Source organism: Spermophilus citellus, assembly GCF_964194105.1.
Source record: "Spermophilus citellus genome assembly, chromosome: 4".
NCBI lineage: Eukaryota > Metazoa > Chordata > Mammalia > Rodentia > Sciuridae > Spermophilus > Spermophilus citellus.
Genome location: NC_138185.1, coordinates 4,706,411 through 4,759,594, shown reverse-complemented (window position 1 = coordinate 4,759,594; position 53,184 = coordinate 4,706,411). Strand labels below are relative to the sequence as shown.

Genomic DNA, 53,184 nt, shown 5'->3' with positions numbered 1-53,184 from the left:
GGACAGCTGCCTTTAACATCTTCAGTGCTGTCTACTTTTAATAAGAAAATTGTTTTTAAGCATGGTGGCACGACCTTTATAACACCTTGTTTTGCTGGACTTTAATCTTGAGTGTCAAAACAGCAAGGTATCTTTGGGAATTTTCACAGGATTATCACCTCTTCAGTTGTCTCTGTAAAACGTACTGTTGGCTTTGTTTTGTGTTTCAGTATCATACCTCCCTAATGACTCCAGCTGTCAATGTATAATTCTGACAGTATTGACCCAGCCAGGCACAGAATTCTGCATGAAGGATCCCTACTCCAGATCACATTTCAGCCTGAATTCTTATCATTTAATCCCTGGGCCACTTCACTGGACTCCTTGGAGTACATTGCAGAGTTACCATACAAGTTGTCTAGCATTGATATTGGGCATTAGTCCTTCTTCAAAAACTGCATTGTGATTTTGGTTGTGTTTTAGTTGTTTTCAGAATCATTTTCAGTATAACACTTGTCAAGGCATTGGAGTATCCCCCTATGCAATTGTGGCTCCCAAGTGTTAGAAGTTAAGACTATATGGTATTTTCTAAACCTTAACTTGGTCTACACCAAATGCTCTGCAGAGGATTTCCCCCATATATTTGTGAGTTACGTTGAGCCTGGTACCTTTTTGGTGAAGAGATTGGGGATTGGCTCATCAGAAATAACTTGGCTATGGGTAGGTTTCCTGTATAACCTGAGGTGCTCTCTACTTGTCCATGGGGTCTTAATCCCTTTGATAAGTGCTCGCTCCTTGGGTGAGACAGCTGTAGCTCTAGATGCCTCACAAAGATTCCAGGCTGTGATTACTTCCGTGCTAACACTTGAAGAAGAAGAGTCATCGGTTCTCAGCAAGTACCGCCTCCAGTAGTAGAAAAGTCATACCTGTGCTCAAGAAAATCTTCAGTCTGTTTCCTAGGGAGAAGCATGGACACTTAAACATTTGGATCTGTGAGGTGTGAATCTCACTGCACTCCATATCCTACCTGCATCTAATGGCAAAATTCTGCACAAGTCTTTTCTAACAGCATGGAGCCATCGTGGTGAGGGAACAGCATTACGTAGCAACAAGTCACTTAAAAATACTTGTGGACGGTATCTATATCAGAGTTCGAAGAGCCGATGAAGGATTTTTGTCAGGGTCAAAAGGCTGGCCCTTCTGAAGAAAATATTCCAGAGAACAGAAAGGAAGAAAGGAAATGACACCCTCTGCCAAAAAAAGGAAGTGAAAGACCGGCCTTCCTCCCCGACATGTACAGCGAGGCTGAGAGCACCGTGCTGGGCCTGCGTTCAGTCTCTTGCTGAAGAGCAGCTTAAGGTTCATCACAGTCTTCTAAGATGATTATCGTCTTTCAGTTCATGCTATGTAGGCTCTTGGATGCCCAGTGCTCTGCAAGCTCCTTTGGTCCCCAGCAAAAGAAGCACTCCTGCCAGAAGCACAGTGCTAGTCATCTGAACCTTGGTTTTTCCCTTCACCCATCCCTCCCTTTCCTCTACAATGTTTCCCAGTGATATGACTATTTCTCTCAAGGCAAAGAGCATCCTCCCCACCCCCATTTAGATAAAACAGCAGGATTTTAGTTGTTGGTCACCTTCAGTTTGTGGACTCTGTTGCTGAAATTTATTTAACCACTGTTCAATTTCTTTTTAGCCACTAGCGACATGGGACCTGAGGGTATGCTGCATTGGTTTCCCTTAGTAAAATACCTCTGGTACCATGCAACAATATTGTGAACCTTATTTTGCTCAGAAACCTCTTTGTAACTTATCATCAGAGGTCAAGCTTCTCATGCAGAAGGCTTTGTCTCCTCTGCACTCTGAATCCTACTTTTGTGAGCCTTGTTCTTGTTTTGAGAAAGATGGTGGGGCCAGCAACAGGAGCTCTTTTGTTCTAAGGAGTTCTTTGTTTGGATCCTAAAGTGATCCTAAAGGGTTTTTGTTTGTTTTTGTTTCCAGAAGAACAGCAGTCTGCTGTGGTGTTCATCTTTTGGATACAGGGGAGAAGCTCCCCCTTTTCATTTCAGAGAATTATTATCTTCTCTGTTCCTACTTCCTCTACTACCTTACCCTTAGTTCTTTTCCCCCATGTGAATATCACCTCTCCTACATTTTCTGACAACAGGCAGTTGAGAGGGAATTAGTGGTTGTGTTGTGGAAGAACTGTAGATTCTTTGAGGGAAGGAGAAGGGACTTGCTGTCCCAAAACTGGAAGCATGGACCCCGATTTTGCAAAAACAGGGTTGTAGTCAAACTGCAGGGGCGGGTTCTGGCAGGTAAGTAAGGGTTTTTAATTGATTCAAAAGAATGAGAACCATGGTATTGGAGATGTAGCTCAGTGGTATAGTGCTTACCTAGCTTATGTGAGACCCTAGGTTCCAACCCAGCACCTTAAAGAAAAAGAAAAAAGGAAACCAAATAATAGCATTTACTGTCCTAAATCTGTGAATAACATGCTGTGACATGGTGTTCTTATCTGCCTCCCCACCGCCATTTCCACCAGCTTCAGGCTTTGTGTGTGCTGGTCTGTGGTCTGTCAGGTTCATGGTAGTTCAGTCCTGATTGCCAAGAATACTTGAAATCTGATTCCACCTCTAATGACTACTTCTAACTGCTCCCTAAGGCAGGTTTATCCGCTGATCATTAATAGTACAAAAATACTCCACAGTTGTCACTTCCTATTGGATCTACAGTGTTGGCCCACATTGTACACTACATTAGGTGTTATACATGTTAGGAGGATTATGTGACATAATAGGGGAAATTGAAAACTGTGGTTAGTCTGTACTTCATTCTGATAAAAACTGTTTAGCTCTCCTCATTAAAATCCCCTAATCTACCATATGGTTGCTCCCACAAATCAAGCATAGCAGTGAACCTAAAGACACATGACAAGACTGCTTGCCTGTAGTCCCAGCTACTTGGGGCTGAGGCAGGAAGGTCACTTGAGTCCAGGAGTTCAAGACAAACCTGAGCAGCATAATGAAACTTTCATCTCAGAAAGGAAAAACATACATACATATATTTCTTTTTTCTTTTTGAGATAAGAACTTCTCATGGAAGCAGAATAGATATTTAATTGTGTGTGCTATGTCCAGGAGGATGAAGTGGAGATTTTCTGTGAAGCTAATGGCACTGTGATTAATGCCTTGTGTAATCATAGTAAATAATAGAAGTTAAACAAAATATAGTGCCTGCTTTTGAGAGGCTTTAGTTTAGTAGAATAATTCAAAACATTAAACATTTACTGAGCTCCATGCTGTGTCCTAGGGATACAAAGCCTTCCCTGTTTGGGAGGGAAGCTATGTGGACAAGCAATGTGGTATTAGGTGATTTTGATGCTTTGTTAATATTGTAGTAGACTTACACAAACTAAAATGGCTACAGTGCCACTAGACCATCAATGGGACCACCATTATATGCACAGCCCGTTGCTGACTGAAACCCATGTGGTGCATGACTAAATAAGAACAGATTGAAGTAGGTACTGGAGCAAGATGCAACATATTTATAGAGTATCTGCTGTGGGCCGGACATTGTTCTACATAAAGAAGAATCAAACATAGTCCTTGTCCTTGTGGAGCTTGCGATCTAGTAGGGCAGAGAGACATTAAACAAATAATAGATAATGTCAATTTGTGGTAAATGAATAAAAATGTGCTTGGGGGGTTGCAGATGTAGCTCACTGGTAGGATGCCTGCTTAGCATGCAGGAGGCACTAGGTTCAATCCTAGCACCACAGAAATAAACACCAAGTGCTTGAAAATTTTCAGGGCACAGGAAGAAGGGATATTTCCATGCCAAGACCTGAAAAGTAAACCTGGGTTCATTCCTGTTTTCAAGTAATAGAATCAGGAAAGATCTGGGCTAGTTGTAGATGGAAATTTAGTATCGCCCAAAAGTGGTGAACTAGGGAGAGGGTGTGACAGGGTTGGAACAGATCGGAGCCAAGACTGAGCAGGACCTTTCTAGCCTTGTTAGAGATTTGAGGTTGCATTCTAAATACTGTGAGAAATCAGTGAAGGGCTTTTGCCTATTTGAATGATCACTCTAGAGTGATCTTTCTGGAGGAAAATCAGAAAAAAAGGCAGATTTAGCAAGACCCTAAAAGACACTTTCCAAAACATGTCTGGGGATGTAGCTCAGTGGTAATGCGCCTGGATTCAATCCCCAGAATCAAAAACAGAACAAAGAAGAAAGGAAAGAGCAGGAATGGGAAGGGTCCTTTCAAATGTTCTTCCTGTGGTTTGGGGAATGAGATGATTATGAGTTGGCTTTCAGTAGAACCAGTGAGTTAAAGGTGGGCAGAACTGATGCCAACCGCAGAGAACAAATGAACAGAATTTGGAAATGTGGATAAAGAGTGCACACAGTTTTAGGCAAAGAATAGCATCTATTTTCCTGGCTTGAGCAATAAAGTAGTTAAGATGTGCCATTTACTGAAGTGGGCATTCCCTGGAGGAATAACCTAGGTTTTTTTCGGGGGAGGGGTGAGGAGGGATCAGAATTCAGGGCAGGTTTTATGGAGGAGGTAATCTTTAAAGTGGGTCAAACACTAGACTTGTTAAAAGTGGGGGGAAAAGATCAAAATAGATAAAAAGTGCTCCGAGAGTTAAGCAGGAAGAGACCTCAGCAGTTATTAGGGAGGTTTCTTGAGAGACCCAGGACATGAATTTACCTGTGGGGATTGGATGGCACCTGGACTGGTCTAGGGGAAAAAAAACTGCAAGTAGGGAAACCATATGAACAAAAAATAAGACACGTTATATGAATGAAGTCATGAGAACAATTTAAGTAGAACAGGAAGATTGAGCCAGGAGAGAAAAAAGAGGTAATAGAAAGGAACACAGTTTATTTTTTTTCCATAGGGGTGTCCAAGGGCTTGGAATTTAAGCTGAGATTGTAAAAGGTGAATATTGGCATTTTAGGATGGTTAGTATGATGTTTATATGTCAAATGAATTAAAATAAAATTGGGTTTTGTTTCAGTTTTGTTTTTTGGAAATTTTTATTAGTGCCAGCATAGAAGTAAGGGCTTCAGTTAGATTTACAAATCTAGAGGGAATGAAAAGAAAAAGTGAGGGGCTGGGGTTGTGGCTCAGTGGTAGAGCACTTGCCTAACATGTGCAGGACCCTGGGTTCGATCCTCAACACCACATAAAAATAAATAAACAAAATAAAGGTATTTGTCCATCTACAACTAAAAAAGAGAGAGAGAAAGAGTGAATAGGACTCAGGTGACTTAATGGGAATAGGGGTGGGGAGAAACAAAGTTAACTTTCAAGAACTTAAGCCTTAGTAACTGGGTAGTTGCTTTTTGGCCAAAGTGAATAAAGTTGGGAATGGGACTTAATTGAAGTAGAAAACTTTTGGTTTGAATTATGTTAGGGATGGGTTTACAGTGGAGTAAAATGTCTCATGGAGAACACTGAGTCAGAGCAGGTCAAGTGTATTTGTGATTTCAAACACTGTTTAAAAGCAAAACCTTGGGCAAAAAGAAATCAGATTCTATATAAACACTTAAATTAAGAAAGACCACTATTATGTAGTTCTGCAAAGAAGAGAAACTGATTGTTCTTGATTCTTTGTGTATAGTATTGTGCTTGCTTTTTTTCCCCTCAGTTTGATTGTCTTGCTATATATTTTAAGTGAGGTTTTCTGTACTTTAACAACAACTTCTTTTTTCACTTTGTATGAGATTTTGCTGTTTGTTATACAGTACAGTAAGTGTTGGCCCTTACTCTATCCCTTCTACTTTTTCCCCCGTAAAGTCTCTTTTGAACAAATCCAATGGGAGAAAAAAGATTTGGGGGAAAAGCACTTTCACTTTGAAAACCCATTGAAATTGAGATTGAAATAACAATTGGCATATGCAAGGAATATCAAATTACTCCCTAAAGCCTGGTGAATACTATTACCTCAGTCAAAAGTTTTGGCTTTTGATTATTCATTCTTCCTTTGATGTCGTCATCTTTTCTGGAACCTTCTAAACTAGTTGCTGACCAGAAGGGTCAATATCCTTAAAATTTAGTCATATTCTGTTTATCATCCGTGTTTTAGGGAAAGGCACTAGAGGGTGGGGGCTTCCTTCTGTAAAGAGCTGAAGGGTTGGCTCTCTGCTGTCTCTTTGTCTTAGCATCTTCTTACTACCTCCCACAGGGATCCCTATGGCTTTGGAGATAGTCGAGATACAAGGCGTGATCGATCTCCAATCCGAGGAAGTCCAAGGAGAGAACCCAGGGATGGCAGAAATGGCCGGGATGCCCGTGATAGCAGAGACATTCGAGACCCCCGAGACTTGCGGGACCACAGAGACAGCAGAGACATTCGGGATCACAGAGACAGCAGAAGTATGCGCGATGCTCGGGACATGAGGGATCTTAGAGACTTTCGTGACCTAAGAGACTCTAGGGATTTTCGAGATCACCGGGACCCCATGTATGACAGATACAGAGACATGAGAGACTCCCGAGAGCCTATGTACAGGTACTTACATGGCTACCATGCTTTCTTTTTGTTAACAGCCTTTGTGTGTTTTGCTGAATTAAGTGACAGTTCTATAAAGGCAGTGACTTTATCAGCCTTGCATTTTCTGAATATATCAAGTAGTAGACATGGTGCTGGTGCTCAATAAATTTTGCTGAAATGTGTGAATGATTGGTTAGTTATGCTTAGTGAATGAATCTGGATTTTTCTAGGTCCTGAAAACAGAAAAAAGTACAAAGTTGTTGGCAAAGCAAAAACCCAGGGAGGAGATACACAAATAGCCAATAAATATATGAAAAGATGTTCCATGTCATTAGTCATCAGGGGAATGAAAATGAAAGCCACAGTGAGATACCACTTCATATTTACTAGGATGGTTATAATAATTTTTTTTTTATGTGTGTGTGGTACTGGGGATTGAACCCAGGGCCTCCTGCATGCAAGGCAAGCACTCTACCAACCAAGCACTCTATCCCCAGCCCCACATAATAATTTTTTTATACAGAAAATTACTAGTATCTTCAAGGTATGGAGAAATTGGAACCCTCTTACATTGCTGGTAGATGTGTAAAATGGTATATAGCCCCTGTGGGGGAAAATTTGGTAGTTCCTCAAAAAGTTAAGTATAAAATTATCATGATTCATTAGTTCTATTCCTGAGTATATACCCAAAGGAATTGAAAAGAGAGCCTCAATTATACATGAATGTGCATAGCAGCACTATTCATACAAGACAAAAACTAGAATCAATCTAAATGACTATCAAGAGATGAATGGATTTTTAAAATGTTATAGATACATACAATGGAATATTATGTGGCTATAAAAACTCATGGAGTTCTGATATATGTTAAAACATGGATGGCCCTTGAAAACATGCTAAATGAAACAAGTCAGACACACACACACACACACACACACACACACACACACACAAAATTCCCAGTTATTGTATGCTTCTACCTATATGAAATATCTGGAATAGGCAAATTCATAAAGACTGAAAATAGATATTACCAGGGGCTAGAGAGAGGGAGGAATAGAGAGTTACTGCTTCATGAGCAGAATTTCTGTTTGAGGTGATGGAAGTTTTGGAAATAGATAATGGTAACATTTGTACAACATTGTAATTCCACTGGATTCTACACTCAGAAATGGTTAAAATGGCAAATTATTATTATATATTTACTACAACTTCTAGGTCTTAAAAATTTTTCTAAATCTGGTTTTTGCATATAGGACAGAATTTTAACTTGGTGAAAACTTCCCTAATTTTTCAGGAGAGAAGGCTCTTATGATCGATACCTGCGGATGGATGACTATTGCAGGAGAAAGGATGACTCTTACTTTGACCGTTACAGAGACAGCTTTGATGGACGAGGCCCTCCTGGCCCAGAAAGTCAGTCTCGTGCAAAAGGTAAAGTAGCAGAAACAGTCTATTCCTAGTACTATGGTAAAACACTACAAAAGACACTAATAACCAATACCCCAGTTGAAAGGGGGCTAATACATAGTTGGGCAGGCAGGTCATTAAAAGAAATAAAAATAGCTTGTTAATGTTTAGAGAACATTCAGTTTGAAAATAATTTTTAAGTTCAAATTAACACCATCATCTGGTCTAGTCATACATCAAGAAATACAAAATTCCAGAAATGAGAAATGAACAGAAGATTGGAGCAGAAAACATTAAATGCTTGCTTTTGTGCTCATTGACTAGCTATGACTGTCTGGAATATTTATACAAAATGGGTTTTTGTTTATTTCTTTATCATTTTTACCTGATCACATCTCTCTTTTTTAGGTAAAGACAACCTTGGGTCTGTTTGTTTATTTATTTATTTATTTGTTTGTTTATTTAATTTTAGAAAAAGCATAAAGTGTTTATTTAGTGAAAGGAAATATGCCCCAGGGGAATGTGGAGTAAGCTGTCTCAAGACAGGAAGTGTATTTTTCTCAATACACCTTTTTTTTCAGTGAGCTGGGTGTAGTGGCAGCGCATGCTTGTAATCCCAGAGATTCAGGAGACTGAGGCAGGAGGATCAAAAGTTGGAGGCCAGCCTCAGCAGTTTAGAGAGACCCTTAACAACTTAACAAGACCCTATCTCAAAATAAATACTAAAAATTTAGGGCTGGGGTTGTAGCTCAGTGGTAAAGTGCACCTGTGTTTAATCACCACTACCAAAAAAAAGTCTGTGCCTTTTAATCTATTTCATTTTTATGAACTTAATAGTAAAAAAATATATATTATTATTTTTAGGAGGTAGATGTAAGAATTAATTTAGAGAGTCCTCTGGCTTATTTTTGTAGAAGGACAGTCCTTATTTTAGATTTCCCTGGTGGTATCTTGCAGAGCGTTTGAAACGTGAGGAACGGCGTAGAGAAGAGCTTTACCGTCAATATTTTGAGGAAATCCAGAGACGCTTTGATGCCGAGAGACCTGTGGATTGTTCTGTGATTGTGGTCAACAAGCAGACTAAGTAAGACCCCTTGGATACCTCTCCCTAATGAGGAGATGGGTCAGAAGAAAAGTTCAGGCTCCTGCTTAGCTGCTTACCCACTGAACTTGGGCTTGCCCACTGAATTCTGGTATTGTTATGAGCATTAGCCAGAGTTCTTTGAGTTGTAGGTGACAGAAAACTCAATTCAATCTGCCTTAAATCCAAAAGGGAAATTTTTGGATTGCTCAGCTGGGAAGTTCAGACATGGCCTCATCCATGGTCATACTGTGTCATCAGGACTGGTCTCTGGTTGGCATCTTGGCACAGCTTCCCTCGGTGTTTCCATTATTCTCATGCAGGTTTTCTACTAGAAAAGGCAGACTAGCTAGATAAGTGTTTTCTGAGCTTAACAAGCCCTTTGAAAGAGAGCTTCATTTTCCTGTGCTACTACCTAAAGTCCTGGATTATTCTCATTAGATTGGCCTGGCTCACTTTCCCCATCGCTGATCTTGTCACTTTGGCCAGGGGTATTAGAATGCCATGTCTGTACCCACCCTAAAGCTGGAGGTGGGGTTAGAGCCATGTGAACTGAGAGTGGGAGAGGGAGTAGGTATTAATCAAGCAAAGCAATAGTTCCCCTTCTGTGGGACAGTCCCAAATCCCTAATACTTTGGGAAGCACATGTCTGGGTTTTCCAACCAAAACTGTGCCTGCTTTGTGAAGGGCCCTGGCCTTGCAGAACTGTTAGATGACCATGTTAGCCAACCCAGAATTGATAGCACAGCTCTGTTTCACCTCTACATTCTCACCTGGGAAGAGGCAGAGCCGAGAAACAGAAAGAGAGATGGCAGCTTGCAGTCTCAACAGTAGCTGTGTTCCCTTTCCCCAGTTGGTTAGTAAATAACATCATGTATTTTCTAGTAGTTTGGGGTTAAAGAGCTAATTTCAAGTCAGTGACTAGGGAAATAGGTGTTGAGACACCAAGCAGCAGGCAGAGTTCACAGGCTCTGGGCAACCTTGTTCAGAGATAAATGCTGCTTTTACTATAGCTTTTTCTGGATAATACATGATAATAATAGCTGTCCTTTTCTGAGCACCTACTTTGTACTACCCCATGCTAGGTGCTTTACGTAAATTATTTTTAATCTTCACAGTAATCATGTTATATGTGTATTCCTTCAGCAAGTGTAGATACTAGGTTCAAGGTCTGTAATAGCAACAATAAGCAAACACACAGCCCTTTCCTCTTGTGGATCTCACAACCTGTTTGGAAAATGAAGAAAAAAATATGTGGGTGATGAGAAAAGAAGAGACTATCAGAGATCTAATTAATTTGGAAGGAAAGTAAAGGAGACATAGGAGCTGAGCCATATTATTACTATTTCATTGGTTAAAAAAAAAACCATCTGAAATTGGTTAAGAGTTTTTTTCATTGGATTTACTTAAACATTCACAATTGTGCAAACAAATGTTGGGGCTGGGATTCAACTTTTTAGCATGAATGCCTGTGTTTTCCCCACTGTTATGCAGACTGCCCAAAGGCAGATAAGTGCTGCAGGTCTTAGGCAGCAGGATGAGCTAAGGAAAGACCACTGGACTAGAGAATCAACAGAAGTGTATCAAATACTGGACTACTGTCAGATTCCTCTGTGACCTCAAGTAGGTCACAGCCATTCTGGAAAAGCCAGTGGAAGGAGGGTGGTCTAGATCCTTGGAACCTCAGGGGGGAATTGGGGGTAGAATTTGAATTCTCTGCAGGCACATGTGCAGCTAAAGTGCAACAGTGTGCAGACTGAGAGTTGGTCAAGAAGCACTGACCTGGATCCGGTTTACTCTTGCAGAGATTACGCTGAGTCTGTGGGGCGGAAGGTGAGAGACCTAGGCATGGTGGTGGACTTGATCTTCCTCAACACAGAGGTGTCACTTTCTCAAGCCTTGGAGGATGTTAGCAGGGGAGGGTCTCCTTTTGCTATTGTCATCACTCAGCAACACCAGATTCATCGTTCCTGTACAGTCAACATAATGTTTGGAACCCCACAAGGTATGGAGACCCAAATAGGCCAGAATCTCAGAGGGCAGTTGTTAGCACTTTAATTTTTCTATGCCTAAGAAATAGATTTTGGGCAAATGACTCACGTATCAGCTTAAACACAGTAGGCCCCCTTCCTAAGTTTAATGCCCTAGAGGAGACTTGCATATCATTTATTAGTCTTATTTTCTCAGCGATACAGTTCTGAGTCTTCTTTCTACTTAGCCATTAGGTGTATGCAGTAAGTATGCTGGCAAATATTTAATCAGCTCTGAGGTAAGAGGGGATAGTCTGTAGCATTTGTTGATTTCTATGGTGTAAATACCCCCGGTATGTCCCATTTCAAGTCATGAAGGTGAAGCACTGAAAGGAGAGTTGGAAAGAAATGCACCCATTGAGATCTGGCTCCCGCAGATCTCTGGTGCACACTGTGCTGAAATGCAACAGAATCCTTGCTTTCACCCAGTGCTCTAATGGGAACAGAGACTATCACAGACAGGATCCTGGCACTGTGCTGGAGAAGTGAGTAGGTGGGCTGCGAGGACAGGGAAGAGGTTCTGACCCCTAGATGCCCTTCAATTCCTTCTCCAAAGTAGCTTTTAGTGCTTTGATACCCAAGTGTGGAGACTTAGCTAGCTGTGCCCTACTCAGGGCTCTTACAACCTGGACTTTTCCTTTCCCACCACACCCAGGATCTCTCTTGGCCAGACTAGCCTCAGAATATGTTGAGATCTCTGGTGAGTCAGTTGTCTCCATGGAACAGTCCTCAAGATGTGTGAGGACAGTTAAGAAAGTTCTGAGACGTCTTCTCTCCATCCTGCAAAGTCGTTGCCCACTGGTAGAGTGCGAGGTTATTTGGGGTCACAATTTGATCTTAATCCATGACTTTTGAACTGATGAATTAAGAAACAGTAGGCCAGCTCTGTCCTGAGGTGCACAGTGGAAAGCCAGGCTTTACAGAGGGCTTTTTGGCCTCCTGCTGCTCGTCTTGAGGCTGCTGGCCTGCCTCCCATGGTTACTCACCACATGGTCTGTTTGAATCTGTGGGAGGCTGTCATGTTTCTTTGGGTTTTACTACCAGTCTGTGATCTAGGAATTTCCCCAAAGAAAGAGCTCTATACAAAGGTGGGCATTCCCCACCAAGGATAGCCATTCCCCTCTCCTCCCCTCCCCTCCCCTCCCCATCCCACCCCCATCCCAGTCTCAAGGCTTTTTGTCATCAAAATGGTTTTCTTGCTAGTTTGAGGCTAGGAAAGGCTTGGTAGAGTACAGCAGGTGGGCACTCAGATCTGTCATAGGAGAAAATAACTCATGTCGTTCCCTCCTACAGAGCATCGCAACATGCCCCAGGCAGATGCCATGGTACTGGTGGCCAGAAATTATGAGCGCTACAAAAATGAGTGCCGCGAGAAGGAACGTGAAGAGATTGCCAGACAGGCAGCCAAGATGGCTGATGAAGCCATCCTCCAGGAAAGAGAGCGAGGAGGCCCAGAGGAGGGAGTGCGCGGGGGCCACCCTCCCGCCATCCAGAGCCTCATCAACCTGCTGGCAGACAATAGGTACCTCACTGCCGAAGAAACGGACAAGATCATCAACTACCTGCGAGAGCGGAAGGAGCGGCTTATGAGGAGCAGCACCGACTCTCTGCCTGGTGAGCTACGTGGCAGGGCCGAGGTGAAGTTCTGACTCTGCATTTCTCTAATCCCCAGGCTCTGTTGGGAGGGTGTCAGCCCAGGGCTCCCTGGGTGGGTGAGGGAGACGAACCCATCCCTTGGGTTCTCTCACGGGCCATCCATGCTAATTTGATTAATGATAACTTTAAGATTCAAGTACTGAATTCTGACCCCCATGATGCACTGAGGTGGGCTAGTATTGCCGGCTCCCTGGTAGTCAAGGTGGATGCCACTCTGACCTTTGCTTTTTTCCAGTTTTCTTTGGAAATGGGGCTATTGTCTGTAAATAGCACATATGTACCATGAAGTGGCCCCTTTGGGAAATTGATGTCATTGTCTGTGTACCATGTGATGATGTGATTTAGTGATTGTTTTTCTTCCCTGGGCTGCTCGGCCTCCTGCCCTTGGGGGGTACTTTCAACCAGATGCTTCCCTCTTTTTGTCTTCCAGGCCCGATTTCCCGCCAACCACTCGGGCCGACCTCGGGTGCCTCGCTGAAGACACAGCCAAGCTCCCAACCGCTCCAGAGCGGCCAAGTGCTCCCCTCTGCTACACCCACTCCAGCTGCACCCCCCACCTCCCAGCAAGAGCTTCAGGCCAAAATCCTCAGCCTCTTCAATAGTGGCACGGTTGCGGCCAATAGCAGCTCCGCATCCCCCTCAGTTGCTGCCGGAAGCACCCAGAACCAGAATTTTTCCACAGCAGTGAACAACCAGCCTCAGCAAAGATCACAGGCCTCTGGCAATCAGCCTCCAAACATTTTGGGACAGGCAGGATCTGCTCGGAACATGGGCCCCAGGCCTGGGGCTCCTTCCCAAGGGCTGTTTGGCCAGCCCTCCAGTCGCCTGGCACCTGCTAGCAACATGGCTAGCCAGAGGCCCATGTCATCCACAGGCATCAACTTTGACAATCCAAGTGTACAGAAGGCTCTGGACACTCTGATCCAGAGTGGCCCTGCTCTCTCTCACCTGGTTAGCCAAACCACAGCACAGGTGGGGCGGCCCCAGGGCCCCATGGGATCTTACCAGAGGCATTACTGAGGCTAAATTGTTCAACCATCCCTAGTCCCCTCTTCCCCTGGCCTCCTTCCACTTCATTCTAAATAGAGTTGTTTGGAGGATGTTGTCTGCGGCTCCAGGTCTGCACCGAGTGTCATGAGTTCCTACACCTGCGCTCTCTTCTGCCCAAGGCTGTGGCTTACTCCTCACAGAGTCAGAGCTTATACTGCATTTGGGGGTGTATCTTTTTTTGTTAGAAAATATCTCTGGGGTCACTGAGTAGTCCAGGCGTCTGGGCTATTTATATTGATGGGGCTTCCCTCGTTTCTCTGTCGGATTTGTGGGGGAAAGGAAGAAGCCACATCTGAGCTGGCATTTGTCACGACAGTAGCCACCACCTTTGCTTATTTTGATCCTGCCTAGTCATGTCCTTCTTGCACATGTTGACCAGAGCTGGAGCTCCTGCCCCAGTTCACAGAAAAGCCGCCTGGACTTGGCAGGCACAGTGTCGTCACCATGCGCCATCCCATGTGTATGGGATCCTGCTCGAGGCTCAGATCAGCACCCGGCTGTGAGGAGGAGCCACGAAAGGAAGGTCTCCTGCCTGCAGCAGGGGGATGACCAATTGGAAGTTTTGGGGGCGATACTTGTTTCTTGTTTTGTTTTCATTTTGGAGGATCCCTAGGGAAGGACTGAACAGCTCCAGTCACCAGCAGTTTGGCACTAACTCTTCCCCCAAAACATCTCTGTCAGCACCTCCCTCTCCAGTGGCACTCCAGGGAGTGGATCTGAGAAGGCAGCTTGGACTCTGGCAGTGGATCCCATCGTTTCAGTGATTTGTTTTAAGAGTTTAGCTCAAAAACCCAGGCTGTTGTTTTCATCTGCCTCTTGTTCTTTTTCCTGAGCAGCAGGAGGTAGGGACCATTTAGATGTCATACTGTTGGTAGCTGGACATGTTCTCGATGCAGACTGTGTTCGTAACCTTTGAGCCAGAGTGAGATGTTGGAGGGCCTCTGGCTGCTGCTCTGAATGGAGCCGAAAGAAACCACCCTCTCCCTGGGGCTGTGCCCACCTGAGCCCCGTGGATCATCTCCAGGGGCCTCTGGCAGGGCTGAGGGCAGAGACTTCAGCTGAGTCCCTGCCATTGGCTGAGCAAACAGTGGTTTCGAAACTCAAGGTCCCCAAATGACAGCATTTTATGTTCTGACCCGTTTGTGTTATATAGTGTTTTTTTTTGTTTTCCCCTTTTTGGAACTCTTGTGTTGTTAATAAAATGAATGATTACTTTTTAATTAAAATGAAAAAGTCAACACTGTGTTCATCTTTCTTGGGTGTGGATGGTATCTGCAGCACCTCTTTGCAGGGCACTTTTTCCGGGGTTAAAAGGTGAGGAGCCCCTTCCTTGAGGACTCTGGTCTGCCACTGCTTGTCCTCGACTTAGGGTCAGGCCTCAAAACCTCTTCACCCTGCCGGAGCCTCATGAGTTTCTACACCTGCTCTCTCTCCTGCCAAGTCCCGCGGCCTCTCTCTGCAGCTCCCCTAGTGAGAAGCTGTCCCGATAGTTCAGGGCAGAAGCCCACTGGCTAGTTACACCGTTCAGCATCCTGCTTCTGGCAGACATGCAGTGTTAACAGGCGGTCCCCTTGTTCTAGGAAAAGAAGGTTGTGAGGGGGTCTTCTCTGGCTGATGGGGAAGGGAACACTTCTGTTTCGATCTCATCTCAGCTGGTGCTCTGTGCTCACTCTTGTGCAGGTAGCTGGTGTACTTTCCAGTCAGAACCTGAGCGCTTTAGAGAGCCCCCTAGACACCTAGGAAGTGCAGGTGCCTCCAGGCACAGGAGTGATCCTTGGGCAGTGCTTGCTGGGACAGGGCCCCAGTGCTGCCCACACACAAATTGGACAGCCAGACCCGGTGCATTCGCTTGCCTCTTCTGTCAGCAGAGTTCAGTGTTTCTGACAGAGGCCAGTTCCTCCTTGAGGGCCCCTTGGAGTTCCAAATAGCACACCTCAGGCCATGAAGGGTATCATAAAATTATTTTTATTGCATTTTGTGCAGACGAGAGTCTAAAAAATTAATACAGTAAAAGCCTTAAAGCATTAAATGGGAGCATTCAACAATAAAGGAAAGAACGAAGCCTCTCCTTTTCGTATTGGCACGAAGAACACAAGGTCAATACTGAGGCAGGATGCGGAATACTGAAACACTGAAAATTAAAGGCAGGCCTAGTAATAATAGTAATAAATACTCTGGATTTGGTTTGCAACCTCTCCTATTTACAAGGTTCTCAACTTCATTGCATTGCCCTGCACATAGATCTTCTAAAACAAAAGCAACACTAGTTAATCACTACAAGGCTATTGAAATATTGCACTCAGAATAAAAGTCACTTGAATGGACATGAAACATCTAGCTACAGTGATTATAAAGATAATTTGATGAATGACGTGATAACATTCATAACAAATATTGCACATGTAGCACAGAAAACTTGGGTTTTTGTTGTGGGATGTTTGTTTCATCAACGGAAACTTTGCTCTTGCCAACCAGAGGGTCTGGGCCCAGATAGTGCAACTTTGGTTCCCTAATTGGTGTTGACCACCACCACCACCGCCCAGCCCCACCACTTTAAACCAAAATGCTCAGGCCCCCAGAAAGCAGGACCCATGGCTCTCGAAGGGCTTTTGGAAGATGCAGGGGGCTGGTGTCTAAATAATTCCAACTTTCTGACTAGTTTTTGGAAGAATCTATCTAGTCCCCGATTACATTTAACCAGCAGACCTCCAGACCTATCCCCAACCACACCTGACCCTGTCTAGATGGCACCAGCTACAGCTCTCTGCCTTGGGCTCAAAGGAAAGGAGGTGATGAGGTCAGGAGTACCCAGTGGCCCCAGCTTTGGGAGATGGGCAGGATGTCTAACTAGGTGCGCAGTTCAGGGCCCTGGGGCTGGAGATGCTGTACCCAGTCCCAGAGGGCGCTGGAACGAGCATGCAGTGCCTGTCCCCCTTAGTGCCCTGGGGGGGGGGGAGGAAACAGCCCAAACGCTTTCTCTATGGGCAGAGTGCGCCTCCGACCGACCCGGCTGATGGGGAGAAGCGCCAAGGACTGGAGGAAGCCAAAGGCCTTGGGTCCTAGTTAGAGGATAGGGAGGTGCTAACCTCTAAGCTCCTGTGACTCCAGATGCCTGGGGGATGTAGCTAGAGGCCGCTGCTAGGCAGGGAGGCCTGGCCTCAGAACACGGAGTAGGCAGGGGAAACCCAAGACTGGAGCTGCGGATTGGGACAGGGGAGGGAACATTAGGGGCGGTGCTGGGGCCTCCCAGTGGGTCTGACCCCTAAACCAGAATTGCCCCTTCCTCCCTCAACTGACCCAGGGAGGAAACTCTGGGGGTGCGCCCTCCAGCTCCACGATTTCAGTCTTTGGCGAGGAGCCATGGGATGGGGGAGTAGGCGACAAGCCAACTGAGGAGAGACGCCTGCTCCCCAGCGAAGGCACCGGGGCGGGGCTTCCTCGGTGGGGCGCGGGCCTCTCTGGGTTTCTCCCTCCGAAGAGCGCCCCTCCCCTATCCTTGCCCCAACTTGCATAAGAGCCGAAGAGAGAGGCTGCGCACGCGCCTCTGCAGCCACAGTGGAGGCTCCCATCCGCTAGGAGGCGAGTCCACGGGAAGCTGGCCGCGTCTCACTTCGTCTCCGAAAAGAACTGGAGGGAAGGGAAGGGAGCCAAGGGCGCGCGCAAAGGACGAGGAGGCGAGAGCGGACGGAGCGAGGGTGTCGAGGGACCAGGACCAGGACCACGACCCCCGCCTGGGCCTAAAGCACTTTCGCTCTCAAACTCTCGAACGTCAAGGAAAACTCGGCTTCCCAGGCCCCCGCCTCCCCGGCGCCCCAGCGGGAGGGCTGGACCGTGGCGAGGAGTCCGTTGCGCTTCTAGTTACATAAATATGGGGACTTTAAAAATACACGCGATGTCTCCTGTACACTATGTATAGGCTCGGCCGCCCGCGCCCGCGTCCCGGGCTGGCTGGGCGGGGAGGGCGGTGGGGACTTGGGGCGCCGCCTGCCCAGCCGCGCCTTGGGGCCGCTGGGAGCGAGCCGCAGCACGGAGGAGCGCCGCGCCAGGACCGCGGCGGCGTGGGAAGGGGAAGGGGCCGCGTGGATGCCGGGGGTCCTCCGGGCCCCAGGTCCTCTGCTTTCCGCACCTGCTCCCGACCCTTATTGCAGCGTCTCTCCGGCCGGGCGAGGCCGCGCTTAGAAAAGGGCAGCGCAGCCGGGACGACAGGGCGCTCGGGCGCCCTCTCCGAGTCAGCCCCGACGGGCGTGGCCTCCAGGCTTCAGGCAGCGGGGAAGGGGGCCAGGGCACGGGCACAGGGTCTGTGTGTAAACGGTGACAGCGGCGGGGGGCGCGGCGGGGGCTCCGGGGCCGCGGCCGGGCGCGCTGGGGCCCGGGTGGCAGGTCCTGGCCCTCAGGAGTAGATGGTGATGACCTCGCGGCCGCCGCCGCGGACCAGCATCACCCGATCCAGGTGTTCTGTGAGGACCTCGAGGAACTCCATGTCTGAGAGCCGGTCAAGGAGAAAGACTCGCCCCTCCCCTCCCGGCAGAGCAGGGGTCTCCGGGGACCTCGCGCTCCTGCGTCCCTGTCCGAGGTGCTGATCCTGAAGCAGGACCGGCTCGGACCTTCCATCCCGGGACTAGGACCAGGTTCCCGGAGGTCACCTCCCCGCCCACCCCGCCATCTTCAGTCCAGGATACAGTTTTCGTCACCGTTGCGGTTGCGGGGAGGCCCGGGCATGTTGAGCAAAACGAGCTTGGCGTCCCGGGATTTCTTGACGATGACCTCGTTCAGCCGCACGGCCGTGTGCATGCGCCGCACGTTGGACTGGTTCCTGCGGAGCAAGGGGAGCAGAGCGTGGGCTGGGGAGGACTCGGTGGCCCTCCAGGCAGACCGCGCTGCTGGGGCTGGCCCTGGCAAGCCCGTGACACCCACCCCAGGCCTCTCCAGCTGAGCAATTAGAGACTCCGGAGGCCAGGGGCACCCCTGGGGGTCACGAGAGAGCAAGGAGAGGGGAGACCCGGCCGGCGGGAGGTAACAGGAAACATGCTGAAGCACTTACAAGTTCTCCCACTCCCTTCAGGAAACAGAAGCAACGAGAGAAAGAGGGAAAGGTGTCAGGAAAAGAAGAGGCCTGAGATGCCATCACCTGCTCCCCCCCACACCACATCCTTCACCTCCCCATTTCCTGAACCTGGAAGTCCCCGCCTCAGCATCAGGCCAAACCCTGTGAGTTCTCAGGTGGGAAGGGAGCCGCCCCTGGGGCTTCGGACAGGACCCTGCTGGTTCTCTGCCATGCTGAGCAGGGCCCAGGCCCACCCCACCCAAGCCCTGGGCCCAGCCCATACGGCTTCATGCTGAAGAAGTCCTTGATGCCCTCCGAGGAGACGGGACTGGGGCCCTTATTCTTCTCTGCCACCGACTTGTCCTTGGTCCAGGTGAGATGCACCTTCTCGGGATCTGTCTCGCCCTCCCCCTCAGGCTCCTCCCCTGGGGACGGGGAGCTGCTGGGGCAGCTGGGAGCACTCTGGTCGTGGATCAGCTGCACCTGGGGGTGAAGGAAAGGCGAGGAGGTGACTCCTTTGGCAGCCAAAGGTCCTGCTCCCACTGGCTGAGGCCAGACCACTGCCGCTGCCCACCTCCTCCTCGGGCTTCTCCTCGCTGTCACCAGCCGTCTCTTCCGGGACATTGAGGCGAAGCCGAGTGTTGGCTGGATTCTTTCTCCGGATGGAGCCTCGAGACTCATCTGTGATACTCTGAATCTAGGGAGTGACACAAGTTGGTGCCAGCTCTGCTGGGAGTCACCACTCATGCCCTGCCAAGAGCTACCACCAGTGCCAACATTCAGCCAGGAACCAACCAGCAGTTCAAACAGCGCAGGACTTCCCGTGCAAGAGGACTGCACACTGACCTGGCCACTCCTCCAGAGCCCCGACCTCCCGCCATCCCACAACCAAAATGCAGCACTGCCACAGCAAGGCTCTTCCACGCACTGTGGCCCATGTCAGTTCTGGCTGGTACGAGCAAATGCCATCTCTTGTCATTTTTACTGCCACCCCTGGGTAACACCCCCATGCTTGGAGGTCCCTCCTTATCTGATAAAGGGGTACCCGTTACTCATTTCCCTGAGGATCCATCCAACCACAGTCTTTCTGGGGGGAGGGGGTACTGGGGATTAAACCCAGGGACAACTTTACCACTGAGCCACATCCCCAGCCCTTTTTATTGTTTATTTTGAGACAGGGCCTCACTGAGCGGCTTAAGGCCTTGCTAAGTTGTGGAAACTGGCCTCAAATTTGCAATCCTCCTGCCTCAGCCTCTCACGTTGCTGGAATTACAGTCGTGCACCATGTGCCTGGCCATCAGCCCCATTCTGAGAAATGTATTAACCACACCTGGGAGACTCATAACCCATGGTTCTGTCACCTTCTCCTATAAGATCTGCCCCCATTCCCCAAGCAACCTAGCCCCACCTCCAGGAGTTTGTCCCCAGTCCTGGGTATCATCACTCATGACCCTAAGGACTCCACTCCCTGGGGAGGGTCTTTCATCCACAGTCCTGGGACCAGTGATCCACACCTGGGAGGTCTCACATGCACACTCTATGGGAGACCCATCACCCTTAGCCCTGGGAATATGGACCACACCCATGGCTACATCTGTGAACAGCCACCTGCCACCCACTTTCTGAGCGTCTATTACATGAACCCTTGTCTCCCACCCTGACAGCCCACACCCCTGAGGATTCATCACTGTACCTATTTAGCATCCATTACTCTCCCTTGGGCCCCCAAAGTCACATGCAGAGGACAATCCACGCTGCATGCCAAGGCTCCTCTGCCCTGTGGCTCGGGGTGGCAGTGTGTTCTCCCGCTGCCCTGCCAGGGAGCCCGGTGCCGAGAGGTGGAGTTGGGCGAGTAAGGGTGATAGGGTGAAGGCAGCAATGCCGGTGGCCAGGGCCAGACCCAGGCCACCCTGTGCCTGGGCAGACCCAGACCCACAGCAGGCTCACCTCCCGCTCGCGCTCGTTCTTGGTCAGGTGCATCTGCTTGAGGATCTGGGAGCGCTGCTCCATCACCAGGGTCTTCTCGTAGGTGTAGGCGGAGATGTCGCTCTCGTGCTGTGGGCAGGGGCAGGTGCAGTGAGAAGGGCGGGGGAAGCCTGCGCCCGGGCAGCTGCAAGGCCCAGGGAGGGAAGCCCAGGGCGTCCCTGCCCAGGCCCAGGACAGCGGGAGGCAGGGCTGGAGCAGAGAGGGCAGCAACCTGGACACTGGGCAGCTCAGCACCAGGCGTGTGAATGATGAGCTAATGAAGGAGTTGATCAATGAGTGACCTGGTGAGTGAAGAGGCCGTGGAAAAGAATGAAGGGTGAGTGGACACACAGGAATGAGCGCACCAGGAGCAGGTAAGTCCGCCAGCGGCCATGTGGGTAAACCAGGGGACACAAGGGGGACAGGCGCAGACTGCGAGGATGGATGAACAAGAGGCTGGGCGGTGTCACCACAGGAACACAGGTTCTAAAGCCAGCCTGCCTGGGTTTGAATCCTGGCTCTGCCATTTACTGTGGGCTGTGGGAGAAATTACTTAACCTTTCTGTGCCTCGATGTTCTAATCTGTAAAAAGGAAATCCTGATAATCACATCCATCTCGTGGTGGCTGAGGAATGACTGAACATGAAACGCAGGAGCGAGTCCTGCCAGAGGGCGCACACGATCAGCCTGTTGTTACAAAGGGGCGCGGGTGGAGGTGGAAGGAGGGCAGACACCAGGATAAATGCGCGAGGCTAGGAGGTGGGCAGAGGGCGAAGCCGGCATCATGTGCTGTGGGTGCTGGGTGGCCCTGGACGGTGCTGGGGCCAAGGGAGAGGCCCGGGCGCCTCCAGAACTTCCGGGAGCTCCGGGACTCACCATCTCCACCACCTCCACCTCCGCGGTGATGCGCAAATGGTACAGAAACGTGGTCAGGTCCTTCTTCATCTGGATGCTGTTGTCGTCCATCTGGGCCACAGTGAAGATTCGCATCTTGCACTTGCGCCAGACCTGCACGGGGACCCAGAGAGGTCCAGCGGGGATGTGTCCCCAACCTTCCCACCCCTCCTCGCACACAGCGCGCGCGGGCCTCGGGGGCCAATGCTGCAGAGTCTCCTGCCCAGCTCTGAGGCTCCCGGTGAAAACGTCACCGCTGTCCTTTACAGCAACGGCTCACCTCCAGCCTGAAGCAGGGAGCAGAGCCCCTCCCCGGGAGTCCACAGGAGAGGCCAGATGTGGAGGCCGGCCGCCCCCGGAGGTGCCCACGCGCACGCGCACTGACCTTGTGGTGGCGCAGCAGGAAGGGCAGCAGCATGAGCATGCCGCCGTCGTGCACGATCCACCAGACGTCGATGCTGCCCTCGGAGAAGCGCTCGGGGTTCCCAGGGAACATGGACACGTTCTTGGTGACCAGCAGGGCCAGATGGCCAGCTGTGGTTTCCCGGACCAGTTCTGATGGAGCCCCAGGAAGGAAGGAGACCGGAAAGTGACTCTGGCCCCCCCAGGTCTAGTAGCAGCCAGGGGGCTCCTGGCACCCAGCACCTGCCCCGAACCAGCATCCACCCGGCCTCCCCACGTTCTGTTTGGATCCGAAGAAGTCCCCCAACCTCTCTGGACTTCAGCCGTCCCATCTGTCAGATCACAGTGACACCACGTGCCCTTTCTGATGATCAAGAACCCACCACCACACGTGGCCTCCCTGAATCCTTAAGGGAGACAGAGCCCCTTGGAGTTGGAGTATGGACAGGCTCTGGGGTTGTTGTTAAACTGTGTGACCTGAGGCAAATTCCTTAATCTCTCTGTGCCGCAGTCTCACCAATAAAAGAGAGATAAAAATGCCGAGTGCTCAGAGGACCCTGATGAGATTAGAGAAAGCCTCCACTTGTCCGGCACACAGAATGTATTCTATAAATGTTAGTTATCGTAGTGCTATTTCCAACTATCACCAAGGAGTCAGATGCTCAGAGAAGGTGAGTCACTTAGGCACTATCACACAGCTAGGAAGGACTAGAGTTGAGACGCAGACCTCGGTCACTGTGGCTTCAAAGCTGTAGCTCTTCCCCCTGCTCTGCCCTGTCTTTCCCTCAGGCCTTGAGGGCCGTGAGGGAGCCCGGATGGTCTCATTCACATCTGAGTCCCCAGCACACAGCAGTGCTGGCACGTGGCCAGCCTTGGCCCGTCATCTGCGGGTGCCGAGCGCACACTGGTGCTGGGCCCACGGAAGCAGAGCCCACCCCTGCCCGGCCCAGCCGCCTGCAGGGTTACCGATGAAGTTCCGCCACGTCTGATGGTCCTCCTTCTGCCTCCAGTTGCGGGGCCAGCCCACGAGCACCGTGTTGTGCTGCAGGCCCCCGAGGCCCCCGGACTGAATCAGGTGGGACACGCCGTCCCGCAGGTTGGAGGAGATCACCACCTGGCAGAAGCCTTTCACCTTCTCTGCCTCCATCAGGCGCCGGATAGACTGGGGGTGGGGGGACCAGCCTCAGGCCTTCCTGGCCCTGGCTGAGGCCCCTGCAGCCCCCTGGCTCCATCCCCCTCTCCGTTCGTCCCCGTCCTGCTGAAGCTCAGCCCTGAGCATGTCAGAACCGTGCCTCCCTCCTGTCACCTAGGAACCCCATTCCTGCAGATGAGTCACAATTTGCCCAGCCTTCCCACCACCCCCCGATACCCCCCACCACCCAACACATCCCCTGCCCCTGCTGGACACCACAGCCTGCCCTCCCTACTGAGTGCCACCTTCTTCAGACACCTCCCTCCACCCAGACTGAGATCAAACTCTCTGATGGGTGGACGACCTGTTTTAAGAACTGGGGGGATATTGGGGATTGAGCCCAGGGGTTTTACCACTGAGCCACACCCCAGCCCTTTTTATTCTTTATTTCCAGAGTCTCACTAAGTTGCTTAGGGCCTTGCTAAGTTGCTGAGATTGGCCTCAAACTTGCAATCCTCCTGCCTCAGGCTCATGTGTTGCTGGGATTACAGGCGTGAGCCAGGGCACCGCCTGGCAGGGACCTTTTTTAACGCAGCGTAACAATAAGCATCTTAACTGCACAGTTGATGGGCATCATACGGGAAAGTTCTTCTCACCCCCATCTTGTCAGTGAGGAAATTGAGGCTTGAGAGACTAAGACTGGCTCAAGGACACAGCTGATGCCCGCGTGGGCATGTTGTTGGCACAGCCTCCCTGCAGAGCCCACGCCCCCAGTGGCTGTCCTGGATCAACAGAGGGTGATTTCCACCTCCGCCACCCCTGGCACGACCTCGGCAAGCCATCTCACCTCCACTCCTACCTGTCAACGGGGGCCGACAGCCACCTCATCTGGGGGCAGGGAGCACTTCATGCCACGCAGCGTGAGGGGCTGGGCCCTGCTTGGTGTGCTGGGACCCTGGCCCTGTCTCCCTCCACTGTTCTTGCCCTAACAGCCCTCACTGACCGCCGAGGGTCTGAGGCCTGCTGGACGTCCCATCTCCCAGCCCTGGCCTCCTCGAGGGCGGCCACGTGCTCTTAAACAGCTGACCCGCCTGTGCCCGGCCCGGCGCTCAGCGCAGAGCTCGCCTCAGCCGCTGCACGTTGCACTGGACCGGCCAGCTGAAGCCTCCAGCCCTGGCCCTGACAGATCGTTGTGAACGGCTCAGTGAGGCGGAAACAGAACTGTCACAAGGCATTAGGGGTGTCCTGCCTGCCCCCTTCCTGGAGTCCTTTCCTTCCTCCAGCGCAGCCACGGCCTGAGGAGAACGGCCCCATCGTGGGCCGAAGGTCCTTCCTCCGGTCCCCACTGCCCACCAGGCTCCACCCGACTCGTCCTGCACCTCGCGCGCACCCAGTGGCCCCGGCCCACACTGGACCCTGCTCTGAGGACATGGGCCAGTGGATGGAGACGAGCCCATGAGGGGGAGCCACGGACCCATTTCCAGTCCTGACAGCATCTGTGTGACTTTCACCAAGCTGCTTTCCCTCTCTGGGCCTCAGTTTCTTCCTGGGCCAGAGGTGGGTACGACACATGCCGAGTTCATGCAGAGTGGGATGAAAATGGCCCACGAATGTGAAGACAGTTTGGAATGTTTGTAGTTTGGCAGGAAAATGTCTGAGGTAGGAGTCAAGTATCCGAATTTGAATCTCTTTTTCTGTCCTTAGACGGGGGACCTGGCTTCTCTATGCCTCAGTTTCCTTATCCACAACACAGGCCCTTCTGTTTCGGATGGGCTTCGGTTCAGTGGGTTGAATTCTAAGGGACTGGCTACCTGGGCCCTCAGGCTCCTCTTCTAAGGAAGAAGATGGGAAAAGCCGAGGCCACTTGATCCCAGAGTTTTCAGGATGGGGGGCAAACACTGTCTTCCTGAGCACCCTAGCCCGCCCCCCACTCACCTCCTCTGCCCGCTGGGCCTGGGGGTGGTTGTCCAGAAAGGTGCCCTCGAGGACTGAGCCCACGATGGTCAGGCCCTTCCCCGCCTTGAGCTGAGAGGTCAGGGAGAGCAGCTGGGGGTGCACCACGTTCTGGTCCTGGTCCACGCGCACCAGCACCAGCAGCTGAGGCCTGGCGGGGGGACAGTCACATGACCCCCGTGTCTGCTCCCCGGCCACCCACCGCACACCCATGACCAGTTCCCTTACCATCTCCTTGGTCCCCACCCGCCTGTGCCCATCACCTGTCCCTCTGAACAGTCAACCATCCATTTCTCCAACCATCTCCCCAATGTCCATCCCTCCACCCCCCGCCCAGCTCGCCATCCACCAGCTCCGCTCTGCCTGTGCCGCCACCCACTCACCCGTCTTCCCCTTCAGTCCCCCTCACACCCAGGCCGTCCACCTCTGGGTGCGTCCTCACCCCACGCCCACCCACCACCATCCATTCCCACGCCCACCCTTCACCACCGCCCTCCGCCCGCAGGGCACCCTCAGCCTTCACGGGTGTGCTAATCTCTCGGTCCGCCTCCGGCCAGTCCCCCAGGCCCCTGCTCTCCACCAGACCCTGTGCTGATCGTCTGAGGATTCAAATAACGCCCAGCCCTGGGTCCGGAGCTTGCGGCTGGACCAGCCCGCACGTCCTGGCCGAGCTCGTGCCTCACTCTTGGCAGAGGGGCCTGGAGGTGAGCCAGGGTCTGGGCCTGCAGAGCAGCCAGGCAGAGGGCAGCTGGCCGAGAGGCTCAGGGACGGCTCTGGTTGGGTTTTGCCTCCTGTGACCCCCAGGACCTCTCTGACCCCTGACCTTCATGTGAACGAAAAGGAGGGACTGTCACTAGTCGAGAGTCCGGAGAGCTCCATGCTCTCCAAGTGAGAGAGCAATCCCACCTGTCTCCGTGGCCTTCCCCGCAGAAGCGTGAGCTCGCTACATCCCAGAGACTGGGAGGCCCGGCCGCGCGTTCACCAATTATTTGAACCCACAGCTGAACACGTGGTCAGGAGGCCAGCAAGCTGGGCGGCATTCGGAGAGCAATCAGAGGAGGCCACGGAGCAAAACAAGGTGAGTGGGGAGAGTCGGCCCTGCTCCCTTCCTGTCCCCCCAGCACTCACCAGGCGCCCCTCGCACTGACCTCCAGTTCTTGGTGTGTGGGGGCCCTTCCTCCAGGCGCAAGAGGGCATAGCGAGCGGCACTGAGGGACAGGCCCCGGATCCCATCGCCCCATTCCTTCTCTGCCCTGGGGGCAGGAGGGGACCACGTGAGGCCAGACATCCCGGAAATGGCAGCGAAAACCTTACACACAGAACTGGCTGCCCCAGGGCACAGACATCCCTCCCTCTTCTCCCAGGCTCAGGAAGGGCAGGCAAGTCCCCCACTGGCTCCGTCACCCAGCCACCGAGCCGAGCCGCTGCTCCCTTGGAAACACTGCTGTCACCACCCATTTCTCAAAGCCTCCACCCATCTCCCGTCTCCCAGTCCCACCCCCTCACTGCGCCCTCCACTCCAGCCCTCCCCCACCCCGTCCCCCACCGACCAGCCCCCACCGCCCCTGCGGGCCTCCCGCTCACCCGCGGTACTCGATGTACTTGTAGATGAGCCCCGCAATGAGCATGGCCACCAGTGCGTAATACCAGGAGCAGATGAACATGAGGGCCAGGCAGAGGCTCATGCCCAGGAAGGAGAGGGTCCTGCACATGGAGAGAGACCGGCGTGGACAGTGAGAGTCCGTGGAGCAGGGCCTGACCAGACCTGGGTGACTGCGGCCAGGTCTGGGAGCTCACTAGTTGTCACCGTGAGCACCCTGGAGATCCGAGGCCGTCTGGATGGAGAAGCAGCCACAGACAGGCACCATCCATGTCCCCGTCAACTCCAGAGTCACCTTAGCCGAGGCTGGACAGCCCCAGCTACATGGGCTCTGAGATGGGGTCCCTGAAGAGGCCACCAGCAAAGGGGAACAAGGGAGTGGAGGTGGCAGCCCCGGTACAAGCCCCATGATGCCACAGTCTTCCCAGTGGCCTTGGGCCAGTCCCTTCCCTTGTTTGAACTCAGTGTCCTCTTTCTAGAGTGAACAGGGTCATCCCTGTGGTCCTACTGTGAGCATGAAAAGCCATAAAGTAAAAGAATAAGAGGAACTGCGGGCTCCTGGAAGGGGGGTCCCCCTCTGCTGGGCAGGACCACTCTCCAGAGCCCAGGAGAGGAGCAGTGAGCAAGCCCCTCTTACAGCAAGGTTCAGATTGCCACGTGCTCAGCCGGGAGCTCACAGCCAGAGTCATATTTTGGATTTGCATCAGCTGCATCTGACCCGTCGTTAAGAAGCTGAGCACCCTGGACTGGGCAGGGTGATGCTGAGGTTGCTGCTGACTATGCTTCATGCCTCTCCGGGATTGGCCTCCCACTAGCTGGGCCACGGGAGGGGGGACAACAGGACGTGGCATTCAGGTTTGGGGTCCTTAGACCTGAAGGAGCTGGCCTTTGGGGTTGGGTGGCGGTAAGAAATGGGTGGGGCGGGTTGGTGGACAGGGCACCCACCAGTGGTAGTATCGAAAGCGCGGCCTCCAGTTGGGCGTCCTCAGCAGCGTCTGCACGGCACAGGCCAGGTTCACGAACATGTAGCACATCAGGAAGAACCTAGAGCACACAGAGCCCCGGAGAGACAGATGCACAGGGAGCAGAAACAGAAATGGAGACATGGGAAGCGGAGCAGGGGAGAGACCACAGGCGCCTAAGGGGTCCCAAGGCCAAATCCCCTTCTAACACACTCTGATATTATGGGGTGGATCTCTATATAACAAAGGACGGGCTTCCATGACTGACAGGAAGTCCCCGGGTGACCAGAGTGCTCAGGTGTGGTCCTGGGCCACGGCTGGAGGACCCAGGGAGAGGCACGCACATGGACAGAATGGGGGCCACCTCGTCGAGGGAGGCAATGAGGATGCCGATCTCGCAGATGCAGGCCGTCAGCAGCAGTGCCCACGTCGGCTCTCCGTTGGCTTTGCCATGGCCAAAGACCTGGGGACAGAGCAAGCGTCTCGGGGGACTGAGACCAGGCGGTCTTCTGGTCTCTGTCCTCCAGTCTTAGAAAACAGGAGGAGAGGCAGGAATCCTACAGACATGAGCCGTGGGAGAGGAGGCTGCACTTTTCATCCCCTGGGGCACCCGAGGGAACGGCAGATTTTGCCAGGTCTTGCCCACCCTGACATTGGCACCCTAGTGCAATGAAGTTCCAATGACCCCTGATGGGAAAGGAAGTTCCAGTCAGAGGGGCAGATGGGAGAGGAGCTGACCGGAGGCCAGCAAGTGACCATGGCATGTGCTCCATACTGTTTTTTAAGCACCCTGGAGAGCTCCCCACGCCACCCCCACCCCTGTCTTTTCTTGCCTTTTTTCTGCTTCTCTAAGTCCTTGGCCAACAAATGGAGCCAGGGAAGGGCCATTTATTTTCCCCTGAGAGCATAAAATTCTCAAAATGATGGCCCTGACCACAATCCAAATCCCAAATGAGATCCACCCATCCCTCTTAATGCAGTGTCAAGCCGAAGGGCCCAGGAGCAGCCCAGGGCGGCCCCAGAGGCTACGCAGTCTCCTCGGCAGCCCCCAGGCAGGGGCCTGGCTGGCTGACCTACTGGGTGGGGCTGCTCTCCTGCCCACACTGACCTGCAGGAAGGGCACTATGCCATCCCGGGAGATGGCCTGTAACAGGCGTGGGGCCCCGGTGAGGCTCTGAAGCCCAGCCCCACAGGTGGAGAAGAAGGAGCCGATGACGATGACCCAGGGAGATGGCCAGGCCAGTGTGCCCACCACCAGGTTTCCATTCACAGCTTCACCAAACCTGGGATAGAGAAGAAGGGGAACAGACGACGCCGAGTGAGCAATGTCACCTGGATTTCCAGGCTGGGGCTGACCAACGCATTAGGCTCTGCAGGTGACAGAGAAAAGGCGACTCCTAAATATCCTGGGCACCTCCTGCCCTGTGTGACCTTGAGCAGATCACTTCCCCTCTCTGAGCCTCAGTTTCCTCAGCAATGGGAACAATCATGAACCTATTCCATATAACGGGTGAGAGAATTCCATATGTAAAATGCTCACTATGGTGCACAGAGCACGGCACTAGCAAATTGGGGGTTGTCAGTACTCTGTCATCCTGAGAAAGTCTCTCAGCTTGCTAGGATCTCAGGGCCTCCATGTGAAAAATGGGTTTCTGGCTGCATCATGTGGTGATGGTGTAAGAATCAAAGACAAAAATCTTCTTAAAATAGAAGGGCAGGCTGGGTGTGGTGGTGGCGCCTTCAGACCCAGTTACTCTGGAGGTTAAGGCACGGGAATCACTGGATCTCAAGAGCCCAGGAATTCAAGACCAGCCTGGGCAACACAGAGAGACCCCAACTCAAAAGGGGGGGCATTGTTGAAGGACTCCAAGACCCTGGGTGAAGCACTGTAGGGGTGATCTGCTGGAATCCTGCAGTCCTGGGGGAGGTCTATGATTAAGTGAGATAGACGGAGGTCAAGCTGCCCTGAAACTAATTGGTGTGATATGTGCAAATCGCCCACTTGGCCAGGTCACTCCCCTGCTTAACATTTTCAAGGTTTCCTCCATTTAAAAAAAAAAAAAAAGTAAAGAAAGCTTCAGTTTCCTGGTATGAAAGTCAGGCCTTGATCCTGGCTCCTGCCGGTCTCCAGCCCCGGGGACCCCATTGCATTACCTTCGAGAGGCCACTTGCTGGGGGAAAGTGACTCTGTGGTAGGACCTCCTCCCTCCCCACCGTAGTGCTCCAGGGACATGGAACCACCCACAGCCACAGGTACGCACACACGCAAGCCATTTCTCCCCCTCCCCTGTTCATGCCGTCCCATGTCACCGCTGCTGGCATGTCCTTCCCCCTCCTAGCCACCTAATTAATCTCTACTCAACGTGGACGTGGGAAGGATGAATGAGACACAACCCCCAGGACACCAAACTCCGAGATGCTCACGTCTTACATAAAACGACACAGGGTTCGCACATGACCTATGCACACTCTCCCGAATATTTTAAAACATCTCTAGATCACTTCTAATACCTAATGCAGCGGAGTCCTGGGTAAGCTGTATCGCGGAGGGGAGGATGCCGGGGAGAGGGCTCATGTGCTCTGTGGCTGGGGAGGACTGAACAGCGCATAACCCATTTGCAGCCCCAGTGCCCTGAGGACTGGACGGCAGCCCCTCCTGCACATTCCCGTAGCCCTGGGCTCTCTTTCAGGCCAGTCTGACCGCTGGGCACTTGAAGTTGCTTACAAGTTGGCTACCACCCCCAAAGAGCCTTCTAGGACAAAACTGTGAGCTCTTTATCTGTGCTCACCCAAGAATCCCGGACAATGACCTACCCACAGATATATAAATATCAGGTGATTGAATGAGGCTTGTTTCTTAAAAAAAAAAAAAGAGAGAGAGAGAGAGAGACTATCATTGTCCTAAAGGAAACAATTTACCATCCAAGCTTCCCGAACGGGCATGAGAAAGACAAATATGACAAGAAGGTCAGTGGGGAACACCGGTGGCCTCTCACGGAGGGCTGCACCCTGAACGGTGTGTTTCCAGAATCCAGCCTCCTGCGCCCACGCTCCCCCAGACAGGTCCCACTGATCCCCTCACTTACTTGTCCCGCAGGACGACCCCCTCGATGCAGGCCCCAAACAGGACGACGGAGCTGATGTCTACACAGAGGGTGAAGGAGAACCTCAAAGTGCAGGTAGCCCACACCCCCACCCCGGACCAGCCGCCTCCCCCAGCACCCCCCCCCCCGTGGTCCCCGTCCAGCAAGGCAGGATACAGACCGCAGAGGTGGTGGCGATGGCCAGGATGGTGCCCGTGGGGATGGACTTCTGGGCATCCCGGAGATCCCCAGAGCGGTTGGAGCCCGCCATGATCCCTGCAGAAGGAGAATACCTCAGACAAGCGCCAGGCACACGGGAGACCAGACTGACCAGGAAGAAAGGACACAACTTGCGGTTGGGAACCCGGGGCCCGGTCCTGGCAAGTGGACTCGGGTGAGGTCTGGCCTTCACGCCTCGTCGTCCACTCAGGACTGATGGTGGCTCTACTTACGTGACGGGGTCGTCAGACTAAGAATCCTGAGGAGCCCCCTCTGGCCTGGCCTCCCTCCCTCCCAGGCAGACAGGCCCTCCAGAGCGCCCTTCACCTGTGACTGACGGGAAGTAGATGCCGACCAGCAGGGTGAAGTAGGAGGTCATATCACTGAAGACGTAGGGGTGGTCCATGTCGACGGGAGTGCCATCCGCCAGGCCCACCGAGGGCATCCCACGCTTCTCCACAATCACCCCCTTGGTGAGGTAGGAGCTCCACAGGTTCTCTGTGGGGAGAGGGGATGCTCAGGGGACTCCAGGGGTCGGGAGACCAGGTTTCTGGGGCCAGGAGGTGGGGCGGGACCACCCCATCTTGCTCCCTGGTCTGGGCTACGTTTTATTCCCACCAACATCTCCTCTGTCCGCCTGCTGCTAGGCCATGTGCATAGATTTCACAGATGAACAGAACCCAGTCCCTGCCCTCAGACAGCCCCATCTAGTGGGGAAGACACACAAGACTGACTCAGACTGACTCCATGCGTCCCAGGTCGACCTCGTCCCTGCCCCCACGCCATTCCTGCCTCTTATCTCAGAATGACACCACTCCCTTGGCCTTGCCCTCCACTGCTCCCCTCCCCTCCCCTGCTCCCCTCCCCTCCCCCACCTCAAAACATGGCCAACCTCTGCCCGCCCCCTCCTCAGCGTTTCTCAGATGCCCTTGTCTTCATTCCAGGTTCCTCTGCCTGGCCCAAGTGACATATCGGCCAGGTGACTCTTTGCTGTGGAGGGCTACCCACAGCCAGCAGGATGTTAGCCGCACCCTTGCCTCTACCCACTAACTTCCGGTTGCACCCCCAGTTTTAACAACCAAGCAATATCTCCAGATAGGCCAGATACCTGGTGGGTGGCAAGAGCACCCTGTGAAGGACCCTGTCCCATTTCTGCCGTCACTCCTCCTCTAGTTCAGAAAACTGTCATCTCTGGGGGTTCCGTGTACCTCCTCGTGGACCCACTGCCTTCAGGACACAGCCCAACCTCTCCGGCTTCCGAGGCGGCCACAGCTGGCCCCTGCCAGCCTCTCCAGCGCCACTTCTTGCCCTCTTTCCTTTGCACTTTACGTCCCAGTCATGCCAGACGACTTGTGGTTGGGAGGACACACTATGCCCGTCTGTGTCTGCGAGCGCTAAGCAGCTGTTCCTCGGTTTGAGATCCCCTTATGCCCTGATAGAACTCCAGGCTCACATCTGTCCTTCAAAACCTGCCTAAGGTGGGTATAAGAATCTCATCTTGTCACCTGATACACCTGAAGCCTCCCTCCCCTGAGAGTTCTCCATTCACCGAATACACATCTATGTGTAATGGAATTTACTTGCTAATGTATCTCTCTGTCACTAACTCCTTGGGGACAAGGACTGTGACTTATTTTGTGTTACTAGTACTTAGCACAGAGGCACTTGGCAGGTATTTAGTGAACATCTGTTAAAGTGGTGGCTTTCTTTCCTTCTACTGGTGAGATTCTTGGCTCCTTTTCATCCCCACCCCTCCATGAGGCTAGGCCCAGAGTAGGTGCTCAATTAAAGCTGATTGAGTTTAACTGAATCCCAAGGAGGGCCTCTCCATCTGACCGCGTGACCTACAATCCCCGCAGTGCTCCCTGGTCACAGCCTCTTCCCTCCCCAGACCTTTGATGAGGCCGCTGGCAGCGCCAGGAATGCCCTGGATCTCCGTGACATTGTTTCGGGTGAAGTACTCATCACAGGTAGCGTTGAGAAAACGTGAAGAGCAGAACAGGCCCCAGAGCCGCGTGGTCACCGTCTCATTTCCTTCCCAGGCCAGCTTGGCACAGACATCAAAGCCATGGCGCGACAGCGTGCGGTTCCCCAGGAGGCAGATCCTAGGGAGAGGAACAAGCTAGGAAGATGGGGACAAGGCCTCGCCCTGGCTTCACAACGGAACCCCAGGGGACCCAGGGCCCGAACCAGGGGGATCTGGTCTCATTTACATGGAGCCTGTGCACCGTGTTTGGGGGGTTTGGTTGGGTTTGTTTTTTTCTGAAGCTCCTCAAGCGATTCTCATCTCAGCACCATGGACAACAGTCTCCAGGCCGGGAGGGCGCCCCGTCCAGAGACCTGAGGCGGGGCCCCTCTGTTCTGCGTCCTTTCCCATCCTGGAGGGGCTGTCCACACTAAGGCTGTCCCGTTCTTGGAGTTGTCCTGTCCAGGGAAGTTCCCCCACCGCAGTGTGGATCCTTCAGAGGTCAATCCCATTCCCTTCTTCCTAAGCCCACCCACCAGCCAGCGGCTGACCCTCACCAGGGAAACTGTTCCCACCCTGGGGAAGCAGCCCAGACAGGGAGAAGTCTTCCTCCCACAGAGTGGCTCCCCACCCACACCCCTTCTGCCAGGCAGGGAGAGGGGGCTTGGCAGGGGCCTGAACCAGGGGCAGGCAGAGGGGATGGCCGTGCCTTGGGCAGCACTCACGGAAAGTTGGGTGGGTCGAAGGCAGACTTGATGACCCCAGCATAGATGGCCAGGATGGACAGGATGACACAGCCCAGGAAGACCAGGGCGAACTTGTTGACATACTTGACGCCCACAAACACCACAGTGGCCATGCAGGTGAGCACGCAGGTGCCGTAGACACGCATGTTGTTCAGCATGGCCGCCGCCTCTCCACTGGCATCCTCTGCCTTGAAGATGGCCATGGCCGGGAAGAGGTACGCCTGCAGGAAGCCGGCCAGGGGTCAGGCAGGGGACCCAGAGAGGACCAGCTGAGGCTCACCCCAGGGAAGTCATCTGAAGCATGGGCACGGCTGTGGGGGCCGATGACGCCCGCCACGGCACAGCGAGTGGGGCCAAGACCCCTGGTCCTGAGGGTGGCCGAGGAAGGGCGGCCCACCCTGCAGGACTAGGCCGCAGCCGTCAATCACAATGATGAGCGGCCTGTGGTTTCGTACTTCTAGTAGGAAGGTGGAAGGAAATCGGTGTTCATTACCAGAGGTTGGGCAAATGAATCACATTCCGACATAAACTACGGGGCTGTTGGAAAAGGAGGCACAGGGTCACCGACAGCCCACAGCACAGAGTGTGCTCGGCTCGCACACAAGGCCCTGGGTTCGGCTCCCAGAGCACACACACCCACACACCCAAACACACCCTCACACAAACCATGGGTTTATATAGGCTGACTAAAAAAACTACACGTGTGATATTGGTGGACTTAATCAGGTTTAAAATAAGAATGCTGTATGATCTCATTGTTGTAAATTTATCTGTGAAGACAGAGATGTGTGTATGTCTGCAGCGTGTCTGCAGATACATCAAAATATTAACCGCGGTTTCCCCCGAATCATTAAATTGTGCATAATATTTATTCTTGTTGCACATCTGCACTTTCTAAAGTTTCTGTGCTAAACATTAGTATGTTTATATTCTCACAAAGTTATCTTCCCTTTATAAGAGTTTCCAGTTATTCAGGGAGATGCTTATAGCGTGAAGGTATATTTACAAAGATGGAATACAATATCATTTAGAAAAGCAAAAACTAGAAGAAAATGCACCAAAAAAGATCCTGATGATTTTCTCTAGATGATATTTTTCCCTTTTTTCAACATTTTTTTATTTAATATTTTTCCTGTTTTATGTAGTGGGTAGTTGGGGGTGGCGCTGAGGACCAAGCCCAGGGCCTCATACACGCTGGGCAAGCACTTTACCACTGAGCTTCATCCCCAGCCCAGAATTTATTATGATACACATTTTAAAATCTTTAATTTTAAAAAAATGTTGTAGTTGTCTATGGACATGATGCCTTTATTTTTTAATCTTATCTTTTTTTATGTGGTGCTGAGGATCAACCCTAGCGCCTCACAGTGCTAGGCAAGCACTCTACCGCTGAGCCACAGCCCCAGGCCACAATATTTGATTTTTAAAAGTCACAAACGTCTGTTCTTCTTCTCTCCCCATTTGTCTCCTCGGGTCTTCCGGTCCCCATGCATCCTCTCCACCCCTGATTTCTCCTGTCCTGCCCCCAAACTGGAGCTGTGGCACCTTGAGCAATAGCTCTTCAAGGAGTGCGGTGGGGACAGGGGGCAAGCACAGACTCTGGAAGCCCAAAGACACAGGTCCACGTCCTCCCATGTCCCTTAGGCTCCCTGAGACTTGCTTTCCCCACTGTCAAGTGGTTATCTTCCAGCTCGTGAACAAGCCACGAGGGTAAAATCAAATGACATGCGGCGAGCCTCGGAGCCTGCGTAGGACCGGGCGTGGGCACTGTCAGCTCTGCCCTCCGTAAACCAGGGACCCTCACTGGCACCCACCTGGGCGAGGAGGGTCTAGCAGCCCTGTCCTTCAAACACGGCCCAGGGCCTGCCTTCTGCCCATTTGCCACTGCTCCTAACAGACCTCTTTCCAGGGGTCCCCACGTGCTTCTTATCTCTTGTCATTCAGCAGCCACAGGCCCTTTAGAATGACCATTCCCGGAGTCCTTGACACAGTTCCTGGCACGTGGGAGGAACCACATGGTAGCTATTGTGTGGCTTCACTGCTTTTATTTTTATTATTATTATTTTTATTATTATTGTTGTTGTTGTTGTTGTTGTTGTTGTTATTTAGTTGTAGTTGGACACCATACCTCCATTTTATTTATTTATTTTTACATGGTGCTAAGGATCGAACCCAGGGCCTCGAACGTGCTAGGCGAGCGCTCTACGCTGAGCCCCAGCCCCAGCCCCTTCACTATTATTAATTCTACTCTGATTTTAACTCTTATCAACCCATCTCTGCCACCTTCCTGAAAACTGAGTGACCTTGGGCACGTTATCTTACCTCTCTGAACTTCTCATTTGTAAAATGGGCGTCATAATATTTAACCCTCGGGAGGATTCAAGCTCATGGCTGCACAGCACTTGGAACGGTGCTGAGAGCTCGGTGGGGGCCTGATGAACGGCAGCTGTTGGTGTTGCATAATTATTGTATCTCGTCTCCCCAGCTAGGCTGGGGACGCTTTCAAGACAGAACACCTGATTCCTCTGGGCCTGGCTGAGCAGCCTGGCCGACAGGAGTCTCAGGGAGCACTGGTTCCCTGGCTGACCGCCTGGGACCCCACGTCTCCTCCTCAAACCCTCTTTTTTAAAAAAGATTTTTAGCTGTAGATGGACACAATATCTTTATTTTATTTATTTTGTATGTGGTGCTGAGGATGGAACCCAGGGCCTCACTCATGCCAGCAAGCACTCCACCCCTGAGCCCCAGCCCCAGCCCCCCTCAGCCCCTCTCACCAGCAGGATCTCGATGGTGCCCAGGATGTACATGGCCCCAGCAAAGGTAGTGCCGAGGTAGAAGCAGAGGCCCACGGCGCCCCCAAACTCTGGGCCCAGAGACCTGGAAATCATGTAGTAGGAGCCACCAGCTGCAGAGAAAGCCAAGTATCAGCAAGAGGGTCCAGGGGCACTGGGCTGCCCTAGGGGACGAGGAGGGCTCAGTGACAGAGGGCAGAAAGGGTTGCTCTGCTGCAGGCTGCAGCCCCCAGCAAGGGGACTGGGGGAGATCCAGCCAACCATTCTGTGTGGATCTTGCAGCACTAATTAGCAGCATGTTGCTAATTACCCCTGTAAGGAGGTCATGGCCCAGAAGCTACGATGTCACCATCCTAGGAGGGTCTCAGGCTGAGGGGGGAGGGCTGTCACTGCCCGATTCAACCCCCACAATGGCCTCCCTCTTCCACTCCCAAAAAGGCTGCTCCTGGCCTACCCCATAAGCAGACAGAGCCCAGGCCCCTGGTCTGCCATATTGCCTCTCTCAGGTCCTGACGATCCCCAGAGCCCAGGGTTCCGTCCCTCCTTCTGACCATCAGCCCCTCCTGCTCCCTGGAGTCCCCTCCACATACCAGGCACAACACCATTGGTCGCGATGGCACTCATGGAGATGGCCGTGAGCATCGTCTGTAGAAGAGAGATCATCAGAGTGGCGGCTGCCGGGGCCGCAGTGGCCTGGGTGGAGGCCAAGCCGTTTACCCCGTAAGCACCAGCCAAACCCACAGGTTCTCTTCTGCTGAGCTTCTCCCTGGGCCTGTTCCAACTTCTCTCTGTGCCAAGTCCTTCTCAAGAAAAACTCTTATTCACCATGCGAGGGGACGTTCGGGAGCGTCAGTACCAGAGGGCTCTGGAAACCCCAGTTTGGCCCCCAACCAGCCACGTGACCTGGGACAGCTCCCTTTGCTTCTCTGGCCTCAGCTTCTTCATCTATAAAATAGGTGCAATGACTTCCGCACTGGGTACGTCGCATGCAGAGCTGTCTCAAGGTTATATTCGAGGACACAGAAACGTGTCAAGAATTTGGGTTCATTGAATAGTTGACTTTTTAGAGAGAATGAGAAGAATCCAGTTGCGATGTTGTTTGTGATACATAATCTCAATCTACCAAAACGTCAACTTTTGTGGGATTATCGGAGAGCTCTAATTTCTTTGCTATGCTTATCATTTTATCAATGAATCTGCATTTAATTACTTGTGTGATTAGACACACTCGCAGATCCACGTGAAACCTGGTCAACAGCCATCAGGGACGAGCCCATGAGATGCGGAAGGGCCAGTCAGACCTGATCTACTCTCAAAAGTCACCAGCAGTGGCTCCTATGGAAAGCCCGGGTCTGGAGCTTCCACCTCCCGCCTCCCACCCCCAGGCCTCTGCCAAGCCCCAGCTGTCACGGGGGCAGTGTCACTCACACAGGAGCAGCAGATGAAGACCATGCAGAAGGACTCCATGATGCCCGCTATGCCCACCACCCAAGTGAGTCTCAGGAAGAGGATGACGCCAAAGATGTTCTGCAGACACGGGAGGTACACACCCATAAAGGTGCCCATGCGCGGGGCCTGCAGGGAAGCCAGCGTCAGTGTCTGGAGCGCCCCCATCACCAGCACCCGCCCGCTACTCCTCTGTGTCCCACTCTTGGTCCTGCCCTCTCCTTCCCCAGCCCTCATCCTGCTCCTCTGATTGGGGGTGTGCTGCTGGGGATCAAACCCACAGCCTCACACGTGCGAGGCAAGTGCCTTTCCACTCTGAACTGCATTCCCGGCCCTTTTCATTTTTTTCTTTTGAGACAGGATCTTATTAAGTCGCTTAGGGTCTCACTGAGTTGTTGAGACTGTCCTCAAACTTGCCATCCTCCTGCCTCAGCCTCCCAAGTTGCTGGGATCACAGGCGTGGGCCTCCTGCTCAGCCTCCTCCGGGTTTCGCCTACTCTTTCCTTCCTCTCCTCCATCCCCCACTCCACCCCACCATCCGTCCTTGGAGCCACCTCCTCCCTCCTCCCTCCCATCTCCATCCTTCACCTCCTTGCCCTCCCTCCCCCGCCCTGCCTCCTACACCTCGGCCTCTACCATCCACCCTCCATCCTTATCCTCCATCCTCCTCCCAGCCTCCCGCCAGGCCCCACCTGCACCGGCTTCTTTTTCCCGCCCTCGTTGTTTTCTGCCTCCTCGTGCTCCCTGCTTCCCTGGGGCAGGTTGGTGTAGTTGGCCAGGCCACTGAGCAGGGAGGACACCATGGGGCTGGTGTCCATCTCCTCCTACGAGGAAGGGTGTCAGTGTCAGGAGCCTGGAGGCCTGGGGGGGGGGCTGGGGGGAGCTGAGGGTGGGAGCAGAGGGCCCAGGACAGGGAGAGCCCTGGGTGGGGTGACCGGGCCCAGGGAAGGAGGACGGGGGCAGAGAGCGGAGAGGGTGAAGCTGGGGGGAGGGCGACCCAGGCGGAAGGCGGCCCAAGGGAGGGGTGGGGAGGATGCGCTCTTCCTGAGGAGGAAGGAGGAGACGGACGGGTGGCGGGGGTCACAAGCAGCCCACCTCAAACAGGGCCATGTTCTTGCCGTCATACTCCTTGCCCCTCTCTGTGTCGGTGCTGTTGATGAAGGGGCTGCTTTCCTTGGGGTTGCCATCACCTGAGGACGCAGAGAATCAGGGGTCTGCCACCAACTGTTTGTCCTCCGTCCACCTGGGCATACAGTTGTGCGGCCACTTGGACTCTCTGAGCCTTGGTCTGCACGTTAGAAAAATGGGGCTCATGCTCTCTTCTCTGTAGAATGGACAAAGAGCCTGTGACACTGCCCGGCAGAGGGTGAACGTGTGAGTGCTTCCTTGCTCTGGGGGGCGCTACTTCATTTACCAGAGTACCCCAAGACCCTCCAGAGACCCCATTTTTTCCTAAGGTACTAGAGATCAAACCCAGGGCTTCACACATGCTAGGAAAGCACTCTGCTGCTGAGCCACAGCCTCAGCCCTTTTATGTTCTATTTTGAGGCAGGGTCTCACTAAGTTGTCTGGGCTGGCCTCAAACCTGCAATCGTCCTGCCTCAGCCTCCCAAGGAGCTAAGATTACAGGTTTGTGCCCCATGCCACTTAGAGTTCCTTCTTGATCCTAACCAGGACTATCCTGGTGCTTTGGGGTGGACGCATGTTCCTTCCTGGGGAGAAAGGAGAACAGTGCGGTCCAAAGCCCCAAGGAAACTCCAGGTCCTGGAGGGCAGACCTCCCACTGCCCCCCTTCACTGTCAGTCAACTGGATGCCTACCAGGTACCTACATGGGGAAGTAAACACACAGAACGAGATGCCGTCCTTGTCCTTCAGGAACCAAGCCAAGGGAGATGAAGCAGTGATCAGGAATTTCCAGCAGATGCTGAATTTAGTTGTGGTGAAGCAATATTGGGAGCTCAGGCTGTGTGGGAACCCAGGAGGGCACTCAGCCCAGCCTGGGAGGTTACGGAAGGCTTCCCAGAGGAAGTGACGTGTCAGCTCAGAACTGAAGGATGAGTAAGAGCTAGACTGGGAGGGAGGCGGGGAGGGTGTCCCAGGCAGAGAGAATAGCAGAACAGCACGTTCAAAGGCCCAGAGGTGAGAGTGAACCGAGTGGGTTAGAGAAGCTCAACAAAGTATGGTCTGCTGGAGTTGGAGGAAGGGGCATGTTGGGGCTGAAGAATAAGAACTGGCCAAGATGAGCCTAGAAGTGTAAATGTGGGGTGAGCCTTTAACCAAGTAGCAGATGATCTTAAAGAATTTGGAGGACAGTGGGCAATCATGAAGAGTTTAACACAAAGAAATGTCACAAACAGGCGAGTGTGTTTCATAGCCATCACTGTGGCCTTTAGGTGAGGAATACAGGAACTAGAGACTTCTGGTATCCAGGCAAGGGCTGAGGATGATCCAGACCAGGGCAACGTGAGGCAGTGGACAGACTCGGAATTACTGGCACATTTCTATGTCAGATGATTGGGAAAGCGGGAGAGGAAAAGAATCCAAGATAATGCCTGGGGTTCTACCATGGTGAACGGGTGGGTGATAGTGCCACCTTAATAACTTGGGAGACAAGAAAAGGGGTTTGGGGTGGGGCAGATGCTGAATTTAGTTGTGGTGAAGCACTATTGGGAGCACTACCTGGAAGCCACCGGGATATATGGATCAGATACACCAAGGACAGAAGCTGGGCCAGAGAAAGGAGAGCAGGGTCCCACGTAAAGATACGCAGGCAGAGAGCTGAGCCATGTGCCTCAATGAGATCACTCAAGGAGAGAATCCCTGGCATCAGGAGAGGGGTCCCTTCAGAGAGACCCGAGGTCTCTGCAGGTACCTTCCCTCCAGTCACCAGTCTTCCCCAGATGCAGGGCTGAGTCTCTGGACCCTAGAGAGACTCCCCAAGTCCCCAGTAAAGTTGAGGCCCTGTGTACCCTTGAATCTCAGTCCCCTCCTCTCTTGGTTTCCCTCTCTTCCCATCCCCGTCTGTTCAAATGCTCTACATCCTTCTCCTAACCTCCTGGACACCTTCCTAGTAGTCCATACAGGGCCCATCTCCAGAGCATTGCCTGGCCCTCTTTTAAACCCACTTCCATCCTGACTAAAAACTGGGGCACAGGAAAGAAGTAACATCTTACCTATTCCAGGGAAGCCCACCACCACTCAGACTCCTGCCTCCACTTCCACTCACTCATCACGACGAGGGTGCCTAACAGAGCAACATCACCAGCTCTTTCTTCTCACACATGAGAAAAACAGACCCTTCCTCCCCATAGGAGTCCAGCACAGGAGAGAGGCTCAGGAAACAGGCTTTGGAGGTAAATTCCTCAGGTCTCCCTTTATGACCCCAGGTCATAACAGAGCTGTCTGGGGCCACCGAACAGGAGAAATCAGAGTCAGGTAGGTCCCCCTCTGTTTAGAATGCCTACAAGGTGCCTCCTGTTCTCACCGAATCATGGTGAGCACTAGAGAGGCTGAGGGAGGGGCATGGCATAAGAGGAATTTCCTGATGGTTCGGGAAAAGGGCTGGAGTCGGAGATCCAGGTTGCAGCCTCAGTGTCATGGCTTTGCCTTCACCTCGGCAAGTCACTCTAAGCTCGGTTTGCAAAGGGAGAGCGCCCAGTGTTTAATTCATGGGTGGCGGGGGTTAACTGGAATAGTGCGGGTTGGGTGTGCCCACACAAGTTAGCTATGCGCTACTATCACACCCCTGGGGCCTGCCAGTTGGGGCTTCTCATCCCACAACCTCCCTCAGCCTCAACATTTAGGGGTTGCTCTGTCTCCTGTCAGACTAGGTCCCTCCCCAGAAGTGTCCCTTTTAGGACCAGGACTAGACACGACAGACCCTCCAATCTGCCCTTTTACACCCCCTTCCTAGCCCTTCTTCCTTTACTGGGGGTACGGAGGGAGCAGGGACCCAGAAAAGACCGGAAGGGGGCAAGCTGGCCGGAGACCCCATAACGAGGCGGCCCTGCGCCGGTCTCCATGGTGACCGCGCGGGCCAAGAGCGCCGCGCCAAGCCGAGCAGGCCACGCGCCCGCAGCCGCTTATGTAACGCGGCGCGCAGCGCAGACCTGACTCCAGGCCGGATCCCGGCCAGTAGGAGAGAGCAGGGGAGGGGGCGCCTCGGCCAGCCCCAGTCCCACGTTTCACCCGCCGCCGGGGCGGGACGCCAGGCTGCTGGCCCGTGAGCCAGGCCGGTGGGTCCCCTCCCCGGAACGCCCAGCGCGAGGCCTGGGGGGTAGGGAGTGAGCTCCGAGTTCTCGCAGGAGCCGGACAGCTCAGGGGAACTCGCCCTGACCCCCGAGCCAGAGTCGGGGTGGGGAGCGCTGGGCGGCGCGCGAGGCAGGCCAGACCGAGGCTCAGCCTCCCGCCCCCGCCCCCGCCCCCTGGGAGCTCTCAGCCCGAATCGGCTTTCAATTAAGCTGCGGCCAGAGCTCCCGGGGAGGACGCAGCGAGCGGGCAAGGGAGCCTCCCGGGCCTGGGGCCGGGCCTGGGGGAATCCCCAGCCAGCCTGGGGGCGAGGGGGCGTAGACCCCACGGGAAAGGACAATACCCTTGCATTTTTCTTTAGTCCAGAGGAGCCCTCTTTTCTGGGCCATTCTCGCCTCCCCGAGGTCAGCAGCCAGCTCCTTCCATTCAGCCCCACGAATCCAGAATCTGACCTGCCAGGGGTTCTTGGACCCACTTTCCTCCAGCCCAGAAAGTCCTTAGCTCCTCCTACCACCTTTCCAGCGTCCCTGGGAGGCCTTCTCTCCTTGGGACCCACAACCTGGCCTGTCACAGGTTCTGGCCATTCCAGTCCAGGTCCTGGACCATGTATGGTCTCTAGATGGGCCGGCTATAACAGCATGTAGAAACTGATGGGGAGGGGCAGGACTATATAGAGTTCCTAGTTCCACTCCTGCTTCAAACACAAAGATGCCTCTTTACTAGGCCTCCCAAGACCCCATGAAAACCCCGAGGCCCAAAGAAGCCTTGGTAAAGAAAGTGGGTGCTGAGGGACTGGGCCATATCCCACGCCTGGGGGAGAAAAGAGATTACCTTGCAAGCTGAGCCCCTGTCACAGAGTGGAAGCATCTGAAGGGGATCGAATGGAAATGAAGTCTCCCCCACCCTGACTTTGCTCCCTGAGCGCAGAGTCCGCATGCCAGGCGCTGCCGCAGACTCAACTTTGCCAAACCCCCTCTCCCTGCAGCCAAAGCCCGCGGGGGAGGGGGCAGTTGCCCAATGAGGTGACCCCAGGGTCACTGGGGAGATGGATGAGTTGGTCAGCTGGTAGCTCTGGTTCCTATATGCCACTCAGCCCCCAAGAAAAAATGGGGAAGGGGTGTCTCAGACAAAGGATCAGGAACCCTGGTGTCCCCAGCCTTCCCTGCGGCCACTTGGCCCTGAATGGAATCCAGGATAGAGGACCTCAGAATCAAAGCTGCTAGAGTCTGGAAGACCCCACTCTTTCAGCTCTTGAGGCCTTTCGGTCCACCCCCAGAGAGGTCCACGGGAGTCTCAGCCCAGAGGGTCAAGCAATGCAGGGGGTGGGGGGAGCGTTTAAGGCGCTGAGCGCAGACAGTAGGCGCGGGAGGCGCGCTAGTGCGCAGGGGACGCTGCGCCGCTGGAGGGTGGGGGGTGGGGGCGGCTGACAGCCGTGATGGATGGCTGAGACCGCTGGGGGGCGGCGGGGGGCCTGCGAGCCCGAGGGGGTGGCTGGCCCCAAGACCTCGGAGCAGGAAGACCGCGGAGGAGGGCCGGGGGAGAGCGGGAGCAGCAAAAGGACTTGCTCGGAGCCCCTCTGCTCCTGGCCATCTCCGCACCCACCGCAGCGCGTCCGCAGTGTCCGCGCCGCGGCGCCTGGGATTCAGTTGCTGGGACCCCATTTCTGAGGCCTCACTAGGAAAGCTATCAGAGCTAACTAAAAAGACTACCCCCTGCCCCGCCCTGGAAACCACACTGTCGCCCCAGGTTACCAAGGGGAGGGGGGAAGGGAAGAAAGGAGGGTGATCTTGCTTCCCGTCCTGAACAGGAACCCATGGGGAAGCGAGAGGGAGAGGGAGATTCCGCAAAGTAAAACTGAAAAATCCACGGAAAAGATAGCTTCAGTCTGAGGCTGGAGCTCGGGAAGCCTTGGGGGAGGGGGTCCGGATTGCACCAAGTGTCCCCTTAAGGGAATGCCGCAGACCAGACGGGGGCTGTCATATGCCCCCAAATCCCCAGAGCTACCTTTCCCCCCACCTTCCAGCTAGAAGTCTCAGAGCAAGAGACTGCAGCAGACTGCGCCCCCCCCCCCCCGCACCACCAGCCCCTGCTCTGCGCCAGGACGCCAGGGTCCCCTCTCGGGAAAGGAGCCTTCCCGCCCGTCGAGCTGCATGTCAGCCCATTCTGGCTCTTCCATTCCCTTCCCACATCCTTCTCGGCTTAGCTAACCTAAGTCTGTCCCTAGGCCGCGGGTAACGACAGCCCTTCGGCCCCAGCTCTGCCCCCCGGGCGCGGCGCATTCCAGCACCTCGGACAGCGCGTAGCGCATTCCAATGGAGCTGAGCTCCCGGCCGCCGCCGGCGTCCGCCGCCCGGTCAGTCCTAAGCTCTTCCCGAAAGGAAGCCGCCCCCGCTCCGCCTCTCACCCAGCCCTGACTCCCCTCCTCGCCGCCCCCTCCCCGCCGCCCCCGGACCACTGCTCACCCGGGTTGGCTCCCCCGTCGCCGTCCTCGCAGTCCGTCAGGTTGTTTAGCATGGTGGCGGCGCGGCGCCGGGGCCGGGGATGGCTGCGCCGCTTCGCTCGCGCCCCTCTGCCCGCCTTCGCCGCTCTCTGGCTCGCTCTAGCTCTCTCGCTCGCTCGCTCGCTCGCTCTCCGCTCCACAGAGGAAGGAGCTGCAGTGCCCGCCCGCCCGCCCGCCCGGCGCACACACACTCGCACACGGACACACGCTCACACCCGCGCGCGCCCCCTCTCAGCAGCGGCGCTGCTCACCTCATCCCGTATGCAGGAGGCGTGAGCCACTGGCGGGGTTTTTTGGGGGGGAAGCTGTAGGGAGGGAGAAGAGGGGACGTGGGGGGCGGGCAGAGCGCGCCTGTTGGCCCCCGTACAGGAAAACGGGGGCGTGAGCGGGTGGGATAAAGGGGTTGCGGCGGGGGACCGGCCCTCTCCTCCCCTGAGCAGCCGCAGCTCCCCCCACTCTCCAGCGCAGGCGGGGCCCGGCACGTGGGCAGGTGCCATCCCGCGCCCTAAAAATAACGGCAGGGAACTAGGTCGCGGCCGCCGGGAGGCGGCCCCGCAGCGGCTGCCTGACTGGGGGTCTGAGGTGACCCCCAGAGGGAAGATGAGGTGGCGGGGTGGGGGAGCGCCATGGAATATGGGGCCCTAGGGAGCCTGTCTGCAAAGCTGAAGAGGCCAGCCCTGACGGGAGGAGGAGAATCAGACTCTCATATCGCTATTCAAGAGGTTGGAGGTGGAGACATGCAGAACCCAGGGCCCCAACGTGAAGCACTGTGCTGCACCCCGGAAGGGGTTTGGGTCACTGATTGTCTGACCCATCCTATCTTAAAATGGATGGGGTGGAGCCCTACTAGTTACAGTGCACTGTCATTATGACAGGAGTCTCAGCACCCTCACCCACCCGCCCACCCAGGACAAGTCTCTGGAGTCTGCAGACTGGGACTTTCTGATGGTAGAATGATCTGGGGATAAGAATGATCAGGAGAACAGACAGCAATAATGTTCCAGGGAGCACTGACTTTCCACGAGGGGTGGTGCAGCCTCTGGGAGGGCACTCTGGCCTGGGGCTGGCCAGAGACAGGGTGGGGGAGGGGGGAATGAGGCCTCCAGTCAGTTGGGGACCAGATTTTCTCCTGGGGCAGGAGTGTCTAATCCCCTAATCCAGGATTGCTTTCTGAGGCTTCCACAGCTAACATGCTCTCTGTGTTTCTCCCCCCTCTCCTGAGATCAGGTCCCAGAAGCTTGATCAACCTGGAACCCCTAGAACACGGGTTTGAGTCAGTGTTGGAGAAATCTCAGAAACTGGCCCCAGAGCTTTAAACCCTTTAAGTGTCTGGAAGTTCTAAACATGTGAGGGAATGAACAAATTCAGGAAAAATATTTTCAAACTCACCTTCACACCAAACACTAGTCCTCTAAATTCCAGGAGAGTTACAGGACCAGAGAAGTATTATTTTTCTTATCTAATACACAGCTTTCATTTTTACAGATGAAAACACTAAGGACCAAAGAGGGGCAATGATCGCCTAGTTCACTTGCCAGTGAATGGGCAGAACTCAGTCTAGAATACGGTTCCCTTCACTCCAATTTAGGGCTCTTATCCTTAGAAGAGCTTTCTTTGAACTGGTCTTTCCTTCAATAGAAGAGACAGCATATAGCATCTCTAACTTAGTGGCCTCTGGCTACTGGCTCCTAAAAAAAGGAACAGATATTGGGTCTGATGAGCCCTTTCCTTTTCATGCTCAGGCTTCAGGGATTCCAAGCTGGAATGGACTCTTGATGTTCAATGGAAAGGAGACCCAGAAGACCTTCAGGGGTCCTAAAGAGCCTTCCATATCCACAGAGACCCCTTTCTAAGACAGGACCATTCAGAACCATGGACAAGGCTCACTGCTCCAAATCTGATACAAATTTGTCCAGGACTTCAGACAAGTCAGTGTTCAGTTGCTGACTCAAAGATGCTTCCGAGGGACCCTCCAACAACATATTGCTGCCACTTGGTTCTGAAGGGTCTGATGTTGACACTAACCCTTTAGGGTGGAGAGTTAGCTATTCAGTCGAGGTGTGCACATTGGTATTCTGGGTTGGAAGGAGGACACAAAAAAAAGTGAGATGATTTAGGATTGTGAGAGGGATTGAAAGGGTAGTAGGTGGGAAGGCCAGTGTTCAAGAATTTTCCAGTGCTCCACTACTACTGCCACCAGCAGTAGTACACTATGGTATTCCATTACTCTGCGGAGATGTGTGACATACTAAAAACATGTCAAGTGTGTTTGTCTAAGTGCTATGGAATAAAGCAGATGCTGTAGTTTTCAGCATCTCAGGTCTGCAACATTCCCCTGGGATTATTTCCTTTAATTTGTGGCCCAGAGCTAGGGTAGCTCTGACCACATGGAGCCAAACCATGGGGACACCCAGGTCCCTGGGGAGTTCAGGTGAAGGCAGAAGTGATTCCTCCTCCCCTGGCCACCCCATCTGTCCACCCTCACCAGAATTCTGATCTCAAGAGCCATATGGAATTCAGGAGGTAGTGGAATTCTGTGTATTTCTGAGAAAAACCAAATTCTTTTCTCTGAGCCTCAATATCTCATTTGTAAAACAAAAGGGCTAGGCTGCATAATCCTATTTCCTCCTGCTCCATATTAGCCTCCAACTAAAGCCACAGAGCCCAGACCTGAAAGGGGACATCGCAAGGAGAGACCTCAATCCTTCAGTTTATATCCCTTACCTCCCAGGGAGACTGGGCCCTCACCTAGCCTCATGCCAACCCTCTGTGGTGAGGGTTTGAGAAAACGCTTGCAGGCACCTCCTACACTGCCAGCCTGGCACTGGCCGGTAAGAAGTAGCCCTCATCTCTGAACCCCAGGGACCCAGCTGCCTGCTCAGCAACGCTTCCTCGCCCAGAGGAAGGTCTGATGCTGAGGAACCCCTCATTAAAGCAACACAAGATGCAGAGCTGGGTGGGGTCCTATTTTTGAACTCTGAATCTAAAACTCATACCCCCTCCCACCTTATGTTTCCCAGAGGTGGGGGAAGCTCAGAGAAGCTGCCCCCTGGGTATCAGGATTTGGGAACTGGAAGAGACTTTTTAGAATATTTTCCCCACCACCACTTACAGTGAAATGGGAGTCTGGGAATGGAAATGGAACGGAAAGAATTTTCTTCATGGGGTGAACTTGTGACAGTGGGGACGAGTGCAGCTCTCTGACCTCTATCCCAGGCTCCATCCATTGAACCAGGACAGGGAGCTGTCAGGAGGAACCTGGAACCGCCTGACTGGGTCCTTTCCCTCAGAAAGCAGACAGTGTTCCCCGCAGGGCTCAGTTCCTATCCTTCCTTGTCTCATGACATCACCCCGTGACCTACGTACCTCCCCTCAGCTGTGGCCTCATGGAGCCAAGGTCCTGAGCCCCCTCCTTCACGCTTCTTCTCTCCCACCTGCATAGCCGGTCTTCCAGACCCGGAAGCCCAGCAGTGACTCGGTGAGTCCAGCACCCCGCACGCCCCACACGGGGCTCGCCGCAGAGCACGTCAACCACCACTGTCTCCGTGGCAACCGGGGGCTTAATTAACAGGCTGCAGCCCCGTCACCATAGAAACAGCACCCCCAACAGCCCCCCACTACACTGCAGATTCAGCCCGTCTTCCGGGATTCCCAATCTGAACCCCTTCATGCACCCACCCCAACTCCCACCCCACCAGGAAAGCTAAGGCCTGCAGATCTCTCTGGTTCATTGAGAAGAGAGGAGGGGGATGAGAGAGGAGAGAGAGAGAAAGAGAGAGAGACCTGTCACCATGGCAACTGCAGCCCGTTCATAACCAGTTTGTTGCCATGGAGATTCCCAGGGCTCACCTTGGGCTGAGGTACTGGGCAATGAGGCTCTGAGTCCTGGCTTAGGATGAACAACTAGAGAACTCCTTGGACAGAGAAGATATCTCTCTCTCTCTCTCTCTCTCTCACACACACACACACACACACACACACACACACACACCAGTAATAGTAACAGCATCATTTTTCCCAATTTACAGTTGGAGAGAGTGAAACATGAGGTTTGGGTCTGGAGGAGGCAGATGGCTCTGCCCTTCTAGATCCTTAAAACCTCTTGGCATCTTTTTGGCTAGAGGGGTGCTCAGAAAGCTTGTGTCATGCTTTACACTACAGGTAGGTGACCCGAGACCCAGAGGGGAAATGCCAAGGCCAGAGCACAGAGCCAGAGCTGGAGATGGCTGGGCTGTCTTGTAGTCTTGCCCTCTCCCCCTGTCTCCATCTGTGAGCACACATCCCCACTCCTGTAGTCTCCCCAGGTCCTGAGTTCTTTCTGGGAGGTATAAAAGGGCCGGGGAATAGCTCAGCCTTGTAACAACCTGTCCCAAGTCCAATTCTCTCCAGCCAGATCCCATAAGTCTTCCCATGGTGCAGGTGGGGCAACTGAGACACGCAGGCCCAGCCTTCGACTTGCTTCTTCACCACCTGTAGGTCAAACTGCTGACACCTGATCCCCTGGAAGCCAGAAGCACGTGGCAGGGAAAACCCCGCCCCCTTGAACCAGAGTAATCGACACACACATGGGCTCTGCAAGATCTCCTCCAAACCTCCCACACCTGTAGTGCTGCCACCTCTCCCTTTGTGCCCAGGGACAAGAATAGGGAGAGCATCTCTCTGGGACCAGAGGGCTGATGCAAGAACAACTGTGGAAAAGATACCACCAGATGCTCTTTCCCCTGAGGAGCCTCCTCTAGTTCCCACTGAGTGACCTTCAAGTCAGTGTGCGAGGCTGCAGAGATTAAGAGGTTAAAAGTCACCCACTCTCAAGATAGAACTTTTCATACACTCAGGTCCCTCCCCCCAAGAAAGACACAGAAATGTACACACCAACATGCCAATCAGCACACTGGCAATGCAGTAACACACATAAGCCCTGACTCACCAAGCACCACAGGGATCTCCCTTTTCAGGACACACACACACACACACACACACAGCCTCTACCACAAGCACACGGCATCCAAGAATCACATCCATTTTGTATGCACATCTGCACACCAGAAACCTGAGGAGTGTGTCTCACTTCCATAGTACAGAAGCTTGGGAGTGTGAATGAGAAGACTAAGCTGTCACCTTAGAGAGGGTCATCTTATTCCCAGGTCAGGGATACAGAAGGAGGTAATAAGGTAGGAGAAGTATGAGACTAGAGTCACAATCTCTCACCCACAGGCATCAAACACCTACTGAATGCCAAGCTCTGGGCCTGAAACACAAAGATAAAAAGATATGGCCCCTGTCCTTGAGATGCTCCAATGGAGGAGACACATAAGAAAATAACTGCCATCCACTGAGATCTGTGCTCCAATGGGTGGGTCAAAGAGAGATGAGCACCTCTGACTGGGAAGAAGGGACATTGAAAAGGATTTTCAGAAGACGTGAAATGAGCTATAACTTTGAGGAGGAAAGTTGTCCTGGTTTACAGAATGGGGGATGAACACTGATAATATACCAGGAAAGGTTGTAGAAAGAGTTTGAATGACAGATCAGAAGATTTGGCTTTTATCCTACAGTGACAGGCACCTTACATGGGGGATGGTTGGAGCAGGACTGGAGGCAGGGACACCACATGAGAAACATTGGAGGCTTGGACCAGGGTGATGACCGAGAGAGATCTAATCAAATTCAGGATCAGTTTTGGAGGTCAGTGGCAAACGCACGAGGACAGATTGGATTGGGTGGGAAGAGAAAAGGAGGCATTAAGAACTGGCTCCAGGTTTCTGATGTTTGGATCTGGGAGGCTGGTAAAAGGGGGCAAACAATATGGGAAAGGTGGCCAGCGGAAGAATCTCGAGAAATGAAATGGAGTGGTCACGTCCAGAGCGGATCAGCTTACGGGACCAGAATTCAGAGGAAGTTCAGGCCTCCATACATTAGTCTAAACAACGAGGAGTTTTGCTCAAGAATCATCTGCCTACCACTCAAGGGTTTGGGGCGCTTGGGTTTGCGCCAGTCAGGGCAGGATCACCTGCGGCTCAGCAGCGACCCCTGGTGGCCCGGGGAAGTTCTTTCTCCTCCCCTCACTAGGGCCACTCCAAGCCGATTGGCCTCGTTCCTCCCAGACTTAAGGGGCGCAGAGCTAGGGAAAGGATACCTGATAAATGCCCCCTGCAGGGAGGTTCTGCATGCGACCAGGTTGCTAATTGTGTGTATGGCGGGGGAGAAGGGGGCTCGTGCATGTAGGCAAGTGCTCTATCACTTGTCTACACCCCGCACAGGATGCTACTTCTTTATGGAAGACCGGAAATACCCTAACCCCTCGCGTCTCCTCTGTATCTTGACCAAGACTATCGTACAGGGCCCGTGAAAAAGATGCCCCCGACCCAGCATAAGCTGGCTCCTCCCAATCCTGCGAGAGCTGGAACAAAGAAGAAGCGGTGACCCCGAGGGTCCGGACTGAAGTCCCTTTGGGATCCTCCTCCGATCTAGCTGGCCAGGATTCAAACCAACTCTCCTGTCTCCATCTCCTGGGGAGCCCCAGGGTTCCGCGATGCCTCCAGGGAGGCAGATGGTCGGCGGATACTCCCTACAGCGATGACCCGCAGACCTGGCCCCTGTCCCAGCGACCCTGACTTTCTCTCCCTCCCGCCCTCAACCCCGCCCCACTCCGGCCCTACTCCTCTATTCCAGGTCCAACCCTTTCCCTTTCCTGCCCCCAAGGGACCTAATCCCGCCTCCTCCCCTTGGCTCTGGACCTTGATCACACAGCAGTCCCCTTTCCTCTGGTCCCGCACCCAACCCAAGTTCTCGGACCCCTTTAGTGCTCTGGGCTAGCCCTGCACTAACCGCGGCCCCTGCGGCACCAGATCGCCCCCTGCGCCCGGGGCCGCGCCTCTCCCGAGGCCCCGCCCCTCCGGCCACGCCCCCGTCTGGCCACGCCCCTTCGCGCTTCCCCCGCGCGCTCCGCAGGCCTCGCACTCCCACTCCCCGGGGCTCGGCGGCCTCTCGGGACCTGCGCCCCGTCCAGGCCCCGCCCCCAGCGCCCCCCGGCCCCGCCCCGCAGGCCCCGCCCCGCAGGCCTCTACCTTTGACGTCTTCCCCGGGGAGGTGGCGGGGGTCGGCGGCCGAGTGCCGGCGGGACTCCGGGTCCGCGGCTCGGGCGGGCGCCGCGGGGGGCAGCGAGGTGACAGTGAACCTGCGGCTCATGGCGCGGAAGGGGCCGGGCGGCGCGGAGCGGCCCGGATCGCACAAGTGGCCGCAGCCGGCCTCCAGGACAGAGCAGAGGCGCTTCCCCGCGCCCGCCGCCCCCCGCCCCCCGCCCGCCGCGCGCCGCTCCGGGTCCTAGTGCCCGCTGCGCCGGGCTCCCCGAGTCTGGCCACTTCGCTCGGAGGCCCTGGGCTCTCGATTCCACCCGGCTGAGAGTCATCCCTCAAGGAGGGCCCCGGTGTGTGACCCTTGGAGCCCGGGCCTAAACCAACGGAGTACACTCATTCACCGAGCACATGTTAATGGCGCTCCTGTGTTTCAGACCGTGGTGCAGGGCTAGGCCCCTGGGGACACACTGGAGAATGAGAGGGACTGGCTTCTGGTCCTCCTGGGGCTTATTTTCTAATGAGGAGACAGGGGAGAAAGAGTATAAGTAAACAGACATACATAAGATCACTTGAGACTGTGGTATATGTTAAGGAAAAAAGAGGGCCATGGGAAGTGGGCAGAACAACTTTGAGGGGTGGCCTGAGAAGGCTTCCCAGACAATTGATATTTGAGAAGAGCCAGCTTTTCAAAGATTTGGGGGAAGAATTCTCTGGCGGAAGAAATAGCAAATGCAAAGGCCCTGGGGTGGAAGGAACCTGGACTGTTGCAGAAGCAGCAAGATGCCAATGTGTCTAAAATAGAGTGAACGCAGAAGAGAAGGATGACAGATGAAGAAGAGAGGAAAGCAGTTCAAATGGTCTTTTGAAGTCTCTGGGGAGGAGTCTGGATTCTTTCTAATCCACAAAGGAAACCATTGAAGGGTTCTGAACAGAGGAATGCTGTGATCTGATTTATACTGTAATGGATCACTCTGGCTGTGAGTGAACACTCTGCTAAAGAAGGGCAGGCATGGAAGCTGGGAATCTAATTAGGAGTCTCCTGCAGACCCCACCCCCACCCCAGGTGGGAAGTGATGGTGACCAGGCTAAAGTGGTGGCCATCATCTGCTTTCAGGTAAGTTATGGAAGAGGAACCAGCAGGACCTGCTGATGGTGGGGCCTGGTGGATGATGGTAGGAGTCCAAGAGGAACTCTGTTTGGTCACTCCATGCATATATCCTAGGTATACACACCCAAGAAATGGCTGCCCATGGGTACCAAAAGACATTTCCAAGAATCTTCATACGACATTACTCATAACTCACTGGAACCCACCCAAGTGTCTATCAGTAATAAAATACATAAATTGTAGTACATTCACAGAATGGAACACTACACAATACTAAAGAATAAACAAGGTACAATTTACAGAATAGTATGGATGAGTCTCACAAATATAACATT

The 53,184-nt window shown here is 53.4% G+C and overlaps 2 protein-coding genes across 5 annotated transcripts in view; one reads left to right on the top strand and one right to left on the bottom strand.

The window, feature by feature from the left end:
- Positions 1 to 14,918, top strand: part of NCOA5 (nuclear receptor coactivator 5) — a 32,799-nt gene extending 17,881 nt beyond the window's left edge. The window contains exons 3-8 of one of the 2 annotated variants that reach the window (XM_081289885.1): positions 6,176 to 6,502; positions 7,783 to 7,919; positions 8,853 to 8,979; positions 10,782 to 10,981; positions 12,300 to 12,620; positions 13,093 to 14,918. In XM_081289885.1, coding sequence (XP_081146011.1) covers positions 6,176 to 6,502; positions 7,783 to 7,919; positions 8,853 to 8,979; positions 10,782 to 10,981; positions 12,300 to 12,620; positions 13,093 to 13,682 — 1,702 coding nt within the window. In that variant the 3' untranslated portion in view covers positions 13,683 to 14,918. Of the gene's footprint in view, positions 1 to 6,175; positions 6,503 to 7,782; positions 7,920 to 8,852; positions 8,980 to 10,781; positions 10,982 to 12,299; positions 12,644 to 13,092 lie in introns of both variants that reach the window. The other variant, XM_081289886.1, reaches the window with a different exon arrangement.
- A 2,871-nt stretch (positions 14,919 to 17,789) lies between these two features.
- On the bottom strand, positions 17,790 to 51,853 carry SLC12A5 (solute carrier family 12 member 5; the record flags this gene model as incomplete). 3 transcript variants are annotated; one of them, XM_081291816.1, is made up of 26 exons in its annotated part: positions 17,790 to 18,194; positions 18,392 to 18,525; positions 18,754 to 18,768; positions 19,040 to 19,239; positions 19,331 to 19,453; positions 20,704 to 20,811; positions 21,598 to 21,729; positions 22,001 to 22,170; positions 22,984 to 23,179; positions 25,085 to 25,253; positions 26,251 to 26,355; positions 26,687 to 26,806; positions 27,648 to 27,746; positions 28,009 to 28,127; positions 28,773 to 28,947; positions 30,751 to 30,808; positions 30,925 to 31,023; positions 31,294 to 31,464; positions 32,860 to 33,071; positions 33,658 to 33,899; positions 36,453 to 36,583; positions 37,061 to 37,115; positions 37,899 to 38,045; positions 38,609 to 38,740; positions 39,012 to 39,106; positions 51,733 to 51,853. In XM_081291816.1, the coding sequence occupies 26 exons, from the start codon at positions 51,851 to 51,853 to the stop codon at positions 18,103 to 18,105; spliced, it is 3,420 nt and encodes a 1,139-aa protein (XP_081147942.1). In that variant the 3' UTR covers positions 17,790 to 18,102. The 3 variants fall into 3 exon arrangements, with proteins under 3 accessions (XP_081147942.1, XP_081147943.1, XP_081147941.1); XM_081291817.1 differs by lacking the exon at positions 51,733 to 51,853 and adding an exon at positions 44,628 to 44,679; XM_081291815.1 differs by lacking the exon at positions 18,754 to 18,768.
- Positions 51,854 to 53,184: the final 1,331 nt, after the last annotated feature.